The sequence below is a fragment of the Cupressus sempervirens genome, chromosome 6 (assembly GCF_028749045.1).
Source record: "Cupressus sempervirens isolate cs-2001-9-10 chromosome 6, ASM2874904v1, whole genome shotgun sequence".
In the NCBI taxonomy this organism is placed as follows: Eukaryota; Viridiplantae; Streptophyta; class Pinopsida; order Cupressales; family Cupressaceae; genus Cupressus; species Cupressus sempervirens.
In genome coordinates, this window is record NC_143123.1 from 158,232,203 (window position 1) to 158,304,291 (window position 72,089).

A 72,089-nucleotide genomic window follows, 5' to 3' on the forward strand; every position below is an offset into this window, starting at 1 on the left:
TATTAAAGCGTGTTTAAAAATTTAAAAGCACTCATCGAAAATCAAATTGCCAACAAAATTAATTGCTTAAAACCTGATATAACTGTGGTGAGTTTTGTTCCACGTAATTTAATCAGTTTTGTGCAAACAATGATATTCAAAAGATCGAAATCGCTCCTTTCGCCCTTCAAGAAAAGGGTGCACTGAAGAGGTTGAAGAAACAATTTTGAAAAGGGTCGAAACATACTCTCCAAAATTGAACTTGGGAAAAAAAATTTAAACAGACGTTGTTAATAGAACTGTCTATTTACTTAACTGAGGTCCATCCTCTCAAATTGTATTTAAACTTTCAGGGTACATGAAAAAAGAACAAAACTTGATATGAAGTCAAAGTGGTGTATCTTTGCTGGTTACGGACAAGGAAAATACAGTGACATGCGGGATCTTGTTGCCAAACAGCTTACTAGAAGCCAAAATGTCATCTTCAATGAAATTCTAATGCCATGTTTATTAGAAAAGGGGAAATCAGTGAAAGTGTATGTGCCATTAAATGACATCGGAGATGGAAGCGATGTGCTAAATGGAATTCTAGGCCTGTGACATGGTAAGAGCAGGGCAAAAGACATAATTTCTAATGGGCTTCCAACCTACACCATTTCAAACCAGCAAGGAACTTCATTGTGTTTACTGCCTATTACATTGTCTGTGTCTAACAAACAAAGTTTAGAATAGGGTAAAGGGCATTCTCTAACACAGCATAGTCCACAAATGTCGTCCACCTTCTTACATGTTACACTGTCCCATAACACTTTTATTATTTGCACAAGCCTTACCAAACTTACCACGGGTTGTGGGAGATTCTAATCCCTTGCAACCCGCTTGTCCATTGCATGCCTCCCTAGATATGCTGCAACCTTTTGATGCAGCGTCCTGCTCTAATTCATGGCCTTCACGAGTCTGCCACCTCAAACAAATTTGCATCAGCCACCAATATCTCAAGATATTCAGTCCTTCCTCAAGAACAATCTCATGTTGATAATACAAAACGGGGTATTTCATAGGAGCTGATTCATCTGTTCAGGAGATCCACCAAAAAGTGAAGGCCTCTTGGAAAATTGAGAGCTTTTAAACATTATTCTTGAATTTCCAATCAAGTAGAACCTGCAATGATCGAACAAACGTCTATGACAGATTGCACAAAATGGATAGGACCTATGAGGGGAGATGGGTGTGTTGATGCCAAATTGCACTCGAGGTTTGGTCCCTCTTACACCTAACCAGAAAGCACTGAAAAATAGATTGGTGTACCGTGTAAAGATTGAAAGGAGGAGGCAGCAAGAAGCAATATAGAGCCAAATGAATGGTTAAAGGACGTGTCCATTAAAAGAATGCTGATTTCACCCAAAAAAATCATCCACAATTGACGAGCTCAAGGGGCCCTATAACGAATGGTTCATAAGGCTGAACATTTGCCGAAGGTTTGCAAATGAGGTTGCAAGCGTAGTGGGCTTACCTTTTGAGGAAACTCTGTGGTTAAGTGCGTCTGAGCTGGAGTAGTACTTGGAAGGGTACCTCCCAGGAAGTCTCTATGCTGCACCTTTGTGAACATCACCTAGATCCAATAAGTGTTGTGTTTGATTCACTCTCATAAGATGGATTTTTGTGAAACACTTATTATGAAACACGGGTGAATGAATTTGAATTGAAAACTACGTAATTTAATCTTGATAGCAATATCACAATTGTTGTGGAAAATATCTCCTACTGATCAATTGATAAGCTTAAGGGACTTTAAAACAAATGGTTGCACAACACTTGTTGAAGGTTTTGCAATTGGTATTGCAAGAAAAATGGGCTTAATCTAGAGGAAACTTTGAGGTTAAGCATGCTTGAGCTGGAGTAGTACTAGGACAGGTGACCTCCTTGGAAGACTTGGTGCTTCACCTTTTTGTGAGCATCACCTAGGTGCGATGAGTACTAAGCGTTCCATTCATTCTCATGAGAGACGGGTTCTTGTGAACACTACTAATGAAACATGGATCAATGAGTTTGACTCAAAAAGGACACAGTTGAATCCTAATAGCAATAACACAATTTAACTTTATTTGAAAAATATCTCCCATTTATCCACAATTCTAAGCTTAGAAATTGCTTATGGCCTTGAATTGGAGCAACCTGATGTCAAGGTGACGTTTCTCTATGTTGATTTGGAAGAAGCATTGGATAAGAAACAACTCAAAGGTTTCTAGAAAGGGCAAGAGAAACTAGCTTGCAGATTGAAATGAAGCTTGTATGGGCTAAAACAAGCTCCATGATAATGGTACCTCAAGTTTGATACCTTTGTGGCTGAGCTAGATTTCTCAACCTGATGTCAAGGTGACGTTTCTCTATGTTGATTTGGAAGAAGCATTGGATAAGAAACAACTCAAAGGTTTCTAGAAAGGGCAAGAAAAACTAGCTTGCAGATTGAAATGAAGCTTGTATGGGCTAAAACAAGCTCCATGATAATGGTACCTCAAGTTTGATACCTTTGTGGCTGAGCTAGATTTCTCTAAGTGTGAACCTGGTTCATTTTTATTAATAGGTTTCAAAGGATGACGATTTTGTGTTGTCGTTGCTATTCTAGTGACTGGAACTAGCATGAATGCTATTAACAAGCTAAAACAACAACTCGCTAGGAAGTTTTCAATGAACAATCTAGGGCTGCTTAAAATATCATTGGAATGGCAATCATCAAAGATAGGTAGAAAAGAGAATCAAAATTGTCACATTAAAAGTATACTGAAAAGATTTTGGACGAGTTCCACATGAAAAATGCCAAGGCATCGGCACCCTTTTACTCATTGACCATTTCAATTCACCCTAAGTCACTAAAAAAAAGAATTGAGTGCCTTTCTCCTCTGCTGTTGGGAGCCTTATATACACGGCAGTCTACACAATACTTGACGTTGCTCGTGCAGTGCGAGTGGTTAGCAAGTATATGAGTAATCCTGATTAGACTCATTGGCAAGCAGTCAAGGCGATATTAAGATATTTTAAGTGCACTTACATCATGTTTTGAGATTAGAGGAAAAGAAGCTCAACCTTGAACAAAAGATAATTTACCACTGGTTATTTCTTCACACTTGCAAGGGAAGCAATCAATTGGATTTCTAAATTGCGAAAATTGGTACCTCTGTCTACTACCAAAGCAGAACATAATGCAATCACTCAAGGAGCTAAAGAGATGTTAGGGTTACAGTGTTTATTGGGTGAATTAGAATGCATACAGCGAGTTCACTTTATTTAGACATACCATTAGTGCAATTCATTTGAGAAAAAAGTCACACCTTTCATTCTCACACTAAGCACAAAGACCTTCAATATCATTACATCAGCACTGTTCTTGAAAAAAGAAAGCTTAAGTTGGAAAGATACACACTGATTTGAATCCTGCAGATGCATTCACCAAACCTGATCCACAAAGAGAAACTGAAGTTCATAAAGCTTCTCTTAGCCCGGAATCAAGTGACAATAAGCTTGGAAAAGCAATAAACATCTCTGTTTATCAGCATTATTTGGATTTCAAGTGAGCAATTGGTGGTTGTGACATTCAACCATCAGTGTCTTTCCAAGTTCCCCCTTAACTTTTCATCAGCCTTGAAGAGTGCATTTTATATTTGGTTCTCTATCACGTGTAATGATCGATAAGATTTTTAATTTCTCTGTTAGCAAGTAATAAGAGATAATGCCCTGCATTTCCGCAAATGTAGTCATACATTGGTGAATCACATAATTCTTCTTGTCAGTGTACACTTCTCTATGCATGTGTTTGTTAGTTTTATTTTCTTGATTGCTGTTCTAATTTTATTTCTGGTTTAAATTACTCAACAATACATGCATAAGAAAAGGTTTGTATTTATTAGACTTAGTCTGACATGGTTCGTAGTGATGTCACAATAAGAAAAATGTTAAAAAGCACTTATAACATGAAGGACCCCCCCCCCCCACCTTCCAAAATATGTCAATTGGTGTAAAATTCATTGTATGTTCAATATGTCTGTCACCACTCCAAGTTATTATTACTAACAGTAAGGTTAAGGATCAACTGAAAAATTATCAGTTACACAACTATCAAGTGTCAATGTAAGAAGCCAAAAAAATAAAGAAAACAAAGAACCAACAATTTATTGAATTTCCAGGTTTATGCATGCAGATCAAACTTACTGAACGAGTGCAATTGATAATTTTAATTCAATTACAAAACAGAACATGGTCTGCCATGATGCTCAATTCTCTCACTTCTCTGCTAATTCAGGGTTTTATTTCACTAGCTTGTTTTCCCTCTTTCCCATATTTAACTTTCTTTGAAGAATTACACTAAGCAGCTAACACGATGGGACAGATTCAGTGATTCACCTTCTCAATAGTGGAAAATTGCTTATATGCTTGGTTAAGTTCAGATTCATTCAAATGTTCAGGGCTCAGTGATCCCAAATTTCACTTCCTCGTCATTACGTACCTGGCAGCTGTGTATGGCATGGCTTTCTCTCTCTTCTTTTGAATCTTCATGAAAAATCTTGTGCATACAAGTAATCAATACTTCACCTAGGAGCTGGCAAACAAAACGGTGCGTACCCCACTTTTAAGTAATGCCAGTTTGTACAGAGTGAAATGGGGAATCATTCTCTCTTTACCCGTCAGTCATGTTAATAATTGACAGGAGTAGGGGCTTCCATCCCTGCTGCAATTTTTGGCAGGTGCACCTGATTGTAAATTAACCACAGGTTTGAGTAATGAAGTTTCATAAATTTAGCGAAAGGAAGATTGTCTTTCCAGCTTTTGCAGTTGTAGCTACTATTCATTTATTAACAGACAATCAAACTTAAAATGGTGACTGAAAAAGTGTAGAAATGGAAGTGTAGAAATGGATTTCATTTGCAGTTGAGTGGTGACCCTGCACTTGCAGTATATAGTTTACAGTCTTCAAAAGTCATGCTACAATTCCTGCATTAACAATATGCACTACAGAGATTGAAATGAGGATCTGTAGCAGGAACTTGAGATGTGCTGCTTCACAATTGGCTGCAGAATTTGCATCCATTGTATTGGGTAGTGTCAACCAAGAAAGCTCAGTTGCTGCTTTCTCGTAGTCTTTTCAAGTGGCACCTTTCCCTTGTGAGAATTAAGCGCCCCCTCCACACCCCCACCCCCCGTCCCTGCCCAGCAGCTAGAAATGCAACAATGGAGATGAAAAATCCATATCATTATTAATGCCATTATAAAACTGACTTTAGTTCTCTGGCTGTTGGTTTACATCTTACTGAGTAATGATAATTATTAATACCTTTATGAAGCTATGATGTTCATTTTCTCACAGATACCTAAAGGAAAGCATTTCCAAATTGAACAGAAAGATTCTAAGAAGATAATTCTGGAATCTTCTATGTCACAGGAGCTTCCAATTTTGAAATAAAAATTAATGCACAAATTTGTCAAATCAAACCCCGTCATTTGTATACAAAATCTGTAGAGTTCAAAGGAAAAAGAGTTGATTGTAAATTCATCCATTGATAGTAATAAAATAGATCAACTGTACGAATAAAGTTTTCATAAATAACTAATAAAAAGACTGGAGCAACCAGATTTAAAATCATATTTATAATGAGTAGCAACCAAGATGCCATAATTGATATATCACATCAATAGAACATTCCAAGAGACATTATAATATATTGGATGCCTGCAGAACAGCGATCAACTGAAGGTGCAGATTTTGAATCCTTGAGATTCAGTTATTTGGCCCAATATGATAGGGAGGAATGTGATGGTGTGAAATTTAACCAAGTTGCCATCATTCTTACCATTATCGTCATTATCCAAACAGCTTGTTAAAATTTGAGCACAGAATCACAATGCCCAGCTTTGCAGTTTTCAGCTTCAAAGTGAGCTCAATTCTATGGCCAGGCAAGCAGTTAAATTGATTTTGGGAAACAACCCTTACTAAAATATAGAATAAAATTACAACCAGCTGTTTTATTTATTAGGAAAGCTCAACTGCAGTGTCAAGCACTTGATCATCCGATCGAGGATAAATCAAACGCAGCGAAGTTTCATATGCTGCAAAAATGGCTCCATTTACCACAAAAGCACGTGCTACAGCAGTTCCCAAACCTCTCCAAAGGACCTTATAGCCTTCCTCTCTCACACTCTTTTGCAAGCAGTCAAAGATACCTGTGTACTTCGGGGATAAATTCCCTTGTGCTTGAAGTCTAGATTTAACAACATCCAATGGATAGCAAAACACCCAACTTGCGACTCCTGCACATCCTCCTGCTGCAAGCATTGTCGACAGACTTTCTTGTGAATTCTTTCTACAGCCAGGGTGAAGCCATTCTCGACTATACTCATATGTCCAGAAGTAGACACCATGAGCTGGAGCGTCTCGAAGTACAGTAATACCAAGTCCTCTGTAAAGACCTTTGATTCCTTCTCTCTGTAAAATGCCTTTTGCCACCATTATGGGGCCAAAATGAAAACTGCTTGTGGTAGGCCTTCTACAAGTATTCACTTGCAGTTGAATCTTGATAAGTTCCACTGGTGTAAGAATTGCAGTTTGTATAGTTCCTGCTCCTACACCTGCCAATGCTACACTTTTATAGGAGGGAGGTTCATTCCTCTTGTAGTTATCGTCAAAAGCTCGAGATAAAAGAGCATATGCTTGGAAAGCCACAGCATTCTGTAGTGACATGGAAAAAAGAGTTGTAAAGAATGAGTACCTTGTAAAACATTATAAATACATATTAAACTTTTCAAATTAACTCAAACTTTGTCTGGCATCCAAGATCAATGTATGCGCAAAATCAAGTACCCAATGGTATATGACTATAGCTTGTCCTATATTGGACATAGTGCACATACAATCTCCAGAAAACCTTAATTCTTTGAATCCTTACATTCGAAAATTACACTACTATTCAATCAATTCTGAGTTAAGAATTGCTAACAAATGTTTTTTTGAAAGAGCACTATAAAACTTATTGGTAGACATTGGGTAGCTTTCAGACAGAATTATGTGCCAAAAAATTGACTTGAAAGCATTGAATGGGGCTATTGAAAGCTTATGCCTGGTCAAATCTCAATAATACAAGAGCATACACATGTAATTTTCTAGTCTTTCAATCATGTAGTAAAACTAAAATCTAAATATACTAATTTTACAAATGATTGCTCGTAAAACAATGTGAAGGATGTCATCTTAAGTCTCCAAACTTCCATTTGTGTTGACAATAGCATGTATGGAAAAGAGTTTACAATGTTTTCTCCAAAACTTCAGCAAACCAAAACATAGAACCCACCAAGAAAAGTCCAGTGCAAGTGCATAAAATAACTCTAGTTGCAAATCAATTGCAAGTTGGATGCATGAAGCTGGAACAAATCCCATCTTTAGTTTATATTTTGACTCATCCGAAAACTGGATTGATCATCTTTGCAAGAGGTCAAACACATCGTTGTCTAATTGCAGACACTTCACTATTAGCCATTTTCTTACTAGTTACAACTCAAAGAATCATTTTAAAACCCTGCAGCATTCTGAAATGAGATCATGGAAAAGGTCTGCATTTTTAAGTAAGAATGTTGAAAGAGGAAAAATACAGGGGCACTTGCACGTCCAAGATGCATTTACACGTGCAAATCCTGTTGCTTAGCACAAAAGGTCTCAATTGAGGTGTCCTCTTATTAAAAAAATTAGAAGTGCAAATTGAAAAATATTATATGCAAAATTTAGATCCTTCTTAACTTATACTCAAGAAAGGAGACACGACTTACTCACATTGTAACATAAACATTTAACACTTGGTTATTCAAATGAAACATTGGGGCGGGGGCCCTAGCTCGGTTGGCTAAATCTTCCCTGTTGTAGGGGGTTGGTCACGGGTTCTAGTCTCCCCCATCCCCGTGGTACCGGTGGGCGTGTCACGCCAGCGCTACCGGTCACGTTAAAATGTTTACCCGGCGCACCGCAGTTTATAGGGGGGGCCGTGTTGCACCCAATTCCTGCAGTCTAATAAAAAAATTTAAAAAAAAAAAAATTTTAAATGAAACATTAAATCTAAGAGTAATATTAAAATATCAATCTAAGGACCCTATTCCGCAACCTCCTATTACAAAATTTATGACATGACTCTGTTTGTGTAACAACAAACAAGTTGTTGGCCAAAGCTAGGAGATTTCCACAATCCATGAAATGTGCATTTGTTTCTGGAAAGATTGTGTGCAACTTTTTGACATCATGTAATGGGCACCCCTAAATGTCCCAAAAACTAAACCAAATTGCTGAAAAGAATAATGTCAAACAGTTTGCATTCAACCTCTTATTTCTCCGTTTAATGTTTTAAAACCCTTGTAATTCCGGAAATCAAACATTTATTGTTTGTTGTGTTTCGTGCATGGAATTGGTATCATACAACATAAACAAGAAAGCAACTACAATGATATGCAAAGTGGAAATGAACTGCTGCTAATAAAATGTTATTTTCAGAATTCATAAAATCAAATACATAGCAGATTTATCAACTCACTAATTACTTCAGCAATATTGTCATAATACTCCAGCCCATGCTTACGAACTTGCTGCTACAATACTTTGTCCTCCAATCAGTCCACTACCTTCATAATACCATTCCCTCCAAGCGGCATAAGCGTCGGACAAGTAGTGAAGAAGTTATGAGCAAAATATCAAATCTGCCTGTAGCCGGAAATGCAACTAAACTGCCTGATAATGAAGCCAATAAGAAAGAATTCCAAAGGCCAAACCCCAAGGGAATGACGTCTAGAATGTTACAAGAGAGGATAGACGTCCTCAAATGCCAAAAACAAAGCTGCAACTCACACACCAATTTCTTCTCATATTCAACCTGTCTAATGAAGCCACAAATGCTTCCTTTTATTCTATTCCCACGGGTCCCCTCAACTCATATGGGCAATGTGGGATAAAAGATGTGTAATATAAAACATATATTAAAATACCCCTTATGTCTCCCTTGGGTACACATCACCATAAAATATATATTAAAGTAACACTTTAATATTTTACAATTAAATTAGACGTTACTTTAATAAAACTTCAGGCATTAAAATGTATTAGCAATCGGACTCCGAATAATGCAAGTGATAGCTCATCGGAAAGCTCTCACCGAGGAGTATCGAGTCCAATCACCAAAATTGACTTGCACTGTGTCCTGCCGACTTACTAAAAATAGTAAGTATGCCTGAAACTAAGTAAATCAACTTCGTTTTGGCCCAAACTGGAAATGACTAGGCCAAAACACTCCAAGATCCCATTAAACCCTTCGTTAGCCCTCGGGACCATGTAGAACAAGGCTAACGCGCACACACTTGGTCAACTGCTAAAATGGGGACATTACAGTCCGCCCCCCTTGAAATTGCTTGTCCTCAAGCAACCTCAGTCCAACCTGCTGAATAACCTGCTCACTCTCCCATGTAGAATCTTCCTCCGACAGGTCTTTCAATTTGACCAAATACTCCTTCACTATCCTGTTTCTAAGCTTCCTCTCTCTGGTATCCACAATAGCCTCAGGTACTAACACAAGCTTCCCCTCCTCATCCAAAGGGGGTAAATCTGCAGAAGGCACTACACTCTGACCAATGGCTTTCTTAAGCCTAGACACATGAAACACATTGTGCACTCGATTGCCCTCTGGAAGCTCAAGCTCATAGGCGACTTTGCCCACTTTGCGAATCACCCTGTAGGGACCATAAAATCTAGGTTTCAACTTTTCAGCTCCGCTCTTCTTGAGCGATGACTGTCTATATGGTTGTAGCCTCAAGTAAACCATATCCCCTACCTCGAAGCTACGCTCTATTCGGTGCTGATCAGCATACAATTTCTGTTGATTCTGGGCCTGTTGTATATTCTCTTTGAGCACTTTCAGGATGTCCTGACTATCCTGCAATAAGTTTTTGGCTTTGGGCACTCTACTGTCCCCCAAAACTAAATCCATGAAGCTAGGTGCTTCATAACCATAGAGTGCCATGAAAGGAGTCATCTTGATGGACATATGATAAGTGGTGTTATAACAATACTCTCCCATATGCAACCATCTGATCCAAGCCTTTTGTTGTGTAGTTACATAGTTCCTCAAATATCCTTCCGCCCATTTATTCACAATCTCTGTTTGCCCATCTGTTTGCGGATGATAACTAGTGCTAGGTGTAAGATCTGTACCACACAACCTAAACAACTCTTGCCAAAAAACACTCATAAACTTACTATCCCGGTCGCTGACAATGAATCTGGGCAGCCCATGTAACCTGAATATCTCTTTAAAGAAAAGATCTGCCACCTGTGCTGCTGTGTAAGTGGACGGAATAGCAAAGAAGTGAGCAAACTTCGTCAAGCGGTCCACCACCACATAGATGCAATCCCTTCCCTGCACTCGTGGTAAACCAGTGATGAAGTCCATCGAAATACTTTCCCATTTCCTATCAGGAATGGGCAAGGGCTGTAATAAACCTGCAGGAAATGTGTGTTCTCCCTTATTCTGTTGACAAACCATACACTCCCTGACATACCTCTGAACATCATCCTTGAGCCCTTTCCATGAAAACCGCTCTCGGATCTGCCTGTAGGTCTTGAAGACCCCCGGATGTCCTGCTGTGGGTGCATCATGAAATGCCTTCAATATCGCCTCTCTCAAATGTGATGACGGAATCAAATAAACCCTGTCCTGAACTTTGATCAATCCATCTATCACCTCATAGCGATCATCTTGTATGGTACCTGAAATCAATCCAGAAGCCCAAGCATCTCCGACATACTCTGCTATAATCCGATCTCTCCAATCTCCTGAAATCTCTGCCAGAGCACATAAGTGAGGTCTCCGAGATAAGGCATCAGCCACCACATTTTTCTTACCTTTGACAAACTCTATGTCAAAGTCATAAGCCTGCAATTTAGTCACCCATTTTTGTTGCCGGTCATTAAGATCACGCTGGCTCATGAAGTATTTAATACTGTTGTGATCAGTCTTGATCACAAAACGTCCACCTACCAAATATGATCGAAATTTGGCCAATGCATGCATTATGGCCAACATCTCCCGGTCATAGACAGAATAACTTTTCTCAACTCCTCGGAGCTTCCTACTCTCGAATGCAATGGGATGCTTCTCTTACATCAATACTGCTCCAATCCCATCACCTGATGCATCACAATGAAGCTCAAAAGGCTTTGTGAAATCCGGTAGAGCTAGAACTGGACATGAAGACATTACCTGCTTGAAATGCTCAAAACACCTCTGTGCTGCCCCTGTCCACACGAAGGCTCCTTTCCTGGTAAGATCTGTCAAGGGTGTAGCAATCTGTGAGAATCCCTTAACAAACCTTCTATAAAAACCACATAAACCAAAGAATCCCTTAAGCTGTGTAAGGTTTGTGGGAGTAGGCCACTCTACAATAGCTCTAATCTTTTCGGGATCAACCCGAACGCCATCTGCACTAATGATATGCCCCAGTTAAAGGAGCTCAGTCATGCCAAACTCACATTTAGATTCCTTGGCATACAATGACTCTCTCTCCAGAATAGATAACACCTCCTCCAGATGATGTAAGTGCTCCTCCCAGGTCTTACTGAAGACCAAGATGTCATCAAAGAAGATCAAGACAAATCTCCTCAGCTGCTTCCTGAATACCTGGTTCATACAACTTTGAAATGTAGCAGGTGCATTGGTTAGACCAAATGGCATAACCATGAACTCAAAGTGGCCATAGTGACATCGGAAGGCTGTTTTCTCAATGTCCTTTGCTCTCATCCTGATCTGATGGTATCCGGATCGCAAATCAATTTTGGTGAAGAAGCATGCCCCATGCAACTCATCAATCAGCTCATCAATCCTAGGAATGGGATACCTGTTTTTAATTGTTTTCTTATTCAGTGCCCTGTAATCGATGCACATGCGCATTGTCCCATCCTTCTTCTTTACCAATACTACTGCTGAAGCAAAAGGGCTCTTACTGGGCCTGATATGCCCCATCTCCAACAAATCCTTAATCGCCTTCTCTATCTCATCCTTGTGTTTCTTAGGATGACGATAGGGAGTAATCATAACTGGTTTGGCTCCCTCCTCGAGCTCAATAACATGTTCCATCCCTCTGTCAGGAGGAACCCCATGAGGAATATCGCTAAATACTTTAGCGTGTCTATCAAGTATCTTCTGGACATCTAGTGGATGACTCTTTTCTTGTGGCTCTGGTGAAGTTGGCATAATGTGGCACTCTGCCGCCCACTCTATGTCATCATGACGAAAAAGTCTCTGCATTCTCCTCAAGGACACTATTCTGCAACCTCCATCTGAAAGCCCTCTAAGTACCACAATTCTCCCCTCGTGCTGGAATCTCATCTCCAATTTCGCTAGATTGAGTGTGAACTCAACTAGTGAAGCCATCCATGTCATGCCGAGGATGACATCATAATCTCCCATGTCCACAACATAGAACTCATCTTCTAACTCGTAGCCATCTCCAAACCTGATGCGAAGATTAGATATCTTCCGAGTGCATAATAACTTATCACCGTTAGCCACCATGACTCTAAACCCATCATGCTCCTCTGTTTGTAACCCTCTCCTGGCTACCAACTGTGCATCTATAAAGTTATGTGTAGCCCCAGTGTCAATAAGAGATATCACTTTCTGCCCCTGGATAGTACCCCTGACCTTAAATGCGATTGCCTTTTGGGCCCCTGTCAAGCGTGCCAACGATCTATCATCCTTAGGAATGTTGCTCTCCTCTATAGTGTTACCCTCATCTGAATCGGAGTGCTGATCCTCCCCTTCTGACTCTGACTCTTCTGCTGAAAAATACTCCATTTGATTTGCCTTAGCCTTGAGAAAACATTTATGAGATAAGTCCCAAGGCTCTCTACAATGGAAGCACAGCTTCTTCTTTCGAAGTTCATTCAAGGTTTCATTGTCTAGTCCTTTTGATCCTTCTTTGGGTTTGCTATACTCTTTCTGAAATGATTTTTTGTCTTCGTCCTTGCGGTAGGAAGAATCTGTTGAATGGTTTTTTCCTTTGTATACCGAAGGCGCTAAATCTCGTGCCTTTTTAATTGCTTCAGCTAACGTGAGTGGATCATGTCCCTTCACCCAACCTCGTAATGGATCAGCAAGACCATCACAAAATAACACCACCAATCTCCTAGGAGAGATATCAGTAACAAGTACAGACAAGCGCTGAAACTCGGCAATGTAAGCATCCACAGAACCTGACTGTTTTAACTGTGCTAGCTCCTTGAAATGTAACTCGGGATCCTTAGTGTCAAATCTCCCAATCAATGTTTCGGTGAATTCCTCATAAGATGTAATCTGATTATGCCCCAAAGTCACCATGCCATGATGCCACCATTCATGTGCAACGCCATCCAAGTGCATAGCCGCATACTTGATAGCCTCCTCCTCAGGCATAGGATTAAGCTGCAAGTATGTATCTACCTTCTGCACCCAAGCTCGTGCAGTCATCTTCCCTGAAGCATCATAATAAGGTAAAGAAAGTTTTCCAACTTTCTTCCTCAGCTCAAAGTTTTGATTCCTCCCTCCTGCTTTAGGCATGTGTCTCATCCTCAAGTCCATATAATCTCTAAGAGAAATATCCGCCTGAAACTCTGGTCCACTAGCCTCCCCTGAAACTCTGGTCCACTAGCCTCCCAGTCCCTCCTGAACTGATTCTGTAACTCGGTAATTTGCGGTTTGTTTACTGGTTGAACCGGATCTCTGGGTGGAAACGTGGGTAGAAGAGGTCTTGAGCTCGTAGTCCGTGCTGGGCGTGCAACATTTCTAAAGTTATCAGCCTCATTCCCATTGTTGTCGTGTCCATCATTACCATTAATGTTATTCTCAGGACCATTGTTGTTGCCTTGGCCTTCATGGTTATTGTTTCCCCCGTTGTTATTGTTTCTATTGTTGGCATCATCTGGATTAATATTGACACCCATCTGTCTAGCCATGAGCTGCAACATCATGTCCATTCGCCTATTCTGCTCCTGCTGCATACACTGCCCTTGCTCTAATGTATCCAGTAACTGTCGGAACAGTACCTCCCCCTGATCTGGACCAGCATTCCTGCCTCCGCCTAATCCTGTATTCCTGTCATCTCGATCACCCATATTATTGTCCTGATCACAGAATATCTCCTCTGTGTCTGTATGGTTGAATTCAATGTCCCCCTGCACGGATGTACTAGACTGTTTGCTTTGCAAGTCTGAAATCCTATTTTGTCTTGCTCTGGTATCGCGGAAATTATAAGACCCCTGTCGCATGCTCAAACATAAATGCTTAGCCTGTGTTTTTTACTTACTTTTCCCTCTATCCGGCTGTTCCAAATTCCCTATAAGACCTCCACAGGATGGCAGGACTTATAGCTCTGATACCACTGTAATGGGCACCCCTAAATGTCCCAAAAACTAAACCAAATTGCTGAAAAGAATAATGTCAAACAGTTTGCATTCAACCTCTTATTTCTCCGTTTAATGTTTTAAACCCCTTATAATTCCGGAAATCAAACATTTATTGTTTGTTGTGTTTCGTGCATGGAATTGGTATCATACAACATAAACAAGAAAGCAACTACAATGATATGCAAAGTGGAAATGAACTGCTGCTAATAAAATGTTATTTTCAGAATTCATAAAATCAAATACATAGCAGATTTATCAACTCACTAATTACTTCAGCAATATTGTCATAATACTCCAGCCCATGCTTACGAACTTGCTGCTACAATACTTTGTCCTCCAATCAGTCCACTACCTTCATAATACCATTCCCTCCAAGCGGCATAAGCGTCGGACAAGTAGTGAAGAAGATATGAGCAAAATATCAAATCTGCCTGTAGCCGGAAATGCAACTAAACTGCCTGATAATGAAGCCAATAAGAAAGAATTCCAAAGGCCAAACCCCAAGGGAATGACGTTTAGAATGTTACAAGAGAGGATAGACGTCCTCAAATGCCAAAAACAAAGCTGCAACTCACACACCAATTTCTTCTCATATTCAACCTGTCTAATGAAGCCACAAATGCTTCCTTTTATTCTATTCCCACGAGTCCCCTCAACTCATATGGGCAATGTGGGATAAAAGATGTGTAATATAAAACATATATTAAAATACCCCTTATGTCTCCCTTGGGTACACATCACCATAAAATATATATTAAAGTAACACTTTAATATTTTACAATTAAATTAGACGTTACTTTAATAAAACTTCAGGCATTAAAATGTATTAGCAATCGGACTCCGAATAATGCGAGTGATAGCTCATCGGAAAGCTCTCACCGAGGAGTATCGAGTCCAATCACCAAAATTGACCTGCACTGTGTCCTGCCGACTTACTAAAAATAGTAAGTATGCCTGAAACTAAGTAAATCAACTTCGTTTTGGCCCAAACTGGAAATGACTAGGCCAAAACACTCCAAGATCCCATTAAACCCTTCGTTAGCCCTCGGGACCATGTAGAACAAGGCTAACGCGCGCACACTTGGTCAACTGCTAAAATGGGGACATTACACATCAACGTTTTGGATCATACCCATGATCCATCATCAGGGTGAGAGAGTGTAAGAATGTAAGTTGTTGGTTATTACCCACTCCCGATGGACCCAATTGGAAGCTTTTTTATGTTCAAGGACATAATGCTGATAATATGTGGTATCTAAATACATGACAGGCTGTTTCCATTTATGGTATTTTCTGCTTTACAATATTTGTGTGTGTTGCATGCAGTAGAATGCTTTTAACAGATGAAATGAATTCAAACAAATTCAAGACAACAGTGGCACTCTACGAATCATGAGACCAAATCAGGCAAGACAACACATCCTTCAGATAAAAACCGAGTGATATGGGCTTTCTATGTTGCCTTCGGTTAGCTTTTGTGCTAACTTTGATTGAAAATGGATTTGTAAACCCTGAAGTAAAAAGAGTTGGAGAACCGTCAACTGCTTGTGCACAATCTAAGGAACACGTAACAAATAATTTATATCAATGTGATTCTCTGGATCATAAGAAAATCCAATGGTAAGATCTTAGATAAAAAATACAGCAGGGATAACAAAGCATACAAATAAATTTCATCCATTGTGAATTACAGCAAGAATACAGAGAAAATTAAGATTATCATCTTTTAAGGGTAGCCTACACTGCATATTTGTTGAACAGAAAATTTTGAGTATTACATTTTTTTCAAATAAATCAAACAAAAACCCAAAAGCTTGTTCAGGAAAATATTTTCTTAAGACATTTTTTAAATAGGAATATAATTATGCATTTTTAAGATAGATGTCCTACCAAAGGAAACAGTTAAACAAGGTGACACGGCAATACAGTACGAAACAACCAAAAGTGCTCAACCTTTTTTTCAGATATTCCAATGAACCTTTTGTTTAAATTTCTGAGCGCACCTATTAGAGAGCCCAGAAAAAGAATGATTTAGACCCCTTACAAATTCTAAGGTTTAGCTTACCAGAAATTCTGTCTCTCTATCCCTAGAACACAATTTAGTTGGAAAATTAAAAAACTCTATATGAAATCCTAATGAGTTGCTCCCTACTTTTCAAAGAAGCTTTAGATTTTTCTGATACGCAATCTTTGCAGAGTTCATCAATTAGTTATCACCTTTCTTCATATGACAAACATTGCATTTAATGTGAAACGGATAAACTACGGGATCAATTGACTGGAAAAATAACCCATGCCATCACACTTACAAAGTCTAAGATTCGAATTTATTGAACCACAGATCTGAAAGAGGACAAAAGGGAGGTGTGTATAGTTATTGACTGAAATCCCAATCATGAGAACATGCTACTAGGGCAAATAAGTAGTAAATTAAGGGTATCAGATAGTAGGCAATTAGAGTACAATATCCAAGAGGTTTCAGACCTGTGACGCAGCCTAGCAGAGGCACGATGCAAGCTACCAACTAGCAAAGGTCACTACAGAGACCTTTTAGTGACCCAATCAAGCGGACTTGTACCTGAGACCTCTTCAGCATAGAGCCAAGGACTGAGGGGGTATCCATACTGCCAAACTAGAATGGAGCACAATCCTGGCCTCACCTTATGATGTCTGAGCCTGGAGCCTTGCATTGAGTAAGACTTGAGTAAGACTTGAACCCTGGTGGGCTCAGTTGGCTTCTAGCTTGGCCGTGACCTAAGAACAACCTGTCAAACATGGATAAGAAATACAAACCTACCCTGCTTCCCCTTGACAAATCTGTTTTTGACGCTGTACTATCTTCAAAACCTACCCAATACTGTACAACAATCAAAGCCCGGAAAAGCAACCACCAATAGATGTTACAGCACTCTTCATAAGGACAATGACAAAGAGCCTTAGAAACCTAAGGTGATTCTATAGGATTGTACGTTTCAAAACCTATCGAAGACTGTACAATCAAAGCCCAGAGAAGCAACCACCATCAGATGTTACAGCACTCTTCATAAGGATAATGCCAAAGAACCGTGTCAAAAGAGACCTAAGTTGATTCTAAATGATGGTACTAAACGATTCCGTACACTCCTCAAACACCATATAACATTTGAACTCTGAATCTCGACGGCGCAAAAACAGTTTTTACCATTTTTAGAGCACAAAATGAGAAAGTGGCAACTGACCTGAAAAGCAACCGTAGCCAGAGGGAGACCCATGCCCTTATAGAGAGCCAAAGGGCCTTCTTTGCTGACAATATTCTGCACCAATTGCAAAGCAGAAGGCCTTGTTGAACTCGTGGGCTGCTGCAAACGAATTCTAAGAGTATCAAGTGGGTGCCCTGCAAGAACACCCGCCATCCCTCCAAACCCACCAGCAACAAACTCCCTTCCCCAGCTGCTTGCAAGAAACTCTGGCCAAAACTCCATCCTAACTTAATAATCCCTTCTCACAAAACAAAATGGCATTCCCCTTGCAAATCTCCTCACAACAATCCCAATCCCGAATGCAAAACAGTCTCAACAAACGCAGGAATTTGCTAATTCCAACAACAGAATGATGAAAAGATCTTATGAATCCAATAAATTCTGGATAATGTGCTGCAAAATCAGAAAAACAAAAGTATGTTGAAAATTGTCAGTCCCCAGGTCCCCGGATTGAATCTGCTTTATGCCAACAAGGAAACAATAGATTATTCACGTTTCTTTTGCATGAAAAAAAGATCTCAGAGAACATTCAACAGCAAACTGCCATAAGAATCATGCAACCCTAACTGTAAGTTTGTACAGGTGGGTTTGTGGGTCTTTTGAACTAGACTGACATACATTCATTCATTCGGTCACCACCCTTTTTGCTTGCAATGTGTGCTCTGAACAAAGATACCACAATTTGGCAGGAATCTGATGCATAGATTACACACTAAAAATGTGGTTCTACCAGTGAATCTTATGGCACGAATATGTGGATGACACCAAAACATCGGGGTGCGTGCAATCTTCTCTCACCCCTCCTTAACACAGACGTATGGAAATTAACTTTGAAAGGTGGTACTGCTCCTACATACAATACACTAAATCAAGAATGTCGTTTTCTCTGGAATTCACCGCGGAAACCGTGAGACCCATGCTTGTCATATTCCATTTTATAATGGGATTTTACATGTGATGACAATATCACGTCATTTTCTTTGAGGTGGGAGGAGGTAAGAAAGGAATGATGGTTGTGGGCCACAGTTTTCAAGGTATATTAGATTTAAATAAAGTTATCAAAAGATTGGAGAAGGTAGATTTATATTTTTTAATATTTTTTTTATATAGGGTTTTAAAAAACTATCTATGGGTTAATAATGTACAATATTTTTGTAGGGGAGCAATTAATGGTGAAGCTGAATAGCTTGTAGTGGTTATGGATAGTTTTACAATATTGTATCAATAGTTGAGACTTTCAAGTAAAATTTTTTTTTTTTTTGATAGAGGTCATTCACAAAGACATTTTAGGTACTTGATAAGGGTCCATGCGTGCCTAAAACTTCTTCGGCTAAGAGCCAAGGACTAAGGAGCATCCACGCTGCCAAATTTGCCCGGGGCACAATTCCGACCTCATCCCTTTTTGATGTCTTTGGACCTTGCACTTAGCAAGACTTGATCCCTGGTGGGCTCTTTGTGAGCCATTCAACTTCACCATAGACCAAGGGCTCTTTGACTTCAAAGTAATTTTTTATAATGAAATGTTTTTTTTTTTTTTTTCAAAAAGCAATCAATAGTGTGATGTCAAATCAAGTGTGCAACTATGGGTCCTAATGTACTACAATTTTGAACACCAAGGCAAAAAAACATCATGATGTGATGTATGTGTCTTTTTTTCTTTTCTTTTTCCAAGAAACAACCAATTACATGATGTCACATCACCTATGCAAGTATGGGTATATAATGCACTACAATTTTGGATACCTTGACAAAAAAACATGTTGATGTGGGCATCATATTTGGGCGCCTCATATTTGATAGTGTGAGCTTCAAACCTTAGTCATAAGCTAAGGATTTGTTTTGCTACCATAAAAAAAAGACTGATTTAAATTTTCTACCTAAAATTTGGACACTTATGTTCATACATTTACTATCTTTAAGAACTTAGGGTGCATGAAGTTAGTTATAAGAAGTATAGTGTTGTACTTCTTATCTTCAAAGTTCAAATTCTACTGGGGTGTTATTGTTGAATGTTTATGTTAGATCAAATAAGGTTTATGACTTCACCAATTCATAACTTCTTATACAAAAATATATCCTTTTTTTAAAAATGAATTGTTTAAAAATAATGAGTTTACTATAAAATATTTGATATTGTAAATTGTAAATTTTAAATATAAATATGATTAATTAGGAATTATTTAAGAGGGGTTATAGGATCTATTATAAGGAAAGCATTTTTTCCACAAGATAAAAGCTACATATTTGTATATTAAAGTACCTAAAACAAGGGGGTTGACCCTTAAGACCAATACAATGGAAACCCCATTAACAGGAGTTAACCATCTACATGATATCTAGCTCCATCACAGCTCTATCATTTGATATCAAAAATTCATCCCCAAAAAACCTATTTAACTAGCTAAAGTACTTATCTAACTTAGCATTAACAATGTCCATAGTAGTATCTATTATTGACACAATGATATAAGGATAAATCCTAAAACTATGAGCAAATTTTTTGAAACCAAATAAGGCCATGCATGGCCAGTCCAAAACTTTAAGAGTTGGGACATGCTTGCAGATCCACAACAATGCAGACAAAACACAAAATAGAAAAATGCCTTAATTATTTGTCTTATCCTTCCTAGACCTTGAAAGGAGAATCTTAGTCCAGTCATTTGCAAAGAATTCATAGATTTTCTTGGAGTCTCTTCCTGTTAGCATTGCATCCTCCTTCTCGTGTTGAAGAAGTTGCAATCACATTCATAACCTTTATTGCAAATTTCATTGGAGTGTTGAAACTCTCATTCAAGGAAGCAATATGGACCTGTCGGGAGACAATATCTCCTTTGGCATTTTCCATGGTACTCTCTAGATTGTGGCAAACAATACACTTGCCCTTAGGCATCTCAATATCTTGAACCTGTGACACTTTGGGGTTAGACAAAAACCTTTTCTTTACCTTTTTTTCTTGGGACCCTCTAGGGAAGTAGTAGTCATAGGGGAGGTTTCATTTATGGCAAGTGCGACATGGGGTAGAGGAAATGAAGCCAACAGTATTGATGTTAAAACTAGCCAAAGACATGAGTAGAGTCAAGACCGGGCTCATTTTTCTTCACTTCGTCCTCCATGGAATCTGAGGTCTCCTCTTCCACCTTATCCTCCTCAACATACTTATCCCCTACCGCTTTCTCCTTCCTCATTGGTTTTTTCTTTTCACTCTCCCTCGATCCTGACTCTTGTTCTTCCATTTCAATTTTGTTATTGACCATTTATTTCCACCTTGCCTTACTTTTACTCAATTTTCCCCCAAAAAAAACAAACAATTGAATCTAGAAGTGAACTTCATAATTCAACCAATCTATCAAACCTCATGCACCTACTATCACAATCATCTTCAGACTCCACCAAATCAACCTCCGTAGGGTCTTCAATTTTGGGTTGTTTAATATTAGATTGGGCCCTATCAATATCACTTTTTTTAGAAGACCTAGAGGGAGTGGAAGATGGGGATGGCTAAGGAGTGGGGATCGTAGAGGAACTACCACCCACAACACTTGAGGAATTAGGCGGGCCCTGGGCATCTTGCATGACAATAAACAAATGGAGGGAAGCGAGGTAAATGAAAGCTATGAAGGCATAGAATGAGACCTTGGTGTAATATCACAATTTTTTTGCCTTTTATTTTTCCCTAACATCCATCATCATAGCCTCTAAATCATGCAACACAAAGAAAGGAATAGAGATTTTATCATGGTATCTAAAATTATTATGCAAAGGAAAATGGTAGTAGTAGTAATAAACACCAAACCTTCTCTCGAGTGTAAGGTACTTCATAATCAAAAGATACACCTCATCTCATGGCTTAAGAAGCTCTTCTCGATTAAACCCACCTTTGTGTTTGATTTGGGCTTCATCTTTCTTAAAGAATTTGTTGAGGCTCATTTCATCCAAAACTTTGGTCACCTTCCACCATTTTATGTCATTCATGGAAAGCCCAATGGCCATTGCAATAATTTCTTCACTAACTTGGAAAGTGATGCCATTGATAGTCACTCTCTTTCATTCTAGGAATCAGCAAACTGGGTGGAGTAGTTTTTTTCATGTCCCTTCATCACCTCCATGAAGGGGACAAGACCACTTTCCTTAATCATCATCTAGCCACAAATAGTTTTTTACACATAGTTCTCAATTTTAGGTGGCTCAATTCTCACCATGTCACCACCCAACTCTACCTCTTTCTCAGACCTCTCTGAATAATCTAGATTGACACATTATTGTAGTTATAGCTCTTCATAGGCAACTCGAAATTGCCAAATTTAGTAATAAAAAGTTATTTTGAGTTGTCATAATTATTACTAGGAATAACAATAAATTGTTCTTCTAGACACAAGTGAGGAGATGTGTGTGAGCGTCCATTATCATTCCTACTCTTCTCTGATAGATGTGATCGCTAATCCATGCCAAAAGCTTAGTAGGATGGAATAAATATTTACTCAGTCTCTTTCTAACAAGATAGTTGGAAATCCAATTCATGAGCCTTACCAACTAAATCTTAATTACATAATACTTAATACAAAAAATCACTTTAACATTTGTCATTAGACACCTTTTAATGATAGTACTTAAATTCAATCTTGAATTCACAAAGGTACCCCTCTTAGCATCGCCTTTGAATTCCAATAGGTTTCAAGAAAAATAAGTTAACAATCATTTCTCGATAAAACTATGTCATAAGATTAATTGAATCTTATCTTTTTAAAAATAAGTATCTAATTTCTAGCTAGTTGTCTATAAGATGAGTTGGATGTGAGTTTTTTTCTTAGTAATTTTCAACTTTATGGGTGCCTATCTAAACCAAACTGATATATATGATTTTTATTAATTTTCAACATGGTTTGTTACTCGGTATTCATCTTGAGATTCTCAATCTCTTCTTTGCATAAAAAGTTGAATTTTATGTTGAGGAGTTTGCACACTAAATATTGGATCAATGACTTTTGAATTTTTTTAAGTTGTTAATAAATCATGCAATACATCATAACATGTTGATGCATTGTCAATATCATTAAGTGATTCTTTTAAGGCCTCATGATAAGTGTTAAATCAAGTATTGCTAGATATTATTTCTACTTTCATATTTATGCAAATGGAAATCCAACTCACAATAAGGAATAGATAAACTAAGAATCAAGTTCAAACAATAAGAGTGGGCGGAAGTGGAAACAATGTTAAGATAAAATGTTATTTTCTCACTTTTCAAACTAAAAACTTATTTGTTAATACTAGTTAAATTGCATTGGAAATAAACAAATCAAAGTGACTCCAAAACAAGTGACAAAATATAAATTATTTTGCATCAATCAATAATTCAAATAAATAATAATTCCAATGTACTATTTATTAAGGTCTTGTTCTTATTCTTATTTGATAATAGATCCACCTCTTTTAAAATATAAAGCTAATCTTTGAAAAAATTATAAAACTTATACAACAAATTCAAAATAAACAACTAGATAATCATTCTCTCATACAGATTTTTTTAGTAACATGTATTCATCTCATATAAAATATTACAATATTAAAAAAATCAATCATCTATAAATAAATAAATAATTCATAACAACCAATTTAAACATGTATTTATCCCATATAGAAAATTGTGATATTTGAAACAATGATTCCTATATATAAAATTAAATATCATTAAATTAAAAATGCACTAGAGTCAATTTTAAGCATATATTCGTTCCATATAGGATTTTATAATATCTAAAATAAAATTAAAATACTGTACAAATTCTACACAAACATATTTTTTTATACAAGAATAAGATAAAGTGGATTTGGAAAATTCAATGAATTCAGTAGCTATAGTGAGAGGCACGTTTTTTCGTGGACAAATTTAGCGGCATCTGCAATTTTACTATTCGGCCGGCTATTCTGTCGTATCGTTTGGCTTTGTGTACACATGCTTTTGAACTGGTCCCGCTTTTTCAACAGTAAAAACAAAAACCTACGACTTATATTCAAAAGGTAATTGTTATGATATTACGTTTCTCATGTGTACGGCTATCTTTCAGTGGTGGAGAGGAAAGATTCGTTTCCTTCGTATCTCTGCCAAAAGATTCTTTGGCATGCAAATCAATACTTGTCTATCTTTTCAAAAACTATTATGGTTATGCATTCTCCTTCAATCTAATTTGGCTTCTAATTTTATAATTCAAATACCAGGTACTCATATTTTATTTTGATAATTACGGTCAATATCTAAGGCATTATTTTGTGGAAGTCATCTAAGAATAGGACAAGTTGTTCTAATTCGTAGGTAAGAGTTAAAAATTTATATTGTGTGTTGTGGATAAGACAAGAAAAAGTTGGATAGATGCAGCAACCAACCTATTTCTTCCGAGTTTGGAATAATGGAATTTGCATACTTGCACTTTTTTTTGATTTGATTTGTCATATGTGATGTGTTGCCCTCACTTGTTAAGATATCAAAAGAGACTCTTGTGAAAGAATAGTTTATTAAACTATCACACATAACTATTACTAGCACTTGCATCTGAAGGAGCAAGGGGTACGTCGATAGTGACAAAAGGTGGAAGTCTATATGAGATAGTTGTCCATGTATATTTTTACTAAATATTTAATACGACACGAAAAGAATGTAAACAACAAAAAATATATTAAACATTTTTAATTTGACATAAATAACAATCAAATCCATGATAGTCACATTCATATTCTTAAATTCATATAAGAAATGTAGAAGAAAAAAACATTTATTGCTTGTTGAAACTTTGCATGTTCACTAGATTTTTTTTAATAATTTAAAAATTAAGCTAAATTAGAATGCAATTAAAAAATAAAAATAAAAAATTAATGAAAAATCCTAATGAATGGTGGTCCCTGCATAGGCATCGCCTGAAATTAACACCTTTCATATTGACATTCCTTTTAGTTTCCTCAACTAGGTTCTTTAGGAAGTTTTGGCTTGGTTCATCAAGTTTCACAAGGTTGTACAAGTTTCTTTGGGGCCTGTCTTTCTCAGTCCAAATCCATATGTCTTGGATGGGAGGATCATCTGCCTGACTGGTTTTAAAAATATAATTTTCAGTGGGAGGTCCTCACAATATTGTTAGGTATCTTCGTATCCCTTTCTCTATTGAACCTTCTCTTAGAGATACATGCCTTTGGGTTAAGGAAAAAATCACCAAAAAGTTAAATAAATGGCACAACAGATCTTTATCTCTCGCTGGTAGAGTTCAGGTTTGCCCAAAAATCCTCTCCTCTTACAACATATATTATGCCTCTGCTTGGATGTTTAATAACTAACAAATCCTTGAAATTCAAAAGGCCATCAAGAACTATCTTTGGTTGGATGGCCAAGGTAACAAGAAGCTTCATGTTGTTAAATGGGAGTGGTGTCACATTGACAAGCTCCTTGGGGGTTTAGGGCTGAAGGACCTTAAAACTGGGGGCTTAGCTCTTGCCTCCAAATGGATCTTTCACTCTTTGGATGGGGATGATCCTTGGAAAGTTCTTATTAGAAGTAACATTGAAAGGGGTTTCCCTAAAAATGCTAAATTTTGGAAAAATTTACCTTTTTGTGACTTGATTTATGGCAACTTTCCTATTGTGGTGCAAGAATCTATTGTCTTTAAATCCATTTGGAAAGCCTAGAACCATGTTAGATCTTACATCATGAATAAGAACTTTCATGATAACAATCAACTCTATGGTGAGAGATCCATTTGGTGGAATTTGCATTTAACTGGTAAATCTCTTGCCCTCTCCCAAGGATGCTTTGCCAAGCACTGGTCTACCATAGGGATCATATAATTTGCAAATATTTTTGAAAATGACATGGGATGATTTGTCATGTTGACTCCAATAGATTTTTGAACATTAAATGGCCGGATGGAACCATTATAACCAGGTTGAAAGCCAATAATATCTATAGTGATATTGATTATAATGATTTCATCATCAACCATGTCAATAAAGTTTGGTACACTAATCTTGATGTATCCTCTTGGAAGAAATACTTTGATAAGCTATGGAAAAGCACAATTGATCCTAAGATCAAATGTTTTAAATGGTTGTTAATTTTGGATAGACTCCCAATTATAAAGGACCTTTCTAAGATGCATTATTGTGCTATTTATAAAACTCCGGAAACTAGGAGGCATGTTTTCTTTGATTGTAGCTTTTCTAAAGAGATCTAGCTCATGTTTGGTATCTCTTTTCTTGCCAAGTTTAATATTTTTGAAATTATTGCTGGTCATATTGATGGGATTAAGAAGGATACTAATATTTTCTGGAACATTCTTTCTTCTAACATTCTTTGGCAGACTTGGAAATGCAAGAACAAGTAAAGGTTTCAAAACATTCATAGGGTTCTTACTGAGTCTTTTCGAAGTCTCACTCAGTTAAAAAATTTCTTTCAAGTTCATATTACTATGAAAGTTGATAAGGACAAATTTAAAAGACTTCTCAATACTAGTTACGCCACCTTCTTCACCACTGAGCTCAAGGATGGACACTTATGGAGGAGGCATATGGACAAATTCCAACATTTTGAGCAAGCTATCAAGCTCTCGAATATGGAAGTGAGGAGGACTAATAAAAACACCATTGGCAACATGATCCTCTTGCTCAATCAAATTCAGAACCAAAAGAACATTGTTTGGATGGAGGGCAATTTGGGTTGGACAACATGGGTGGATGCTCATGAGGATCTGCTTCATTAGTTCTCCTTTCTTGTTTATCTAATGTTTATGGTCTATTACTTTACTCTTTGATACTCTCATGCTAAGGCTTTGCCTTGTGTATTTTTAAAACTCTTTGGTGAAATTTTGTATTTTGATCTCCCTATATATTATACAAAAAAAGTTGTGTAGACAAAGCATGCTACCATTAGTTTCTCCACAAAACACATATGTATTAATCAATTTTATTCTACATAAACATGATAGTTGATATTGGATATATACAAATATGCATAAATCAATAAACTGCATTGCATTGCCACAAGGGGTATCTTTTCAAGATACCTACAACACAATAACTTTATACATTATGGAAAAATGATATTGAAATGCATAAATATAGCTAATTAAAAAAATTGTGAAGTAAACACACATAGATGCATATATTGAAAGTTTTTGCAATTGAGACTCTTTTTTCTTCTTCTAATAATGGTTTATGGTTTGCTTTTCATTCTTGAATATTGATCAAAAGAGAATGGTGGCTCTATACAAAGGTTGTCTAGTGATTTAACTCCTGGTATAGTTATAAAAGTCAAACCTTGTTGTTCTATTAGACTAGTATCATTTTTTGTTTTCTAAAGTTTCTGCAATTCCCAAGAAGATTGTGAGAGAAATTTCTCCTCCCAAAACTTAAGAATTTATCTCCCCTCTCTTACCATTGAGATAATGTGATAGGGTATGCTTATCTTGGCAATTTAGAGAAGTCAATACCTGGTACCTGCAATCTACATAAAATTCGCGCATGTACAAACACAACATTCTAAACTAAACAGGAAATGGCAAGAAGTAATGCATCTTGTAGATCCCGACTAGCAGGTGACTACAACTCCCTTCCTTAGCCACATCAGAAATGCCATACATAAAGAAAACACACACACACACACACACACACACACACACACACACACACACACACATGTAGTATGGGGTAAGTATCCATAAGAAAACACATATGATAATCCATCTAACTAATCATCATCAATAACTGAAATCACTATAATAATCATCATGCATACATGAAGTATAGAGTACCAAGTAATCTCATCATAAATCAACTAAATCTAAAACAATATTTAATAATCTCAAAACAATACTACTAATAATCAAGCATACATTTGGCCTAAAAGAGTTCGGCAATGATAACAAAATGTAAACTAGGGGCAGGCACTACATCCACCCCCCTTAGACTTAGGCTTACTCCTATAAGAGTGTTTAAACCAACAAACTCACTGTGCAAGTCCCATTGACCCCTTCCCCGTGCAGGAGGATATGACTCCATTGAGAACACTCTCTGGGATCTACCCATGTCTCTAACCATAGGTTTTGAAACTGAAGTTCTCTGATTTGAGAATTGTGATTTTCCTTGAGGGCAATGGGACAACTTGTGTCCATGTTGTCTACATGAGAAACACTCTCTATTGGAACTCTCCTGCACTCTAGGTGCACTAGACTACTGAACGCTACCCCCACTATCATAAGACCCACACTCTCATAAGACTGGTTACTCTGTGCAGGTTGAGTGTACTAATTTCTCTTGTTGTGTTGAGCATTACAATAGCTCCTAGTGCTGGAACCATCACCATCACTCTGTGTTGGAGGATGAGTTCCTCCCTGCTATTGATTACCTCTAGAAGGAGGTCTCCTACTACCATCTACTCCTTGATTACCCTTGGACCTTTATGCTGTAGGTGCTCTCACAAAACCTCCATGTCCTAGGTTAACACTCTATTCTTTAAGGATGGCTCAATGTACCACCTCTTTGATGGTTTTAGGTTCAAACACTTTAACACCCCCAACTAAACAGTTGTTCAAGCCTCTGATGAAATGTTGTGCCAACTATGCTAGGTTATCACTAATTCCTGAATAGGGCATGAGCTCATAGAATTTGTGCTCATACTCTACTACAATCATAGTGAAATGTCTTAGGTTGTGGAATTCATTTGCTCTATGCTGCTTCCATTCCTTTGATAGGAATCTCTCATGAAAGTTTTCCAAGAATAACTCCCATGTGATACTGGTCATGTCTATGCCTAGCTTCTCTTCGATAGTCCACCAAGTGGCTCCAAAGAGTTCTAGGTTGGTAATAGAAAACCTCACTTTGACATTACTATCAAAGTCTTGAATAGCAAGAACCCTATCAAGAGCAATAAGCCACTGCTCAGCTACATAACCTTAACCATGCCCATTAAAGGGATTAACCTTGGACCTCTAAAGTTTCTTCATCTGAGTAGATACAATCAATCTTTGTCGATCCCTTCGTGGGATCCTAGACCTAGGTCTATGCTCATGTCCTGTCTGATGTGCTCCATCTTGATCAACACCCTGAAGAGGAGGAGGTAGGAGATCAATGACGATCTTCATCATTTTCCTCAGGTCAACTTCCTCTAAATCAGCCTGCTGCTCTCTATGGTTCTCTTCTTGATGCTCACTAACATGCTCCTCCCTACCCTCTTCCTGATTAAGGTTTTCGTGGATAGACTCATGTACACTGATGTTTCTACCTCATCCATGACCTCTACCATGGCCTAGGCTATGACCTCTAATTGAAGATCTCATCCCAGATACCATCCTCTAATAATATCCAAGAGACAAGATGCTATAATAACCATAAAACATACTACTGTAAAGCATATATAAAAGACACATGTTTTGAAAATAGTATAAGTTCAATTTTTTGTTTTTCCTAATTTTAGGTTTAAGTATATTTCAGTTTTGAAGTCTAAATGTTCAAGTTTTGAAAATATGCAACTAAAATTTTAAGTTCTTTTTCAGTTCAACTAGTTCAAGTTTCAATTTGAAGTAGATATACATAACAATTTAAAGTTTCGCTTTTGTTCAACTAGTTGACAACTAGTGGCATTCCAATATACCTAGGGCTCCCAACATAGAAACTTGGGCTCTAATACCAGATGTAATGCCCAAGAATATCGTGAGAGAAATTTCTCCTCCCAAAACCTTCTCTCTTCCGAAATTCTTTCCTCTCCCAAATTTTGCGGCCCCTTCATAAAACTTCGGTCCCTTGAAAATGAACCCTCAATTGATGATAAGGAGTTCTCTCCTAAATTCGAGGCACTAATTGTGCAATCATCTGAGAGGACTCCTTGCTCACAACCCTTTAACTCTTGGTTATCTTTTCTTTATCTTTTTTATGCATGTTTAATGAATTATAATTTATCTTTTTCATGCATGTTTAATGAATTATAAACTAACTTTATTTAATTTTCACTTGACCTCTCTTTCAATTAATTTATTAAATTTTAATCTCATGCACACCTTATGCAAACTTTAAACTTTTAATAAATTAATATCTTTTCCACTTTTTAATTTATTTGTTATATTTTAATCTCATGCATACGTTATGCAATTTTAAAACTCTTAATAAATTAATATCTTTTCATGCTTTAATTTAGTTTCAAAATGTTAATTGATAAAATATTTATTAACTTAAATAATAAATATATTTAGCATTTATTTAAAAATGAACTCTAAATATATTATTGTTAAATTAAATAAATATTATTATGTTCTAAAATTAAACTTATAACTTTTATCTTTTAAATTTAATTCTTGTTATTTAATTAATTCTCCAAATTAATTAAATATTAAAAATACTATAATAATTTTTCATAAAATTAAATTATTAATTTAATCATTTAATTTGACTTAATTAATAGAAAAAATCACCAAAGACTTATAAAACAAAATATGAAAACCCGTCATAGAAAAACACATACAAGATCAAACTAAAGGGTTATACTCACAAATTGACGTCATTTGATGCATTTAGAAGATAATCTACTTAGATACTTGTCCTAATTTTCTAGGACAAAATAGTTCAAAGGTTAGGATTTGGACTTAAGAATTTATCTCCCCTCTCTTACCATTGAGATAATGTGATAGGATATGCTTATCCTGGCAATTCAAGGAAGTCGATACCTGATACCTACAATTTGCATAAAATCCACGCATGTACAAACACAATATTCTAAACTAAATAAGTAATGGCAGAAAGTGGTGCATCATGTAGATCCTAACTAGCAGGTGACTACGACTCCCTTCCTTAACTGCATTAGAAATGCCATACATAAAGAAAACATACATGTACACCATACACATGCAGTATGAGGTAAGTATCCATAAGAAAACACATATGATAATCCATCTAACTAATCATCATCAATAACTGAAATCACTGTAATAATCATCATGCATACATGAGGTATAGAGTACCAAGTAATCTCACCATAAATCAACTGAATCTAAAACAATATATGATAATCTCAAAACAATACTACTAATAGTCAAGCATAAATTTGGTCTAAAAGAGTTTGACAATGATAACAAAATGCAAACTAGGGGTATGCACTATAGTGTCAGTCCTTGGATTAATATATGGTGAGATCCCATGACATGGATGGTGGTATTTTTCTATGATTACCCAAGGATATAAGTGTTATAGGTAAACTTTTTGGGTCGTCTTGGTCCCAAGATGGGTCATTGCAATTATCAAATTAGATAACCACATATAGAGGTGGTTCTGGGGGTTTACAACCTGGTGTATACACAATATCAACCACCTCCCCAAGTGAACCATTTTCAAGGCCCATTTGAATCCAAAGGTTTTTTGTTAACATTGTTCATTGGCCTTTATATAGCAAGAGTTCTTTTGGAAGTTGATTGACATCACTATCAAGGTTTGGTTGTAGGTGTTCTCTTACTGCAGTACTAAGTGTAGTAGGAAGCTTGAGTAACTTTTGCATTTTGTTGTTGTGTAGCCCAACTAAATTTTTTGTAACACGAGTTTAAATATGAGAGCTCAATTTATTAAACTTTGGCGTAAAATGGAGAATATAGTTACATTATCTCTGAGTAACGATAGGTGAAAAAATGACTTGCTCAATGGAGGGTTTTGAGATTCAAGTATCTTGTCATATCATAACCAAAACAAAGAATTGAAGATAAGAGGCATTCTTTTAAATAGTTCAATTGCCTTATATGTGCTTCTGTTCATCATTCAACATAATACCAATATAGGTCTGAACCCATGGGTCTCAGAGTAAGTTATTACAATAAAATGGAAGGCTCTTAAATTTAGTACTTGTAAGTTTGGTTGGGTGTGTCATATGAAATGACTTTATCTTTTTCATGGGAAGGATCGTGGATCTCTCTCCCAAATGGTTTCACATGGTTTTTTCTATTTTTTCAAATTCACAAAGAATGACTCATTTCCTAGGATTCAATCCTTTGCCACTTGTGCGATACATAAGAGGCCCCTTCGGTTTGGACTTTAAGAGCTATATCATTCAAACACTTCTTCAGATCTTTGTATGAAATAAATTTGTCCTACCATTCTAGAAACACTTCTTCAATCATCTTTTACAGATTTTTACCGAATTTCATTCTAATAGCTAAATGTTTTCCATCTTTGTTTGCCCACTTATTTAGATCTTCCCAATTTCACTTGCCAGATTGCTTTTGCTATCAAAAATTTAGGAAAAGTTTTGCACAAAACTCAATCTAAAAATCCAGACACCCCAAGTAGACTCTGTCAGCCAATATTTTAGCCAAAAAAACCATAGGGAAAACTAAATTGAGTTTGATAGAAATTCACACACTATAAACCTGATATCAAATTCAACAAGAGCTAACAATCAACCTCTAAAAAATAAGCAACAGAGATTGGAGGGTGTAGAATGAATAGACAAAGAAGATTTGATTTGCATTCTGATATTTGAAGCTGCAGAGATGGAGGAGGGAGAATAATAATTAGGTATTGCAGGCAATCATGCTCTATTATCTTCTCATTTTGCCTCAACATCTTGAAAAGTATAAAGTGCATACTAAATTACTTGATGTTCCAAAATGGAAGGGAAGAAAATATGTGGACATAACTTTTTAGGAAAAAATTAGATGTTTCCACCATTAATTACAACCACCAACCAATGTTGGATATTTTTAGAAGTTTATAGAAAAGCCTAAAGTTGAGGAAAAAATATTTCATTGAGATAACTACATATTACAAAATGTTCCACCATGATTGTTTATTGTACTGGCCAATAAGAAGACAAATAAAAGATTTTTAATAAATTTCACTAAAGATTTGAAAATTAGAAACATTATAAAAGTACAAACAATGACAAAAATTCTATATTTGAGGGAATATAAAATGAAATTTTAGAAATATTAGTAATTTATTTAGTAGTTAGATCCTAGAGTTTAACTGGTTAGTCACAAATAATTAGTTTTTTTAGTTTCATGTGTTTATTTGTTCTTCTACAAAATATTGTTTTAAGTAGATAATTCTTTCAATTGAATTTTGTTCTAATTAGATAATTATTTTTAATATATAACTTTTACAGCTACTTTGATGTTATTAATTTTCATTTTCTTTATTTATGTATGAATAATACAATATTCGTTAATGGTTTATTAATATTGTCATCTAGTTAAATTTGTAATGATCACATAAAACATATTTAAAAAATAAAGTAGAACACTTAAACAATAGTGTTATTCTTGTTTTTGGTTTTGTTTCACAGCTGTTTGGGGGCTTGTCCCAAGGTGTGTTATTCTCTAACCTCTATCATTGATGTAGGTAAGTTAATATTGTAGATCCTTGGTGATCTTGGATTTGGCACTTGAGACTGTTAATCACGTTTAGCAGTATAGTGCAAGTTGTTTGTACCACGGGCTAGCACCCTCTTGCTGCTTAACTTAATAAAAAACAATAGTGTTATTCTTAATATTTTATTATTTGTATACATTTTTTTTCTAAAAGGGAAGTAAACTAATTCATAAGAAATATTTACATTACCACTAAAACTTAGCCTTAAATTGGGCATGTAAAAATAATTCCGTAAGTCAGTTATGTTTGGAATTAATTTGTTGGTAGTTTATTAGTTCACAATAATGTGTTAGATTATTGAGTAGTTTTTGGGGATGAAAACAAAATACATTTATAACAATATGGACATTTATGGTAGGGGATCATACACACACACACACACACACACACACACACACACACACACACACACACACATACATATATATATATACATACATACATATATATACATATATATACATACATATATATGTATGTATATGTATATGTATGTATGTATTAATATGTATGTATATATATGTATATATATGTATGTATGTATGTATGTGTGTGTGTGTGTGTGTATATATATATATATATAAATGTTTTTTAAAGATAAATTATTTTTATACTTTTTCTAGTTTTTAATCTTTAATAATCAAATAAATAAATAACATTTTAAACTTCTAAAAATAGAAAATAATTTTGCGAAATCAAAAATATATCTTTGAATTCACTTCATATTTTTTATTTATATAAATTAGTCTAAAAAATAATATCCTAAACTCTTCACCTAACTAAGGAGAATATTATTATCTTGTTTACTAACACTCAATTAAAAAAATATTTTCTCACTTAAAATCCAAAAAGAAATGCTTATTTTCACATTTTAATATGTTTTTAAATTATTGATTTCTTAAATTCCTTACATATATGAATTGTTTTTATTAATTTTTTTTTTAAAAAAGACATTTTATACTTTTTCTATTTTATAATATTTAATAATCAAATAGATACATAACATTTTGAACATCTAAAAATCCGAAAAAAATCTACAAAATGAAAAATATATCTTTGAATTTACTTCATATTTTTTATTTATATAAATTAGTAAAAAGGTTATATCCTAAATTCTTGAGGAAAATATTATTAAGTTGTGGACTAACACCCAATTATAAAAATATTTTTTCTCACTTAAAATCTAAAAAGACTTGCTTATTTTCACATTTTAATATATTTTTAAAAATTATTTTCTTAAATTCCTTGCATATATATATGAATTGTTTTTATTAATTTTTTAAAAATTAAGATATTTTATACTTTTTCTATTTTTAAATCTTTAATAATAATAAAGTACATAACATTTTTAAGGAGAATATTATTAAATTCTTCAAGTAAATAAAAAGAATATTACATTCAGTCTCCAAATTAATTTCCTTCAAACATGGAAAAAATACAAGATTAACGTCAAATATGACAGGAATGTTCTAATTACACTTTTATAACACACTCATTAAATACAAGATCTCTGATAAAAGATCTTGGTTGCATAAGATCACAATAGGAAAAAATATTAATGAAAAATGCAAACCATTCAAAAACAAAACAACTAGTTGTTTTATGCATCATACAAGTTTATACTAAAATGCTCACCTATAATAGTCTATCAACTAATAATTCCAAAAAAATGTATAAGAGAGATTTAAAACAATTTATAAGATTGATGAAGTTTATAGTATTTCAAATTAAAGTTGAATATATTCTTTTTTTATATTAAAGTACAATAATAATTCAAAGCTAAAACAAGTCTTAATAGGCTCAACCTACAATTCATGTGCTGAGGGGATTAGGTATTTGTTTGTTGTCCACACACACATATATATACACAGATATGTGTATATATATCTATGTGTATATCTTATGTGTGTGTGTGTGTGTGTGTGTGTGTGTGTGTGTGTGTGTGTGTGTGTGTGTGTGTGTGCATATACATATATACATATAGATGTATGTGTGTGTCTATATGTATATATGCATATGCACACACACACACATCTATGTGGACGACAAACAATACCTAATCCCCTAAGCACATGAATTGTAGGTTGAGCCTATTAAGACTTTAAGATTTGAATTTTTGTTGTGCTTTAATATAAAATAAAATATATTCAACTTCAATTTGAAATACTATAAACTTCATCAATCTTATAAATTGTTTTAAATCTCTCTTATACATTTGTTTGGAATTGTGTGTGTGTGTGTGTGTGTGTGTGTGTGTCCGTGTGTGTCATATGTATGTATGTATGATTCATTAGATAAATGTAATTAAAAAATTAAAAGAATAGAGGTATTATAAATGATCAATCAAAGTTTGATTCATCTTTAATAGTATTTCTTCTATATAGATGTTATAAAAAGATTTACAAGGCAAGCAAGAAAATAATCTACATACAAAGCCACCTTGAAGAAGCAAGAACCATGCATGAAGAAATATACATATATAAACCACTGAAAAAGTAACATTTCATTAAAAGTCATCTTCTAATTAAAGACATTCAATTGAAGATCATTAGCTACAAGGTGCACTAGGGGCATCTATATAACACAAATATTAACATTTTACCAAAAAAAAATCCAAATCACATTTATCATAATTGAATGAAATAATCAAGACACTATTTGTTAGGACATAACCCTTAATATAAACTTACAAAAAAATAACTATTTAATATTCTAATTTAATTATTATACTATGACTCCTATTTTCTCATCAACATAAAAACTATAAAATTTTTAATACAAATTATATTGTTTTCAATTTATTACATCCAATATAACAATCTAATACAAAAAAAAAAGCATTCAAATAGTACAATTTATAATTTTTTGCGATATTTATATCACCTAAACTAAATAAAAGCTTATAGTTTAAATACATAGATAGATTGATCAAGTATTGATAGGCATTTTGATAGATAGATCAATAAAGAAAAAAATAAATGAACAAGATAGATAGATAAATTCTTTTATTTATAAATTAATCAAAATGATTATAAATTATAAATTCTAATTACTATTATATATCTATCGATCAAAATTTGCTTCTTAATTAAAACTTAAATCCCTCCATGATAATTTTTCCCAATAATTATTAATTAAAAAAAATGTACTTTAGATATTAAAACATGCATCATTTTACTCTCTCTCTATATATATCCTTTAACACTTTATGGTAAAACTTCAGTGAAAAAAAGGTCTAGCATTAATTTAAATTATACTCTCCCAAGTTGCAACCATCATATTCAAGCTAGTCATATTTGGAATAGCTAGTCATAATAACAATGACAAGTGAGGGACAATGAGTGTATTCAAGATAATTTCCATCCAAAACAATCTCTGCAATAAATAATTAATAATAATAATAATAACAAAAAAAATCTACATTCACCGCATGCAAATAGCATAGGGATTCGCAATCTACAGAGAATAAAATAAAAATATAAAAAGCACAAAATGAGAAAAACGGAACTGACCACGAAATCAATGGAGTGGATTCCATGTAATAATATCTCATCTCCTGCCTAGAATCAAATTATCCTTCTCTTACAAATAAAATAATCTCAGGAAAAGACTTGCTATTATAGTGGGAGCTCATGAACTAATGTAAGAATTACGTGAGTATTATATTGTTCACCACCACCATTTGATCACCTTCCTCTTGAAATGATCTGTTTTTAATAAAAACTGGTTTATGATCGATAACGTTGGATAATACGAAGATGGTGCGAAACAAAGCTCGGTTAAATTTTTGGAAGAGTCATGACTGATATAATCCAATATCATCACCACTGAATTGCATATACTCTGCATTAGCTCTAGAGTATTCATTTCCAATGGTTTTGGAAGTGCGTTGAGTCTTTGAAACTTTGTTAATATGGATTTTTATTTTAATGAAATTGGCTTTATTGAAACTTTGTTAATATGGATTTTGTTTTATTAGAAAGTTTAGGGAAAGTTGTGTTAAAGAGATGTAGAACAAATCCAAATACAAATACACCTTCACATAGAGTGATATATGCAGATGCATAAGTTTTTGCACTTCAGTTAGCTCATCAGGAATCAAAATTAGTAAATCATTGGTTCGCCTAGCCTTGATAATAGCATGAGCCTTTGTCCTTATTAACATTGGCAATTTCTTAGTCACATAGATATCTAGACATTGGAGGCAACCTTGCTAGGATATTGTAACGCCTCGCCAAGGGATCCAAAAGAATTAACCTAAAATTTTACTAAGTTTGCCAAACATTTTTTTTTAAACAAGAAAAAAGATAAAACATACACATCAAACATAAAGTAGCAGAAACCATAACATACAATCAACTATAAGCACACAAGACATGTAGGAAACCTACTATGTAAGCGGGCAAGTGTCATCGCATGAATCGCGCTAGAGTTACCTTGGTAGTCTCTCAGGACCCCAACCCCCTAGTGATCCCTATGTGGACACTAGTATCCTCTCATCCTAACAAGGCATACTACGAAATGCAAGGTCGCAACCAAATGTTCTCTCTACTCCCATCCTAGTCTGTACTAGCACTTGAGGCATGGGCGAGAACATACAAAGACTCTTATTAGGTTCATTTTACTCTCATTTAGTGTAATATTTTCACTTATTAAACAACTTACAATGAGTTACCCTAGAGCCACTTAGGGCCCCACCCCCCATTGCAAGCCACTTCCTAACACTACATATAGATTACCTACCCTAGGCTCATAGAAGTATAAATCAAGAATCATATAAATGTCACCTCAACCCTATACAAGCGGTTGGAAAGTATCAAAAGATAATCATAATAATCACATCAATTCTTTGCAAGCAACTGGAAAGCATCCCAAGATAAATCACAATATTCATCGGTTCTCAATGAGTAACCGAAAAGTATCCCAATAATACTGATCAATGACCCAAAATGGTTAAGTCAAACATGTCACAACATGACATCATCAAGAACATAGCAAACGCTTCAGTCCTCTCAAAGTGGCTGGAAAGCAATTCAAGTATAACTGATCGAGGACTCAAAAATGGTTAAGTCAGATATCTCATAGCATAAATCTCACCATCCCACAAGGCATTGAAAATAATAATCAAGAATATAAATACACTCAACATGGAGCATACCATCACATACCATGGTTGGGTTTAAAAAGATCGAGAACAACTCATCATATCGTCATAATCACATGACTCCCAAACCTCTAGTAAATGTCCTAAACTGGTCAACAGTCTAGTCAACCCCAAACACCCCAAAACATAGACAATACATAGAAAACATAATAGTCTAATAGTTTGGTTTGATTTTAAAAACATAAAATTTCAGTTTATAGTAAGGTTTTAGTCTTTGTTTCAATGTATATTTCAAGTAAGAGAGATTCTCAATTTTACCCTACAAGTTAGTCCCCTCATTTATTTGACTCAAATATATAAAGCTACCCTCATTATTAAAGTCAATCTTCTAAAAGAATAATCTGAGGGTAATCATTTTTTTAAAAAAAAAGTTATAAAAGTAAACATTATTGATTTTAAATAAAATAATTACAATTTTATAAAAATCAATTAATTTTTTAACAACAATAATTAAATTTACAACTTCATTAATAACATTCATTATTAATAGATCTTAATTAAATCAAATTAAATTAATTAATAATATATTTAACTATATTACATTCATTATTATTTTATTAAATTATAAAATATTAATATAATTTAATAATAAAATTATTAATAAATAATAATATAAATTTTATATAATTTAAATTTAATAAAATTGACTACAATTTTAAATTTATTATAATTTAAAAACATATGAATTTTTTTTTTTTTTTTTAAATGCACACCTGCATTGATGGTTATCGACCTCCCCATAAAGGGGTTGCCGAGTGGCATACCCTACTGATGCAGGGTCTATGCCAGCAGCGGTACATTGTACCACTACTGTTGTAGCCTGCGTTAGCAGTGTATGGTGCTGACAACAGGTGAGTTGGGGGGGTGGGGTGAAACCCCCTCCCCATCATATATATATATATATATAATTTATTAAAAACTTTAAAATATATTCCTAATTATGTAATATTCAAATTTTATTTTATTTTAAATTTTAATTCTAGTGAAATTTATCTTTCCAAGCCAAATTCTCCCCTTCCACCAATAGAGTTTATATATATATATATATATAAATAGAGTTATGACCAATCTCTGATAGAAGAAAAACAACCAACACATCAAATTTAATTGCTAAAATTTTGATTTTATTACAAACCCTTCCCTGCATAATATTCAAATTTTAAAACTACTGAAAGAGTATTGTAATGATATTTTCAATCTTCCCATTTACCAATGAATCATCATACATAATAGAATTTTCAAGACTACAAGATTGAAAGATTCATTTGCAATGAAATACATGTACAATCAATTCACAATCACAAAGAACACAAAATTATCTAAATAACATAATTCTAACTGGGTGAACAAAACTCAAGAACCTACCTGGTTCTGATGCTAAAATCACAACGCTTAGAAGATTTGCAAGAGAATTCGCTTCTATCCCAAGAACTTCTCTGTAACAATTTTTTCAAAATTTCCTTTTCAAAAGTCGCTTCCAAAATTTACTTCCAAAATTTGCGTCCCTCAAAAATGAACCTTCCAATTGTGATAAAGAGTTCTCTCCTTAAATTGAGGCACTAATTGTGCATTCTCCTAGGAGAACTCCTTACTCACAACCCTTAACTCATTATTAACTTTTATTTATCTTTTCTTTTATCTTTCCCATGAACGTTAATTGAATAACTATATTTAATTTCCACTTGACTTCTTTGTAGATTAATTTATTAACTTTAATCTCATGCTCACTTTATGCAATTAAAATAACATTATTAAATTCACTTGTTTTATCTTTTAAATTAATTTCTTATATTTTAATCTCATGCACGCAGCATGCGAGTTTAAATTTTTTAATACATTAATTTCTTTTCCACTTTTAAATTTATTTTTGAACATTAAGTTTGATAACTATTTATTAACTTAAATAATAATAATATTTAGCATTTATTTAAGAATAAACTCTAAATATATTATTATTAAATTAAATAAATATTATCACATTCCAAATTTATACTTATAACTTTTATCTTCAAATTAATTCTTTTTATTTAATTAATTTTTCAATCAATTAAATATAATTAAATATTAAAATATCATAATAATTTTCCATTAAATTAAATCATTAATTTAATCTTTTAGTTAGAATTAATTAGTAGAAAATTCACCAAAGATTCATAAAACAACATACAAAAATCCATCAAAGAAAAACACATACAAAATCCAACTAAAGGGTTATAATCATGAATTAATGTCATTTGACGCATTAAGAGGGTACTTAACTCGAATACTTGTCCTAATTAACAATTATGACAAATGACTTAAGGGTTTAGGATTTGGACTTAAGAATTTATCTCCCCTCTCTTACCATTGAGATAATGCGATAGGGTACACTCATCCTAGCAATTCAAGGAAGTCGATACTCGGTACGTGCAACCTGCATAAAATCCACGCATGTACAAACACAATATTCTAAGCTAAACAGGCAATGGCAAGATGTGGTGCATCGTGTAGATCTCAACTAGTAGGTGACTATGACTCCCTTAACCACATCAGAAACACCATACATAAAGAAAACTAACACACACACCATACACATGCAGTATGGGGTAAGTATCCATAAGAAAACACATAGGATAATAGACCATCTTTCTAAGATTCATCATCAATAATTGAAAACACTATAATAATCATCATGCATACATGAAGTATAAAGTATCAAGTAATCTCATCATAAATCAACTATATATGAAACAATATTTGATAATCTCAAAATAATGCTACTAATCATCAAGCATAAAATTGGCCTAAAAGAGTTCGGCAATAATAGCAAAAATGCGAACTAGGGGTAGGCACTACAAATATTATCTTTTTTTTTTTGTGTGTAGATGATGACATTTTAACTTCAATAACCTATTCAACCTTCTCATTGTAAGAAACCATCAAAAATAGTGTAGCATCCAAGATTCAATCAATGTTTGATGGCAGTGATACAATGACATTTGTAGAAAAGAACCAATCTTCAGAGTATAGACCCATAAGATTCTCTATAAAGAAAACTCAATCACCCACCTAGGCTAGGAGAAAACATTGAAGGTGCTTCTTGCAAAACAAAGAAAAATGTTAGAAAAAAGGAGCCTCCTTCCAAAAAATGTGAGCTACAATAATACTATTGAGTAAGGAGTCTATGAAAAGGAGACTAGTGGATCTAGTTAGGACCATTCTTTGTTAGCTAACAAATATACTAGTTTATTTCCTTCCTTATAACTATGAGATATCTAATAGTTCTCCAATCCATGAGATTCTACACTTGACTAACCTAAACATACTAGATTTTCCAATTTTGGATAAAAATTTTGTTGAGAAGTTGTTGACGATAATTTAACATTGTTGTAATTGATGTCAAAACATGTTATCCAAATTATTGTGCTTTGAATGATGTATATTATTGATCTGTTCTATGAAATATGTTATGTTGATGAAATATGGATATTATCCATGTTTTGGATATGGCTTGATATATCTTTTTGGTACATATATGGAAGACAATTAGTGTAGAATGATGATGTTTAGATGGTTCTCATTGGCTACTATGTTCAAAGCCTATTTAGGGTGTCTTTTTTATTTGAACATTCATGTAGTTTGTTGAAACTTTTTGGTATGTCACTTTCAAACAATTTATGATAGATTCTATTTTTTTGTGGTCCTCCAATTGGTAGTAATTTTTTTGGAGATCAAGACTAGGTCTTGCTTGTGGTATTCCCGTCAGCTCTAAAATATATTTCATGTTGTTCAATGTTCTTTATCTTTTGGCAATATTGCTATCTAACATGCTTATCTTATGTATGACCTATTTATGTGTCTTGTGGTAATGTTGTATGGACACTAAAAAATTTGGGGTGAAATTGTGATGATAATTTGTGACGACCTAGTGTAATTTGTGTATGATTTTAATATTTTTTTTGCAAGTATCTTTGGCACTATCATAATACTAATGATGTTGTTAGTATTGCGATGCTACGTGATTATTAATTTTTAAAAAAAAATTTGTCATTTTCCCCAAATGCATGCGCTAAGAGTAGCTAGGGCGAAGTATAGCTAGGAGGTTGCATTTGTGCTACAAAAGATCAGTGCCACAAATTGCAATAAGGAATTCATCCATAAAAGATGAGTTGCTTGGAGGTTTCATTTGTGCATTTGTAAGGAATTCATCCAAAAAAGATCAATTCCACAAACTATGATGCTCAAACCTACAAGTTTTTGTGGTTTCAAACTACTTCCTTCTACTTCTATCTGTGGGTGTATTTGTGATTTCTAGGAGTGTTTATGGATATTATCTAACAGACATTAACTAGGTAGGAGTAGATCTACTCACTTCCTCTTGCCCTCTGATCTTTGTTCCTGACTTGGGTATCTATACCTTTTACTCTATCTCTCAGTCTCTAGCTTATGTGAGATCCTAACAAGTTGACAGAATTGAAGGTGGTCTATAGATAGATTGGTATGCCAATTTCCCCAACCCTCTTAGAGATTCAATTTCCCCACCAATTTTAAGTGGTATGCCTTTTAGAAATAATAAAATTATGGATCTATATAGAAAACAATCAAGAACATCATCAAGGAGTAGAAATTTGAATATATATTACATTCATCTTATTTCTCCTCCATTTCTTTCTCAATTCTAACTTGGGCTTTCACTTCCTTATTTGATTCAATCTCTATCACTTCTTTTCTTAAAATCATTAAACTCCCTCTTTTATCACCCTATGTGTATTTTATTTCTAGGTCTTAAGAGATGTTTGCACCATTATTGTGAAGGAGGGTTTCCACTTATTCAACATCCCACAAACCTTCAACTCAATCTCTTGTAGCTCTCCTCACCTCCAACTTTAGTTTAGTCACAAAGTTACTTTCTACTTTTAACCATCCACCTCCCAAAAAGATGAACCCTTGATGCACTTTTCAACAATGACCAATGAATGTGGTGTAGGAAATGCCCAAAATAATCAATGAATGGTTAGATCTACAAATAGGCCAAGTAAGGGTTTAGTTGGAAGAATTTTTGATTATTTATGTCAATCACTGCTCCAAAGTTCTCAAAATTATTATGAGATCCAACAATGCTATGGTGGTTATGACTATCTACTCTTTTATCCTTTGTTGTATCCATACAAGAAGGTCATGCCCTACCATTCTAAACATCCAAGTGACATAGCTCTTATTCTCCTCCATGTGTCATAGCTCTCCCCTAAACTTATGCATCCATACTTGTACACATTTTTAAGATCATAATTTCTTTATTCACCACTAGAACAATTTCAAGTGCACAAATGTACATCTATCATATTATACTTATTTATTATTTTTATGATTTTTTAATTTGTGGATATTTGGATTTTTAAATGTCTATCTCATAAAAATATGAACATGTGTATCTATTTTATTTCTATTTATAGATTAGGAGATGAATATTAGTATCTTATATAATATAGATTGGTTGCTTCGATTCTCATGCCTAGGATGACACAACCTTTTCTATTACTAGTGGTTCTTCCCTACAATTTATAAGAAAATCTATGAATGGAATCTATTCATCTTCTTTTACATGTGAGCTACGTTAGGGAGTCGATCCAGTTCCATAGTAAGCAACAACATCTCTTCCAGTTTTAAAGTCATCAATATACAAGCCAAATCCAGTAATCTGCCACAAAACATAACTTAGATCTAATCAAACTTATCCATTAAACCTACACCACACATATGCAATTAAGAATTTTCACTTGTAATAAAACTTGCAAAAGGAAATAACCATCCACATAAGTTCAATATATGAAAAAAGGGTTAGGCAGCTAGTTTTTTCTATTTTCTTTTCATTTTGTAGCATACATGTTGATGCAAGAGCATCCTAGGTGTAAGAGAAATTTTTCATTACCCAAAAATATTTTCTTTTCAGTCATTTCTATTTTAATAAGGACTAGTAGACAGGGTGGTTACTATTTATGGGAACTTTCTATTTTTAGTAAGTTTGTCATATGAGCTTAGATTGTTCTTATTTTCTACAGGAAGGTTCATTTTAGAGTTATAAGACTACCAAAAAAATCTTATTGCTCCATCTTAAGTATAAGAGAATTTATTGTGAATTTTTGGTGGAAAAAATTACAAAAAAAATCTTCAGGCTCACCATTGGAGGCCTTAGAGTGCCCAAATGAGGTTTGGAAACTCGACAGAAGGGCACTTGCACAATTTTGAGTCTATAGATCATGAGTTGGCATTTTTGAAAAGTGGTTATAATAGCCAATCGGAGCAACGATTCGTGAGTTATGGCCTTTCAAAGTTGGGCTACCCAAAATATCTAAATAATTGATAAAGATGTATTTGGTTGACTTTATATGTATTGTTAGGGTTTGTCGGCCCTAGGCATCAAGTTTCATTGTCTAGAACCTTCATGGGAAACATATTATTGCCTATTTAAGAAAGGCTCAAAAATTGTCTAGGACAATTCTAGGTGATAGTTTGTAGCTCATCTTACAGATTATTGTAATGAAGGCACCCATCTGGGTTAGCATATTGCACTTGTCAATTCTATAATTTTGCATTTGTGGTGCAAATAAGAAGTCCATATTTTGTTCTTGCACTTTCTATTACTACTTTGTTTTTGTTACGAGTTTATGGTATTAAGGAGAGCACCCTTCATCAAGTGGTATTAGAGCTGGAGTCCTTGAGTGTGTGGATAGATCATTGATTGTGAGGCGGTTCGCACCAAGACTATGGTTTAAGCTAAGCATGTGGATAGATTGCTGATTATGAGGCACTTTGCACTAGGGTTTTAGAGGAAGCATGAAAATGCCTCCACAAAGAGAACATGGCAGAAGAGCTATAGGTGTTACACTTGAGGGTTTTAGAGCCCTCCAAAGAAAAATGCAAGCATTGGAAGAACAAATGTGCATAGGAATAAATCTTCCTATAAGAGATGAAAGTGAGGATGAGAACAAAGTATAAGAAAATGCCAAAGCAGAGATAGTTCTAAACCTAGAGGAAGAGAGACTTTTTAGGGCTAGCTCCAAGATTGGAAAAAGACCTAAGTTTGAAGTTTCCAAATTTTTGGGAAATCTTAATCTAGAGGAGTTGACTAATTGGATCAACGAACAAGAGGAGTACTTTGAGTATGAAGATATTGAAGATCCTAATAGGGTAAGGTTTGTGAAGGAAAAACTAAGGGACATGTGAAGATTTGGTGGTAGGAGGTTCAATTGGAGCAAAATAGAAAGGGAAAGGACAAAATCACCAGATGGGATCGGGTGGTAGCTAAACTGAAGTGACAATTCATTCCTATGGATTATGAGCTTGATCTGTTGAAGAAAATGCAAGGGTTGAAGCAAGTAGGAAAATTTGTTCAAGAGTATACTAAAGAGTTCTCATTAGAATTGATGATGTAGAAGCTGATAAGGAGAAAGTGGCCTATTATCTTTATGGGTTAATGCCAAGAATTCAGGATGAGTTGAGTCTAGTTTGAATGAACAGTATTGAGAAGGCATACCAATTTTCCCTAAAAGTTGAGGAGAAACTGAGCAAGAAGTTTGACAATAAGAATAGCAGAAGAGGTCGCGACAAAAGATCCGATAGATGATCTTAAGGAGGTTGTAATGATGATCAGAAGAACAAGGTTAAGGCTGGAAGTAGCAATCAAAACCAAAGGGGAAACAATTCAAATCATTTCCATAATTAGAACAATAGAGATCAGAGAGGAAGAGGCAAAGGAGAAGGATTTGGAAGAGGAGGCTTCTGTGGGAAATGTTTTCATTGCTGAGAAGAAGGGCATAGAATATTTGAATGTACCCAGTGCCAAGGAAGGATAGATTGAAGAATAGAAGACCAGGCTAGAGTTGCACATATTGATGAAGATGCCAAGTCCTCACATTTTGAAGATGTTGAAGAGGAGAAGTCCTAGTTAATAGAAGAGTCCTACTGAGTGGTGAGAATGAACTTGATCAAAGGAGTTTGTTTCACACAAGGTGCAAATGTGAAGATAAGTGTTGTGATGTGATCATTGATGGTGGAAGTACTGACAATCTGGCCTCATAAATGATGGTTACCAAGTTGAAGTTGAAGAGATAGAAACACTTGTGTCCATACTATATTTCCTTGGTGTAAGATGACCACAGGGTCATGCTCAATAAGCAACACTCAATGAAGTTCAAGATTGGAAGCTACCAGGATGAGGTACTGTGTGATATCATACCTATGGACATATGTCATATGTTGCTAGGTAGGCCATGACAATTTGACAAACATGTTGTATACGATGGGTGAGAAAATACCTACACTCTAACCAAGGATGGAGTGAAACATAAGCTAAAGCCATTGAAGGAGAAAGAAGAAAAGGTATTTAGTGCTACCAGAATATGTTTTGTTGATGGAAAAGAGTTTCTCAAAGGTATGAAGCATGAGCATATGTGTTTTTTTATAATTCCAAAGATAGTAAAGATGAGGTAGAGGAGGTACTTGCAGAAGTTGTAGATATGTTGGGAGAATTTTTTGATATTGTATTAGATAATGTACCTAATAGATTGCCCCCAATGAGGAAGATCAATCACCAGATAGATTTGGTTCCAGGAGCTAGTTTTCCAAAGAAGGTAGCGCATAGAATGACACCAATAGAGAGTGAAGAGTTGAATAAGCAAGTTCATGAGTTGTTGCAAAAGGGGTTGATTCAAGAGAGTTTGAGTCCATGTGTAGTACTAGTTGTATTAGCACCAAAGAAGAATGGAGAATGGAGGATGTGCACAGATTCTCATGCTATCAACAAGATGACAATCAAGTACAGATTTTCATTTCCAAGGATGGATGATATTATGGATTGTTTGAGTGGAGGTGAGTATTTCAAAAAGATAGATCTGAAGAGTGGGTACCATCAAATTTGTATCAAAGAAGGTGATGAGTGGAAGACTACTTTCAAGACAAAAGAAGCATTGTACAAATGGTTACTCATGCCTTTTGGGCTAACCAATGCACCGAGCACTTTCATGAGGCTCATGAATGAAGTGCTGAAGGAGTTTCTGGGTAAGTTTGTTATTGTTTGCCTAGATGATATTTTGATCTTTAGTAAGACATTGGAGGATCATTTGATCCATATATGCAAGGTGTTTGATAAGTTGAGGGAAAAGAAGTTGCTAATAAACCTGAAGAAGTGTAGTTTTGTAAAGAAGGAGTTGGTGTACCTGGGATTTGTAGTCTCAACAGAAGGTCTAAAAATGGATACAGAGAAAGTGAAGGCTATTCTTGAATGGCCTACTCCAAAGAGTGTGACAGAGGTAATATCTTTTCATGGATTGGCTAGTTTTTATAGAAAGTTCATCAGATGTTTTAGTAGTATTTGTGGACCCCTAACTAAAACAATGAGAGGGAATAGGAAAGAATTTAAGTGGATTGTAGGAGTAGATAGGAGTTTTAATTTGTTGAAATAGAAGGTTGCTGAGAAGCCTATTTTAGCACTTCTTGATTTGAACAAGGTGTTTCAAGTAGACTGTGATGCTAGTGGTACTGTAATAGGAGCTATTATGAGCCAATAAGGTAGACCTATTGCTTATTTTAGTGAGAGCTAAAAGAAAATATTATATTTATGATTAGGGATTTTATGCTATAGTTCAAGCATTGAAGAAGTGGAGACACTATCTTCTTCCTAAGGAGGTTTTTTTGTATACTAATCATCAAGCTTTGCAATATTTAAATAGTCAAGGAAAATTGAACCAAAGGCATTTGGAGTGGGTTGAATTTTTATAGAGTTATACATTTTTTTTGAAACATAGGAGTGGGAAGTCTAACACAGTTGCAGATGCTCTTAGTAGAAGACAAATTTTACTAATAGAAATGTAGATAGAGGTGGTTGAGTTCAAGGAACTCAGTAATTTGTATCCAGATGATCTTGATTTTGGTGAAGCATGGAAGGCTTGTACAAAATGTGTTACACTTGACAAGACAAAGTGGTTGGATTTTACGATCCAAGATAGTATATTGTTCAAAGGAAGCCAATTGTGCATTCCCAGAAGTTCAATGAGAGAGAATCTCATCAAGGAGAAACATAGTGGAGGATTGGTTGGACATTTTGGTAGAGATAAGACTATTGCTTTGGTTGTTGAGAATTATTATTGGCCACATTTGCAACAAGATGTGAAAATGTTTGTACAAAGTTACAAACTATGTCAAATGGTGAAAGGAGTAAAATAGAATACAGGATTGTATCAACCATTACCTATACCATAAAAGCTGGGAGGATGTTAATATGGATTTTGTTCTTGGATTACCAATGACATAGTGTGGGCATTATTCTATTTTTTTTGTGGTTGATAGGTTTTCAAAGATGACACATTTTATTCCTTACAAGAAGACTACTGACGTTGTTCATGTAGCATGATTTTTTTCAGAGAAGTTGTGAGACATGGTTTGCCAAAGAGTATAGTATCAGATCAAGATACCAAATTTGTTGGGTATTTCTAGCATACATTGTGGAAGAAGTTGAAGACAGATTTGAAGTTCAGTTCATCACATCATCCACAAACTGATAGATAGATAGAAGCTATGAATTGCAGTTTGGGAAACTTGCTGAGATGCTTGGTTAGAGATAAACCAAAAGGATGGGATATGATTTTACCACAGGTGGAATTTTCATATAATAATTCTATCAACAGGAGTACTAGTAAATCACCCTTCCAGATTGTATATGGGAGTAGTCTCATAAATGCTTCTGAATTGAGGTAGTTGGATAAATGAGAGGTAAGTAGTGCTGAAGTAGAAGATTTTGTTGAATATTTTAAGAACATCCATGAGGAAGTGAGGAAGCACATCATAAAGGTGAATACACAGTATAAGGCTAAGGTAGATGTGAAAAGGAGGTATAAGGAATTCAAATTGGGGATGAAGTCATGGTTCATTTGAGAAAGGAGCATTTTCCAGTGGGTATATATAATATATTGAAGATAAAGAAGTTTGGACCATACAAGATAGTGAAAAGGCATGATTCTGGAAATGTGTATGAAATGGAGTTGCCTGCTAAATTGAATATTTCACCAGTATTTACATTTTAGATTTGATATAGTATTATGAAGGGGGTGATGGAGATGAAGTTGTAGAAGCGCAGTGGAGTATTCCAATAGCTAGTTCTGCTACAAAGGAGATTGAGGAGGTACTGGACAATCATATTGGCAAAAGTACCAAGAACAAAACTTACAAGGAATACCTAGTCAAATGGAAAGGGAGGCTAGTTGAAGATTCATCATGGTTAGAAAAGGAGGAGGTTAATCATCTTGATTTTCCTTTGAACACTTGAGACATGATAGAGTCACTTCTCAAATTACCTCGGGTATCTGATGCAGGAGCATCTTGGGTGTAAGAGAAATCTTGCATCAGCCCAAAATATTTTCTTTTCAGTCATTTCTATTTTAATAAGGACTAGTAGACAAGGTGGTTACTATTTATGGGAACTTGCTATTTTTAGTAAGTTTGTCATATGAGCTCGGAATGTTCTCATTTTCTATAAGAAGTTTCATTTTAGAGTTATAAGCCTACCATAAAAATCTCATTGCTCTAGCTTAAGTATCAAAGAAGCTATTGCAGATTTTTGGTGGAAAAATTTGTAGAAGAAATCTTTAGGCTCACCATTGGAGGTCTTACAATGTCTAGATGAGGTTTGAAAACTTGATGGAAGGGTGCTTGCATGGTTTTGATTTCGTAGATGAGGAGCTAGCATTTTAGAAAAGTGGTTATAATAGCTAATCGAAGCAATGATTCGTGAGTTATGGCCTTTCAAAGTTGGGCTACCAAAAATATCTAAAATAATTGTCAAAGATGTATTTAGCCGACTCTATATGTATTGTTAGGGTATGTTGGCCCCAGGTATTAAGTTTCATTTTTTAGAACCTTCTTGGGCAGTATAAAATTTCCTAATTAAGAAAAGCTCGAACATTGTCTGGGATAGCTCTGGGTGATAGTTCACAGCTAGTCTTGTAGATTATTGTAATGAAGGCGCCCATGTGGGTTAGCATATTGTACTTGTCAACTTTATAATTCCACATTTGTGGTGCAAATAAGAAGTCCATATTTTATTCTTGCACTTGTTGTTGTTACTTTGTTTCTGTTATAAGTTAATGGTAAAGGGGAGCACCCTTCATCACATGTTTAGTACATGAATAATATTTGATAGCTTTTATACATTATCCTCCTAAGTCTAAAATTGCAATTGTGTAGCTTGCCTTGTAGCTTGTTAAATAAGGCAGATAGGTTGAGACATGATATACATAGAGAAACACATAGGCTTAAGCTTAGTTACCAACAATGCTTTAAAAAGGAGGGTTTTGGCCTCATAATAAAACAACTTAGGTCTCATAGGTCATTTAGATTAACTTGTTTCAAAAAGCCTCTCTTTACCTTTTGAAAGAATAAAATAGTCTTATCAATAGATAATGATTTATCAAATTATGAAATGAAATAAGATGTGAGAAAGTTGAAGATAAAGCTTATAAGGATCAAACATGCTTACACATGTATGAGCATGAAGATGACATGTGTCAAGAGGGCACTCACACATTTGAGTGAGAAATGGACCAATGAGTTACAATTAAGAAATGAGGTCAATTGTAATATTCCTTCGAGTTATTATTCTCAAACTTATGTGTGTGCGAGGAGTGGGGACAAGAATGATCACACATATATGGTCCGACAAGTGTGTTAAAGACGTGTTTGAGTGAATGGTGGGTGTTTGAATTTTCACTTTCTTAAAATTGGTGTCAAGAGACATATGGTCATTTCAAATAAGAATATAAGTAAAAGGAATGGTGAGGTTTAAAATGGTAAGTTTTCTTAGTTTTCTTGAAGAATAGAGTTGATGCGTTGAGATCATGATGGTGCCCTTCACTTGACCTATGAAGATGGATGGTGCCAAGGGGGTCTCTTGAAAGTTGGAGGAGGCTACGAAGGATGCTAAAGTGATGTAAGAGCTTAAAGGATGTACAATGTTAGATTTTTAGATCTAAATGATGGTGAACATACAATGGTTGATATAAAGTCTACAATGGATGTGAATTTGACATTTTAATTTTTTTTTCTTGAATACTTCGATTTGGTGATCTATTATTTTTGAGGGTTGTTAAATGATGAGGTATCATGATGGTTATGAAAATTATTGTGGTACAACCTATTAATAGAAGATAGATGAGATTAAGTGGGATGGAAATACATGAATGAGAAAGAAAAACAATAGAATAGAAAGAAAGGGGATTGATGATGACAAATGATGAATACTATCAAAGTAACATCTTGGGCAAAGATAAACCTAATATTCCTATAACATAGGCATCATGCACAATGACACGATGAATCTTGATGACTTACACCATGTGCATATAGATTGATGTAAATATACACAATTACAAACATAATAATGTTCTATTTAACATTTTTAAAGGGTTGCCAATACATAGAAAGTTATATTGATCATGAATATGTGTGTTATGGAGAATTAAAATCAAGTAGGAATAAAAAATACATGAAAATAATAAAATGAAATCATGCAAAAGATAGATGATGTGATACTAGGTGTCATTTTAAACCAAAGGCAAAAGGCCCAAAAATGTGGATGGGGGTGGAATGGAGGATATGGGGTGAATGGATGGAAGGGGTGGGTCCAATGGAAAGAGGTTAGGGTAAAGATTTAGAAAGATGACTATGATGAGTAGGGATGAAATGCAAAGGTGGGATGTTGAAAAAGAATAATGGTGAATTTGAGCGAGGTGAATGTGATTGGGAAATTTTTTGTTTTATGTTAGTTTTTTATAAGTATATTATTTTATAGTAATAATTATTTAAAATATGAATTTAGACAGTTCTAATGTAATTAGTAGATGCAAAGTAGGTTCTAAAAGACTACCTTGTTCAATAATTCTACCATCTTCAAAACCATATGTGTAGGTATAAACATTATGTACAACAAGTCCAATATTTTTGCAAATATATACATTAATCACACCAATTTTTTTTTTTTCAAAACCATATGTGCAGATATAAATATTAAGTATGTAACATGTCCAATATTTTTGCAGATATACACATTAATTACACCAATTTTATTCTTTCAAAACTATATGTGAAGATATAAACATTAAGTACATGTCCAATATTTTTGCAAATATACACATTAATTACACCAAAAAAATTCTTTCAAAACCATATGTGCAAATATAAACATTAAGTACATATGTCTAATTTTATTTTTTAGATATACACATTAAGTACACCAATTTTTTTTCTTTCAAAAGCATATGTGTAGATATAAAATATTAAGTACACCCATGTCCAAATTATTTTTCAAGGTTTTCTCTCTAATATTAATGTATATGCTGAAATGGTTATCAATGATAGATCTAGAAAGTACAACTAATTCAATAAGGGTACAAGAATAAGTTATTCCTATGAAGAAGGATCATGTTAGATAATGCAAGGGAATTTTATCAATATAGGGAGACAATCGCTAGATTGTTGTCTAACTTTCAAAGAGAAGGCGATGCCAAATGTTATTATCCTTGCAAGAGTTGTAACAACTTAAAGACAAGAAGAATCAAAATAAAAAAATTAAGGGACATTGTAGGGAGAACTATCACATTGAAGGGGGGTTTGATTATCATCATTTTTATATAGGTCGATCTCCCTAGGGTACCACGTGATATGGACTACCACAACTTGGAGGAACATGGAAGTGTGAGTATTGAAGCTAAAGATTAAGACCCCATGGAAGATGATGATCATGTGCTAGAAAATACATTTGAATATGATGGTATGAATGCATTGATCCATGACACATTTGGTACTGGTGCTAATGTTATTGTTGTTGCTGATGATAATGATTATGATGAGGATGACATTGATCTTGTCCATGATATACCTCTACTTGAGAACGAAAATATGACCCTTTATGAAGAATCCCAATCAAATCTTCTCTCTATTGTATTATTTTTGTTGAATTTGAAGGTTATGAATGGTTTATCCAACATAAAAATGTCACGTATGCTAAGGTTTGTCATATATATCATTATAGTCTATAAAAGGTGAAACATGTATCTTTAAGATTGTTTATATTAACAATTTATATTTTTTTTGTTGTAGATCAATATGTGAGTTTTTTTTAGCACCATCAAATGTTCTCCTTTGCTTGTACCAAGAATTATGTGCCACTATGAAACATATTAGAATTGAGTATCAAGCAATAAACACTTGTCTCGAAATCATGTTATTTATGATAAAGAACACAAATTTGCAATAGAATGCCCTAAATGCCATACAAGAAGACATCAAGATGATCAAGTGAAAAAAGGTGCCTTGCAAGGTTCTTCATTGCATCCCCATTATTCCACATCTTAAATGATTATTTAGGTGTAGTAGCTTGGCACGATTTATGAACTTGGTACAATTTATGGATTACCATCTATGTAATAGAAGTTGAGATGACATTATTTGAATTCTTGCAAATGGTTCAACATTTATGGAAATAGAGGAAAAATGACCACACTTTAAAGAAGAACCTCAAAATCTTAGGCTTTCTCTAGCAGTTGATGGTGCTAATCCATTTAAGAGATGAGATTTATTTACTTTGTGTGGCCTATTTTTGTTATCAACAATAACCTTCCACCATGGATGTCAATAAAGAGGGAGAAAATTATGTTGGCAATTATTGTTCCAGATATTTTATTGTTTTATAATTATCTACATGTAATTATAAGTCTTGGAGTGAAATGACCACAATAATCATATGATGTTGTTGTTCATTCAACTAGGTAAGTACCAAGTAAAAGATATGAATGCATATATTGTGCCTCTTATCAACAAGTTGTTGGTGTTATGGAATGGTTTCACTATGTATGATATCTCTAGACCAATTGGATAAAAATAGTTTCAATTCATACACTATTTGTGTGAACAATTTATGATGCCCTAGGGTTGAGACTTTTTGTGGTATGTAATGGTGAATTCTAGTTTTACATGATAATTCTAATTCTAAAAATTAACATATTTAAACCAATTGTATCTTTATATTATAGGTCTTCAAACAAAGGAAAAATTTGCATGTCCAATGTGTGGTCCAAAGATGAAATCTCATAATTCCAAAAGTTTAAGAAAGTAGGTGTTTGATGAGTATAGGCACTTCATCTATAGAAATCATAAATATCAAAGTGTCAAAAACATCTTTTCAATGGGAAAGAAGAGACTACATCAAAGCCACTAAGAATGACACCTCACCTATGACAGTTGGAATTTAATATAATTTGTGGTAGTATCACTTCACCTAATGGTTTATGTTTGGAAATTATATATTAAGATTGTGTTTTGTTGGCTAATTATGTAATTAATGATCGTGAAGGTCGTCAAGGAATCACTAACGACCTCCCAAAGGGACTAAAATGTTATCCTAGATAATTTAGTAGGCTTTCGTACTACAAGTAGCTACAAATTTTGTATTTGTTTGATACTATGCATATTGGAAAGAATGTTACAGAGACATTGTGGAAAATATTGGATGGAAGGCATGACAAAGAAAAGCTTGCCAAAATTTGTAGTGATGTTTATGATTCCAATCATACAATTAAAAAATATCATTGAATCATATAGCAATGGAGACAACATTAATGCAAGTGCCCTTCCTTGGTTATTAACGAAGCAACAAAGTAATGCCATAAAAGAAGTCATATGAAAAATTTGATTTCCAATAGGATTTCTACAAATATAAGAAATCTCATACAATATTTTGTATTTACAATATATTTGTGGAATTGTATTTAATATTCATTATATTATGTTAGAAAAGAATGAAATGATCAATTGACAATTGTTGAAGTATGTACCACCCCTATTGCTCCCAGAAAACTTTGACAGTAATATCAAACAAGTGATATATGATCTTGGAAAATTCATGAGTTAAGTAGTGATATTTGTTCAATTTATCAAACAATAATATCAAACAAGTAATATATTGTAAAGTTTCGTATTTATATATATATTTTGTCTTGAATCCCTTGTAGGTGGTTATCATCTAAAGAAATCCATAAAGAAGGTACAAAATATTGGAAGAAAAGATGTCCTCAACTAATGTGTGAAATTCAAAAGTGTTTACCTTCAACTTTTTTCAATGCACAAGAACACTACCTCATACACCAAGTTTAGGGGATTGAATTGTGTGGACCTATACATAGTAAGTCAATGTGGATGGTAGAGAGACACTTGAAATTTTTGAAGGGTTTGGTATGAGAAAAAGTACATTCTGAGAGTTCTATGCTTAAGGGATATATGGTATACTAGATTATGGTGTATGTTACTCAATATCTTCCTAATCTTGTAGCAAAGACCCATATATATCACATTTGGGATCTCAATTCCATTAAAAAATTTGAAGGGGAGTACTTGGTGGGGAATAATAGATTAAGGAAAGTGAAAGGTAATAAATAATGAGATGTTATTGTAGTTAATTAATTCTTAGTCTTTAAAATTAATCTATCATAAGTCATCTATTTACTTTTGTACAGTTGATAACGAGTGGGATGCAATACATTTGTTTATTGCAAACAATCAAGATTGGATGACAGCATGGATTGAATGATGTTAACATTCTAGTCATTGATTAAAATGGGAATCCATGTCTTCATTAGTTATACAAGATCATTGTAATGGAGATTCAATGTTGCACAAAAGGAAATAGATTTAACATATGGTTTAAGAGATCTATAGGTACTTATAAATTTGTTAATCAATTGTATGTGTTTTCAACTCGTGATGCAATAATTTATTCATTTTTGAAATTATTGTAGGTGAAACACCACAAGGCTATGTTATGAAACAGTTATAAATTTTGCATCAAAAATTTGGATGACACAACTTGTGATTTTGGGATAAGTGCAATCTTCGAGGTGACCAATATTTCATTTAGAAATGGCTTACATCCTTGAGAGTCTCAAAATTGATACTATGGCATTTGGTTGATATACTTGACTATGACTTTAATTCCTTTAAATTAGTTATCTTCATCATCAAATAGTATAGACTATGACTCAATAAAAATGATCCTAATAGAACAATTATTGAGCATGAGAATGGATTTCCAATGATTAATACAAGGTTGTTTGATTTAGTTTGGGATGAGCCCTATGTTCTTCCAAACCAATGTGAGAAGATGTTTTACTGAGAGGTTCTACATAAACTGGGTTGGTCATTTGTAGTTAGGTCACATGATCTAAGAAGAAGGTCGATAAAGTAAAATATGATGGAAGAAGAAGATATTGAGGAAGAGGAAGAAGTGGAAGATGGTGTAGATGATGATTAAGATCGATCGAGTTAGTCGATTACATTCCTAATGCAATTTTTTTTTTTTTTTGAAGATGATGATGATGTTACTAATCATGATGATGATGATGGCGATAATGACAATGACCAGGATAGTGATGGTGATGATGTTGATGATCCTGATGATGATATGGTAGAAGAAGAATATCAATGATGGGGAGGGGGGTTTGATTAGATAATATTGAAAGAGGGTTTGATTATTAATCACATGAATGAAATGTACAATCATGTGACAATTGCCTATGCTATTCAATATTGAGTTCTTGATATATTGATGATTAATCTCATTAACTTGTCATGTACCTTTTAATGTTTATAATTCATATGTGATTCTAATATTGGATTTAATTTTGAGTATATGTATCATGAATTTTTTAGTTAACATAAGACAATTGATTTACTTATGTAGAAACCCAAAGCCCTTTAACAAGAATCCCACACAGTCTCATGGATTATCAGGTATAAGTCAATACACCCCATGGAGATTAATGTCTTTTAACCAATATAAAATAGCTCTCTTATTGCCACCTATCTCTCTCATTTCATGGAGTGCAAGTACCAAAGGATAGGTATTTGTTAGATTTGTCTTCCTCCAGTGAGGAAAATGTAGGAATGGAAGAAGAAAGTAAGACATTTAGTATGTCTAAATCAAGGAGATCAAATCGAGGTCAAAAGATCAAAAAATAATTCAATAAGTGCATGAAATGTTTCCTTGCTCAAGGGGGGTCATGTTCTTATGATGATGAGAGAAAAGGAGACTATGATGTGCCCTTTAGATACAAACATCTATAGAAACAATGGGTCCCCAATGAACTTCCTCTAATAAACATTATTTTTTGTGTTAGAGAGAGGATATATCACATAGCACCATCCTCATTACATGGTTTCGGCCTATTTTCCATGGATGGCATAAAGGTCTCTTAAATTTTTTTTATTGAATTGATGGAGTATGTCAGACCTTGGTATGATTACTGCAGTTGGATGCAAATTATTAGATATAAAAAAAGTATGTGTAGGTATGCACTCGTGGCAAATTATATACAACAAAAAGTCAATGAACAAAGTAAAATAGTAGCTATATACATTGATGGAAGGCCAAAATCATTAGGGAATATTACAAGTTTTATAAATAGTACATGACTTGCATCAACTGAGAAGAAACCCAATTACATATTTGAGGCATGCGATGGAAATCACGTATTTGTATGTGTGATAAAATCAATACATGGAGGTGAAGAGCTTCTTATTGATTACAATTTGAATCACATAGATATAGAAAAAATACTATCATGGGTAAGGTGGTACATGCTATGCACATTTTAAATCAACTCCAGCCAATGACTCCAACAAACCATTAAATTATTAATTTTTTTTGCTAACTTAGAATAAGAACACAAGAGTTTTAACATGTCTTATTGATTTTATTTTGAAATACAAGGCTGTATAGTATGGGTCAACAATCGCATGATACACATGGTTATGATGGTTCTTATGGGACTTCTTCTTCTTGATAGGTAAAACTCATTGTTGTTGTACAAATTAGATAAAGGGAATATGTTAATGTGTATTTTTTATTATGTTTTATTCTTCACTACTATTTTGGATTGATTTTAAATATTGTGCTAATAATATTGTTCTCACAAATGATTGCTAATAAGAAATAGGGAAAGGAACAAGTAGTCCATGAGGAGCTATAGGATGAGTAGGATCCATTCATTATTGATTTTGCGCTAGTCGCAGATCTTTTGTCTAGACTGCAAAAGGTCCTTCATGAATTATCAAGAGATTTTACTCAATATGCATCAATTCAACCTCAAAATCCTCAAATACAGGTGAGAGAGGATGATTTGATGCACCTGGTTCAAACTTATATAGTAAGTATTAATGTAGTTTTAATTATAACAAAATTTCAATAATTGTTTTTATAGTAAACTCTTTTATTTATGTCATTAAATAAAATATGTATGTGTTATTTTTATAGAGGATGTGAATAGGTTAAAGGGGTGTGCCCCATATGCAGATACTTTAGGTGGTTCAAGTATGTCACATGTTCTATCCTACACTTGTGTTTTGCTAAAAAAAAATAAAAATTAGTAGCTCTAACAATCTTGTCCATGGTGTTCAATATATTTGTATGCTCTAAAAATCTTATTTTTCAGCACCTCACATTGATCCTAAGTTCAGTACATTACCTTTTATGAGGAACATAACCACATAGGTAACATTGAATTCAATGTCAGCAACACATAGCATGGCCATATATAGATGCAATGACAACACCTAGTGTTAAGTAGATTCCTCTTTTTCTATCTTATTTTTCATGTGTTTATTTCACTTGAACTATTATTTCTTAGGGGGCATTTTGTAATATTGGATTCATATTATGTAGGAGGTGATGAGGACATTCTTATATGTACTCATTATAGATGTACAAGAACCATAAAAAATTATGATCAATTGCTCATGAGTAATGAAGATGAACTTACCCTAAGAGTAGCTGAACGTCCAGATACTTTAAAGATTGATCCTTTCTTTCAATATATAATGTGTTGGTGTAAATAAGTATTTACTTATTACACTTTACTTAAGTTTACTTAGGTCAATACATTATTTTATTATTTCTTTGGTGAGACACTTAGGAGTTTGTGTGCTCCTATGAGTTGTCATGTTGACAACATTGGAGTAAGAAACTCTAATTCAACACATGGTATCTACAACACTGGAGTTTGCATAATTAACTGAGTTGTCATGTAGACAAGATAGTTATTCACACTCTTATTGCAGCACATAGTGTCATAATTTTGTATGCTACACCTTTGTAGGCTTATCCTCCCATCATCACACTCACTCCTATGCTAAATGGAGGATAATCCACTCCTGGTGGACAAGTGCTTGGTTGTAAGACTTAATAGTATGTTGATTCTATAAGCATTCTATAGGCCTTTATATATAGGCACTCCTAGTGACTTTCACATTGAATTGAATATCATATCATTATTCTGATCATAATCTTTTGGTCTACTATTGTGCTTGTACTTGAGTTCCTTGGTCTTGGGTGAATTTTTCCCTAAGGAAAATTCTTACACGGTATCAAAGCTTGGGGAATTTCTCTTCACATAGCTATTCAAGATTACTCTTGCTTCACCTTTCTGAGGACACATCGATTCAAATTTGGAGTATTGCAATCATTGGGAGCATCTAGAGCCAAAATGGACCTCGCCATTGTGTCCAGAATGTTGATTAAGTGAAAATCAACTATAAATTTTCCTATATTGGGCCATAGTCAATTTTTTTTTGTAAACCAGCACCTAAAGTCCCTGATTTGCAAATCTGATATGATCTATTAAATCTGTGCAATTATTTTTTTCAAATCTGTAATTATTTTTTCTCTGTAATTATTTTTAAATTTCTAGAATTTTTCAAAAAAAACTTCAACCTATTTGGCTTTCAGAGAATTTTTTTTGCAAGCATCGGGTGGTGAAATCCTGGCCCTGCATGGAATATTTCATTCTGATCCTTAAAATATCTAATTAATTGGTGGCTCTGTAACTTTTGACAATTCAAATTCTAGATGGTACATAATATCTAACATAAACCTTAATAGCAATTTGGCCCCAACACACGGTCTAGCCAACACAAATTTGGTGGACTTAACCAAAGACCAATAGCCTTGTTGTTGTTATTGCATTGGGTGTTTGGGCTATTATACATTTCACATCCCAATGACACAAACAATATGAGACTAAACCCATGAAATTCAACCTGGAAAAAGGAAATTTTAGCATAATTCTATCAAAGTTCTTCTGGCATCATCACCAGCTCCTATTCTTTAATATCCTAGTCCCTGGCGGCCGTCCAACCTCTTGGGACAATGTATAACTCCCAACAATTTCATTCCCGATAGTTACTTCACCGTGTCAATTGAGCTTCTGACATTGGATATTTTTCTATTGCTACTGTATTACCCTCCATGTAGCAATAGGCTAACACATCGTACAACATGCGGCAAGTCTCCAGACTATCACACGTCACCACATAAGGTGCCAACAAAGCATCTAAGTCATTGGACAACTCAATAAGATATACTGACATGTCAAATGCCCACATAATCAGTCATACAACCACATCAACTACCGAATCATATGACATGTGTTGCTATGAAAGCCATTCATACTATCCATACAGTTTCCATGTCAATGTACGACCCTACCATGTTAGCCAAGGGCCATTTTTGCTGACATCATCATTTGCCTGTCTTAAATTTGATAATCATATGATCATCATTTCCAAGAAAATTTGAACAACTGTGATGGTCATTTGATTGTCAAATTTAAACTCATCTTTTGATGATAAGACCCCTCTTTAGATTCATTTTTGATTTGATAGTCTGACTTTGGGAGACCATATCTCAATCATCTGAGCTCCAAATTAGGTGCAATTTTTATTTTATTTTTGGCTAGAATTTCCTAAAAATTTTAGTGGTACAATTGTTTTCTAGTTTTGGTGCATGATTTTGTCAGAAATTGTATTTTTTAGTGACTGTACCTATCTAATCCTGCATTTTACAACTTTAATTGCTCCATAAGGGCTCATTTGGACTCAAAATGAAGTTCTATTTTTTTTGAAAGTGCATTATTTTTCATCTACTTTCTAGATCTACAATCAAATTATAGGCTTGTGTGGAAAAAAAAATCACTTTTAGAAATAGATCCTTTCTTTACTTTGTATTGCTTCAAAATTGTTGTACATTGTAAAGCTCCAGATTTGTATTCCATAAGGAGGTTGTAAAAAAGAAAAATCAAAAGTCCACTAAGGCAAAAATTGGCAAGTGGCTATTGTAAATGCACTAAGTATAAAGTGCCAAAATCTTTCATTAGGGGTATTTGTTGTTTGAGTGAAAAGGTGGGGGGTGGGGGGGGGGGGGGTGGGGGGGGGGGGTGTTTCTTGGTGTTGTGTTCCTCTTTTCCTACTGTTTTCTTTCATTTCTTGCATCATGGGAAATTTTAAGTTTTCAAAATTAACACCACATAACTATGCTACATGGTCTATTAAAATGTGGTGCTAATTAATGCATAATGAAGTTTCTTAATATGTAGATGGTACCCTTCCTAAACCAACATGTGAATAAGTATCTAAAAGTGAAATTAATGCTTCAAAATTTGTAGATAGGATATCCCTAGGTGATATTATGTTGGGGGTTGAAGAGAAAATCCTTTATCAGATCAAGAAGTATAAGACATCCAAGGATGCTTGGGATGCCCTCAAAAATTTGTATGGTAAAGTGTCTGAGGAGAATGTTTACAAAATTGAAGATGAGCTTGTCTCCCTAGATCCTAAGACATTTGATTCCATACAAGATTTTATCATAAAGGTGAATGAATTAAGAACGAAGCCTAATGATAGTGGTAGTCCTATTAAAGATGATAGGTTAATCTATCTCATTCATAATAAGCTTCCAGTTTAGTGCTCCACATTTGTTTCTTCTTATAACACCAAAAAGACTACATTAGGGGCTGCCTATCAGAAAGTCACTTTTGATCGTTATGCTCAACTATTGGATGAAAAAGAAAAGAAGTTGCAATCAATGGGGATTCTCAATTCACCCAAGTCTAAGACATTAGTGGCAAATAATGGGGGTTCTCAAAATTTAGCTAGTCAAACTTCAAATAAAGGAAAGGGCAAGAATAAGAAGTGGAAAAATAACACACAATAGGATACAAAAAAGACAACACCACCATCAAATCAACAAGGCAAGTCTTCCTCGAATCCAAACAAGAAGGGGAACACTAATAAAGAGAAGAAAAAGTGTGCCTATTGCAAGAAGTTGGGTCATGATGAACATGAGTGTTATCATAAAAAGATTGATGAGTTAACAACCATCATGAAGAAACACAATGTTCCACTACCTAATGCTTATAAGGAGAAATTATCTTCATCTTCAAATTCAAAGGGCAAGGGCAAGCACTTACGGAAAACTCAAGTTCTTCAGTGGAATGGATTTTTGAGTCTAGTGCCTCATATCATATGGGTTCTCCAAAAGGAGACTTTTCTTCATTGAAGTAGTCTAAAGTACCACACATCTTTGTAGGAGATAAAAAAAAAAATGGAAATTGAAGGGAAACGACATTTGGAGATGGAAAATGGCGAATTCAAAGACATTCTCTATGTTCCTAACCTTAGTTCTAATCTCCTCATAGTTTAACAAATCACTCACTATGTAGATGACAATAAAATTGAGTTCCTTCTAGATTTAGTAATGGTGCACACTCTCAAAGATGATTCATTGGTTTCCATGGGGAAAGTTAATCATAACACAAGGTTGTATTATTTCTCCCACTTTGTGCCTAAGTCTCCCTCACATGCCTTGTTGACTCAATCTCATTCACAAACCAAATTATGGTATGAGTGATATGGACATCTTGCCTTCTACTATCTTCATCAACTTTTCTCAAATATATGGTCAAAGGTCTACCTACAATCAACTTTTCCAAAGGTGAATGTTCAACATGTTTATTGGATATGCATCTAGAAGAGAAGTTTGATAAAGGGAAGTTTTCAAATGTGCTAGTTGTTCTTTAGTTGGTTCACATGGTACTAGTAGGTCTTTTTGTAGTGACATTAGTTAGCCAAGGCCACTTTATACTCTCTTTTATTGATGACTTATCATGCTACACATGGGTTTACTTTCTTGATCATAAGAATGAAGTGTTTGACAAGTTTCTAACCTTCAAGACTCATTTTGAAAAGCAATCAAGGAAAGCCATCAAATTTATTTGAATGGATGATGAAAGAAGATATGTGCACACAAGACTTAAAGACTTTTGCAAACTTGAGCGTATTGATCTTTAGAATCCACCAACATTCAATCCGCACAAGATAGATGCTGCAGCATTGAGGTTACAAACTCTTAAGTCTATGGCAAGTTTCATGATACAAGCCAAGTCTCTTGATCCTATACTTGAAGTCAAAGCTATAAGTAGTGCCAATCACATACTTAATAGGTCTCCTCATAATGCCTTAGATGGAAATACTCCTTTTGAGGCATGGTGCAGTAGAAAACTAGTTGTGAAACACTTTAGAGTCTTTGGTTGTCCAGCGTGGGCAAACATCTCTTCCAGGGAATGTAAGGCACCACCACCTAAGCCTTGTATTTTCATCAAATATGATGATAGTGTTAAGGCATATAGACTTATGGATCCTAAGACACATGAGATCTTTATAGAGAGGAATGTTCACTTTGAGGAAACTTCACCCGTCTTGTCCTCTACTCCTCTTTGCACTTCATGCATTATGGAAATTGATAGTGACACCAACGATAGTGATTCAATAGATTTAGATATGTGGGATCCTATTGACAATTATAGTCTGTGGTCACATCATCAGTGCATTCCAAATACATGGATTGCTACTGTGATAGGTCTAGAAAAATAGGGTACACCTCATCTTCTAGCTCCAACATCAGTAGATGACTTCTTGATAGATATTTTAGGTTTGTTCATGGAGTCACACATAGAAAATTTGGGAGACATCATTGATGATATACATCTTCTCTTTAATGATGATGATCCTTCTTTAGTTGTTGTGAGGGCTCACTCTAATCCACCTATCCATTCTCTACATGATCAGTCTTCAGAGGTTGATATGATTGTGGATCCTTATGTATAGTAGTTACATGAGGTCTCTTTATCATTCGAGGAGAAAATTAGTTCTTTGGAATATGTTCTACATTCATCCTTGCTAGATCCAACCATGTTCTTTTTAGCAGTATTGGAAGGGGTGACAGTCAGTATCGATACAGGGACAATTGAGCAGGTTTCAGAGGCATCATTGATCTTTGGGATTCTTTCTACACATAGGGGAAGCATATCATACATACCTATGATATTATTTCTTCCAAAGGGGAAGAAAATTATTCAGAAGTCATGGATTAGCTTCTACATTGGAGCAGCTATCACTAATCAACATTCTTTGTTTTGGGGGGCGGGGGGGGGGGGGGGACTACCTTGTCTCCTTTCTTCTTCTCTCTCTTGTGGGGGAGACATTTTCCTCTATTGGGATTGTGTTCTTCTCATACTTCTCTTTTGTATATACTCAATGTATGTTGTAATGAGGGGGTCTTGATTACTCCATCCATCCATGCATCTTGATTTTTCATCTCTCTTTTTGGGGGAGGGGTTTTCCCATGAGGTTTTCCCTCTTTTTCCACATTATGAGAGATTGCATTGCACTTTTGTACATGGGTACCTAACATGGCCTAGTAGCCGGGACCCATTATGCATTTCATTCTAGCTTTTGTAAGCTTAAGTGCATTCCCCTAAGTTGCACTTAAGGGGTGGGGGAGGGGGGGTGTTGGTGTAAATAAGTATTTACTTATTACATTTTACTTAAGTTTACTTAGGTCAATGCATTGTTTTATTATTTCTTAGGTAAGACACTTAGGAGTTTGCATACTCTTATGAGTTTTCATGTTGACAACATTAGAGTAAGAAACTCTATTTTAACACAGGGTGTCTAGAACACTGAAGTTTGCATAATTAACTAAGCTGTCATGTAGACAACATAGTTATTTACCCTCCTATTTTAGCACATGGTGTCTAGAACATAATTTTTTGTGCTACATCTTTTTAGGCTTATTCTTTTATCATTGCACTTACTCCTATGCTAAATGGAGGATGATCCACTCTTGGTGGAAATGTGCTTGGTTGTAAGACTTAATAGTATGCTAATTTCTAGGCATTCTAGAAGCATTCCAGAGGCATTTATATACAGACACTCCTAGTGTACTTTCACATTGAATTGAATATCATATTGTTATTCTGATCATACTCTTTTGGTCTACTATTGTGCTTGTGCTTGAGTTCCTTGGTCTTGGGTGAATTTTTTTGTAAGGAAAATTCTTACACAATCTTATACTCATAATCAAATGCACCAACCTCGCATGCATTCCCTTGATATAACTACTAATCCCATTATTACTTCGTAGGGAATAATCTATTTTATGAAAAACTTAATGATGAATGTTTGTGCATATTTGGGCCTACCATGCGCACAAGGTATCATATTTTGATTTCATTGCTAGATCAAATTTCCTTTGATCCATTTCTTCAAGTATAATAAAAAATAGCTTCAATTCATTTATGGATCTAATTGTTGAGATAATGGGTGTTGCACACATTGCATAATATTGTTATTTTATTATTTTATTTTTATTATGTAATGTTGTGCCTAGATGGACGTGCAACATGTAAAGATTCCCATGGAATATTCTTGATGAGTTGTATTGTAACATTGTGAAAATATTTCATGTAATTATTTAATATTGGGGAAAAGAATTAAATGCCCAATATTAAATGTGGGGTCAATGGGTTAGGTAGCACATGGTTTTAGCACATGGTTTATGTAATACCACTTAGTGGTTTTGTGGGACTTGCTACTATATAAGCAGCCACAAGGGTAGTTGTTTTAGAGAGAGAGAGAGTGACAAGGAGAAGAAAAAAGGCAAGAGTCAAGTGGGACAAGGCTTGACAGGTTAGCCAGGGGAGCATTTGTGAAGGTTGGAAGCATGGCATGGGATGTGTGGATTCATGCTTGTTCACATAGTTTTCTCGGTTGTGGCTATGGCCATGAAGGCTTCCATGGTTGTATGACAATGATATTTTTGCTGAATAATACATGGTGATGGATGCTTTTGGAGGCTGGGTTTTTTCCCTCAATGAGGGTTTCCCAGGTTATATCTTGTGTCACAATTTTGTGGGTATGTTGTCTATTCTCTTGCATGTGGATTTTAATTCTGTGTTTATTTTAGATTTATTATGGGTTATGTGGAAACGGTTATATTCTTTATTGCCAAGTTTCCTTACACTAACAACTTTTTTTTTTAAAAGGTAGAATTTATAAGGTAAAGAGTTAAAAGATAAACTCATTGATGCTATGATAACACTTTTTGGACCCAACATCTTTTAAAATCTTAGGCTCCTTGAGAAATTAGGCCAAGATTTGAAGTATATTAGGTACAGCTACATGATCGAAATGGAACACAACCCTTATTATGAGCCCCCCCCGTCCCCCCATATTCCTATTAATGAGTGGGAGAATCTCAAAAAGGATGCCACTAAGAAAAGCGTAAGACTTGATGGAGAAATAGTACCACCCAAGGAAATAATGTATACCATAATCTTAAGAATTAAATTATGTACTAAATACTCTTAATACTTGTGTGATATAACATATTTCAAACTTTAAATAGGTTGCCTGACATATTAAAGGCAACCAAAGCAAGAAAACAAAAGCACGGGCAACACAAGCTTGACTTGATTGGATATTCAAAACTTGCTACATGAATTGTAAGTATCAGTAAATGAAAAAATATATGCAAATATTTCTAAATTGTAATCAATTTGGTCTTTGATGAAATTCATTACAACAAAAATTCCTAACACTAAGAAAAAAAGTAGGCCTTCAAGTTTAAAAAATCATTTATGAAGGAGACAAGAAAATAGCCTACTGTATCATCTTAAAATGAAAGCACTTCCATGTTAATAGTGTTTAGCCCTTTGAGTAAGTGGTCTAGGGTCATGTTAAGCACCTTGAATGGGTCTTTTCATGGATTTGGTTGTTTTTCCCTTGTTATGCTTCTCTCCCTCCATTTCTAGCCTCTTTCTAACAACTTTCTCTATAAAATTGATGACTTTGACTTTTTGGGTCAAGGATGACCTTTTAGGTCAAGATTGACGTCAACTCTAACCTAGATCAAGGATAACCTCAACCCTAACCTAGGGCAGGTTTGACCTCATCCTTGACCCTAGGTCGAATTTTAAATTTCAAGGAGTTTGAGGATATCAAACTTTGGAAAGTTTCTTTTTCCCACTTTTGGGTTGGTTGATTCGGGTTTCAAAATGGTAGACTCTTAAATTGCATTTAATTTAGGTCCATTTATAGGGTTTAAGTTTAATTGGGATTTAATGCTCCCATGTCAGCCTTTTCTAGGGGTTTCTGCCCTAGATCTTTATATTAGGAAGCCCTTTTCCCTCATTTTGACATCCACCTATTATGAAGGTTATGCATAAAAGAGATATTGAAAAAATGATTATTCTATGAAGTGAAGATCTACTATCTATCAAGCATTCAAGCATTCAAGTGTTCAAGCATCCAATTCATCAAGAAGGTCCATTGTTAGCTATTCAAGCATTTTTCTATGCAAAGATCCATTCAAGAACGGTGTTGAAGATCTAATGCCATTGATTTGAGACATCCTACATACATTTATACATTCATTTGGAGCATCTATAATTGTGGATTCAAGGATTTGAATCCCCCACAAGGATTTCAATATAAGCAAGGTGAATAGTTTCATTTACTTTGTTTATACACATTGCAATTTCAATTACATTATAAGGTTGATTGAAAATTGGGGTTTGACCAAGGAAAACCCCCCATCCATAAAAAAAAACCATTTTTATTGCAGATATAGGTGTGGAACAATGAATTGAAGAGCATATTTGGATACCCATTTCATCAAACTTGTAATATCCATGAATAGGAATTTTGTCAGAGCTGTGTAGGTCAAGGTCAACTTTTTAGGGTACAATTGTACAACTATGCAAGTCAAGGTCAACTATTTAGTTAATAAATGCACTAGTTATTTACATTAGATTGTAACTTGCCAATTTCCTAATACATCATCTGAGCACCATGTACGCGTCAAATCAAATGTGCATTGTAGTACTCATATTATTAATACAAGTAAGCATTTTAAATTAAATTTGGTGTAGTAATACAAATTTAACTATAATATGTGTTGGGATTAAGAAACCATCTTGTATTGGAGTTGCAGGGGATGTAGAGGTTGTTCCTTATGAGCGTGTTCAGGTTCAAGTTGTTGGCCAAAATGATGTGGTTGGACAAGGTAAAGAGTTCTACGTTTATGTTCTTTAAAGTCTTTAAAGTCTCAATTTTTTTAAATTTAACCCTTTTATTTGTTATTGCAAAGGACCCACCTTTGCAAAGGATAGTGAGATTCACATCCATGGGTGAGAAGAAATGTCAATGACAACATGGATATGCCTCAACAAAAATATAGGGAAGGAGGAAAAAAGAAAAAGACAAAAAAGAAATGATTCTTATTTATGCAACTTATTTGATAACGACCGATGTTTTAATTATGTGCTATTGAATGATCATGTGAATCTTCTAATGAATCTTATGTTTTAATGTTCATGTGAATGTTCTAATGAATCTTATGTGTTAATGTTAGTGTTAATGTTTTAATTAATTTGTTGAAAATTTGATTGAAAAGCTCATTGTTGTTGAAGATCAAAGAGGGAGATTGTTGCAAAAGAATGTTTTCAATCATTGTTTGTCCATTGATGTCAAACTTGCTATTTGTAGGGATGATATTTGCTTATAAGATCCAAGTACTATCACTTAGTTGATTAATGAAGAGGATTTGATCAACAAGATGTAACAAGAGCACCTTTCCCTAGGTTGAGTTATGATGATGTAATGAAGTGCAACGATTAATTAAGACAATGGTTAAGTAATGTATTGATGACATACTCAAAGATATAGAGGTTGGTCACACTTAGAAACATTGGAGGAAGAAGTTGTTACAAGGACGTTGACTGCAAAGCTTAAACTAAAATCATTAGTAGGTGCCGAGCAAGTTAGTTGAAGCTGAGAAAATTCTCAGCAGAAGTTGAGTAATAGACATTTCTAGTGTGTGCCAAGTGATCTTCAAGTGTCGAGTGAAGATCAGGTGGTGAGCATCAAAAATTTTTCAGATGGTGCCGAGTGATCTTCAGGTGCCGAACATTAGGAAAAACATAGTTGGTGCCGAGTAACATAGTATGTGCCGAGCACCAATATTTCAATAGTGCTGAGCTACTGCATTATTTCAATTGATGAAGATTCGCCAAATCTAAGCTGACATAGTGGTTACATTGAATTTTGTGAATGAGTTGGAAGATAAGGATGATGAGTTGTTGGTACAAAATCTTATGTAAACCATTTTTGGGCAAATTCTAAAGGATTATTCAAGAAGTTTCTAGAGGAAATAGAATATGGGTTAGATACAATGAATCCTACCTAATCCATGTGAATTGAAACAAACCATCCATCCAAACAAACAATTTTTAATTGCAAATACAAGTGTGGAACAATGACTTGAAGAGCATATTTGGATACCCATTTCATCAAACTTGTAATATCCATGAATATTTTGTTAGAGCTGTGCAGGTCAAGGTCAACTTTTTAGGGTACAATTGTGCCTTGAGGTAAGATTGTGCCCCTCTATCTAGGTCAAGGTTGACCTCCCTTCAAAAGGAAATTTTTTTTATGGGTTCTCTCATTCTCGTCATTTCTATTCCAAAATAGGTTACAGAACTCCCTGAAACTGTACACAGACATCAGAAATCAACATTTTCTAGATTTATCCTATTTTAAGGTAAGTATTTGTCTTCTATTTATTTTAGAGTTCAAGTACTTAGTTTTCAAATAAAAAGACCATAGGATCTCCTTTCTCCCTATTCTCCATTGCTTGATCCATTTGTGCATTCACTAATACATTAGGGGTCAATTTGCGACGGCAAGCAAATGTAATGTGTTTTTGGCTTTTTTTTTTTTTTTTTTTTCAATTTTAGCTCGATGCCGTCACAATTGCGACGCTATCTCCAATACAAATGGAGTGGAATTTCGACGGCAGAAAATGTTATGTGATTTTTGACTCCTTTTTTTCAAGTATAACTCGAAAACGTCCCAATTACGATGCTAACGGGATATAAGAGAAAAAAAAACCAAAAATGCTCATTTGAAATTTTGTTTAGTCTTTGAGGATTCCGTGCAGAGGGTTTTCGAAGGTTGCTTATTTATGAGTAAATGCCCAATGGTGCTCTAAACGTTGCTATTCCGCAGAAAGGATATTAGAGAAGGGAAAAAAAAAACCAAAAATGCTCATTTGAAATCGACACAGGGACGACGTTCATTATATCTTGGTTCTTCAAAAAGGAAAGGCAGGAGACTTTAGTAGCGAGTTGACTCAACGCAAAAGCCTAATCGCCATCTATGTCCATACTTCTCATTCTAGCCTGCATCTATCTCCCTCAACTCGAGGCATTGAGAGGGGTAGAGACCTGCATCTGCTAACTGCTTGCTTGCCCTACTATTCTATGGTGATCTCTGCAACGAAAGGGCCAAGGGCAACATTCGAAGGAGGATGATGGCAAGGCACAAAACAAACAAACCCATTACTCTTAGAATCCTTTTTTCTCCAATCATTATTATTATTATTCCATAAAGAAGACATATTTTTTCAACCAAACCTAGCAAATACAATTATATCAAGGGCAAGATGAATATGAAGATTGAATAAAAAGTTAAAGTTGATTGCATATTGAGATATGCTTTCGAAAAATAGTGCCATTTCAATACAAAAGGTGCCTCATTATGAATCCATATGCAACAGTGACGGCCACCAAAAGAACAATATTAAATGATTAGCAGAAGTGGCTAACCTACATTTACCCCATGGAAAATTTGTATTCACCATAGGTTATTTGTAACTGGTAAAGTGGGAAAGATATAACTAAGCAGTCAAAGAGTCAGAAACTAGATCACCAATCAATTTTCTTCCTTTTTCTTGGAAATTGATCTTTTGTCTTCTAACATTATGAATCAAGGAGCTATTATAAACTTCTCCATCCTTGTGAGATTGTTAGATAATACTAAAAATTGATGCTTGGGCATTGGTCCCTTGGCATTATCTGGCACAAAAGAATCCAAGATAGAAACTATTGCTAGTATTAATTTGATACAGTCAATATCTAGGATAAAGTGATGATTTTGAGAATGATTGTACAAGTAGCAACACCCCTCAGTGACCATTTGAAGAGAAAAATAATAATAGCTAAGCGATGACCATAAATCATGTCCTTCAGAATCAAGTTTTCTAGATAAAAATCACAGGATGGAAATTCGAAAGCCCCTCATACCCTTGATATTTGACAGGGCAGATACATACACTAACTATAGTATTTCTTTGTATCATCATGCTTAAAGCAGACACATACATTCTTTGCCATTTGAGGCTATATCTAAATTATGGGAGGCAAAATATTAGTATCTAAATGGGGAGATTAGAAAGCTGACCATAATTTGTCAATCTATTTGTAATTTATCTTAATTTTTTGACTGTGTTCAAGAATTATTTTGTTTTCTTGCAATTTCAGGTATGGATTTTTTAATGAATGTCTAAGAAAATATGGAAATGCAAATGTATGGAAGTATTTTATAGGTCTCTTTGATTACTCGCCACTGATAGCCCTTATTGAAAGCCAAGTAAAGAAAAAGATATTATACACTATTTTGTTGGTACCCTGTGCAGCACAACAAACTTGTTCTTACTATAAGAAATTTTTCTTTTATTTTGTTTCATTACAGATCTTCTGCTTGCACGAAGGTCTCTCCCCTTCATTGGACACACTTGATAACATATGAGCTTTGGATCGCATATAGGAAGTGCATCTAT

General features: G+C 34.5%; 1 protein-coding gene and 1 long non-coding RNA gene across 2 annotated transcripts; both read right to left on the bottom strand.

Moving 5' to 3' along the window:
• Nucleotides 1–5,579: 5,579 nt before the first annotated feature.
• Nucleotides 5,580–18,384, bottom strand: BAC2 (Mitochondrial substrate carrier family protein). Its single transcript, XM_089787238.1, has 2 exons — nt 17,653–18,384; nt 5,580–6,697 (listed from the first exon to the last, which is right to left on the bottom strand). The coding sequence occupies exons 1-2, from the start codon at nt 17,893–17,895 to the stop codon at nt 6,002–6,004; spliced, it is 939 nt and encodes a 312-aa protein (XP_089643364.1). The 5' UTR covers nt 17,896–18,384; the 3' UTR covers nt 5,580–6,001.
• On the bottom strand, nt 17,897–18,384 carry LOC149551733 (uncharacterized). The gene is made up of 2 exons (XR_016352803.1): nt 18,292–18,384; nt 17,897–18,066 (listed from the first exon to the last, which is right to left on the bottom strand). It is a non-coding gene; the product is annotated as an uncharacterized LOC149551733 (long non-coding RNA).
• Nucleotides 18,385–72,089: the final 53,705 nt, after the last annotated feature.

Bases quoted from the DNA above. Each gene is read 5' to 3' on its own strand.
- BAC2 (XM_089787238.1), bottom strand. From the start codon at position 17,895: ATGGAGTTTTGGCCAGAGTTTCTTGCAAGCAGCTGGGGAAGGGAGTTT. The intron at 6,698-17,652 runs GTCAGTTGCCAC...ATGTCACTACAG, and splicing joins TGGCTACGGTTGCTTTTCAG to AATGCTGTGGCTTTCCAAGC.